Here is a 72,089-nt window from a genome sequence, read left to right on the forward strand (position 1 = left end):
TAGTTTGTCAAGCATCAGATACAATGACCCTTATTTTGTTCCTTGATCATGCAACACTCAATCCTGCCTCCAGATCTATGCACTTTCTCTTTCCACAGACTAGTATGTGGAATTTCTTGCTTTGTTTTATTTTCATCAATAGCACTTTTAGTATCTGAAGTTGTCTTGACTGTTTATGTACTATTCCTCTACACTAGAATGAGAACTCCCTAATCCTGGGCATCTTACCTGCCTTACTCACCTAGCAGTGAACAAGCACTCATAGACTCTAATTAATGTGGGCTCATTGAACAAATAATGAATGAGTTACTGTGAGTTAGTATACTTCTGGAAGCTACAGCCCAACTCTTTCCCTTATAAGCAATGTAACAAAGTTCTAGAATGAATCATCTGCAACCACTGCTTCCCTTTTTTTATTAATACTACCTACCCTATTTTCACTGTGTTGTGACTTTTCCCCTCACCATTCTTTTGAAACTTCACCACTGTGTGCTTTCATGACCACACCCAATTGCCTTCTAGAGGCCTCAGCCTTCTCACCCACCAGGCACCCGCCTTGTCTTTGACACTGTTGACCACTTCCGTTTTCCTGCAGAATCATGCTTCTCCCAAGGCGTCTGAAAGTCTTCTTCTGTTAGCCACATCTTGTCCAACCTCTTTGCTGGATCCTCTTCCTGCTCCTGAACTCCATCCATAGGTAGTCCCAGTTCTTCAAAATAAAGCTGTGTTCATATCTTAATTCTACACGTTCTCCTTTGAGGAACCCATCTCCTAGAACTGCAACACTTCTTTGCCTATAAGTCTAAGTAGACCCCTACATCTCCACTCTCCTTACAACAAATTCATGTCCCAAACCCACCCTCTTGCTATGATTTTCTTTTTTCTGCTAAAGAGCTGCTCTTCTCAAAGGATCAAAACACTACAATTCTAAGTACCTCTCAACTCTCACCACCTTATTCAGTCTGCACTATCTGTGGATTCTTCCTCTGAAATGGTTATCTTCATCCTTTTTTCTATTGCCTACACTCTGAATACCAGCAATTCAAATAAACAAAAGTTCACTACCTAATTTCCTAGTCCATGTGTCACCTTCTCCCAAGTTACCTCCATCCAGGACCCCTTGAACAAATGGCTCCCCGTTGCCTCCAAAGAAAAAGGGAAAGCTCAAATTCCTTAGTTACTAATTCAGTATAAACAGAACCACAAGCCAATTTTCTAGATTTTTCTTGATATGTCCGCTTTCTTACTTTTTATGATATTGAGTACAACTGTGGCCTCATCACAGGGATCATCTATACAGTTGACTCATGTTAAGCTTTATAAACAGACGCTTTGCTCCAGAGGGCATGATTGGGTCTTGACTTTTGTGCCCCTGCATGAGACCTAGCTCAGGAGTTGGTCAGTTAAAGTTGGTCCAGTCAGTTTCTTTTGAAGCAGAAGTCTTCTGTGCCTATGTGCAAAACAGAAGAACCAGACAATACATAGATGTAAAGGAATTAATTACAATCATTAATAAAGATTATTGAAATCTCTGCAAATTTAACAATATTAACAACTATGTGTACACCTATGTGCAAAACAGAAGAACCAGACAATACATAGATGTAAATGGTTTAATTACAATCATTAATAAAGATTATTGAAATCTCTGCAAATTTAACAATATTAACAACTAGTAGTGTACAATCAATTGAAATTTTTAAGTTATATTCTCTCACTGGCAAAAAATTTTTTCAAGTGTAGGCTATATTCAACTTTTCAACTCCATAAAGTCTATCTCATCCTTAAAGGGTGTTCTCTTGTTTACTATCCCATTTCTAATTATCAGCTGTTTATCTTTTTCTCGCACTATCAAGAGTCTTGAAAGAAGAGTCTATACTCTTGTTTGTCATTAAAACACTGATGCAGATTGATCTCACAGTTCTTCAGTTACGACACAGTGGGCACGCAGTAAATGTTGAATATGTGAGTAAATGAATACATGGGCTCATGTTCTCCCTCATTACTACAGCTTCAAATGCCCCCAGACAAGTTCATGACTCCAAAACCTCAAACTCCAGTTTGACTCTTCTTTGTTCCAGTCCTGTAGATTCCTAATTCCTACTGAGCAATCACTCCTAGATTCCTAACTAGGACTTTAAATTCAATATTTTTCCATTTAAATGCATTATCCTTTCCACTAACTGGGCTGAAGATATTTGTATTTCTTACACTCTTCAACAAAATGGTCATTGGAATTCCAGGTTGCTATGTCAGAAACTGGAAATCATCCTCGATTTCTTAATGAAAAGATTGAGTCTTTCTCCTAAAAGTATCTGTCAAATCTGTCTCCTACACTCTCTGCCTTAGTAAATCCTACCCATCTTTCAAGGTTTCACTCAGCTATCACCACCTCCAGGAAGTCTACCCTAAACAGCCCATTTTCCCTTCTTAACCTGCCCATCAGAACACTCAGCAGTCACAGGGTATTGAAATCATCAGCTTACAAGCTCTCTGAGGAGTTGATGTAAGATGAGTAAGATATAGTTACTTCTCATTCTAGCAGATTCAGACATATGATGCACCTTCTATAGATATTTCTTCAACTGTTGACTGAAATGGGCTCTCACCTGCCTCACCTTGACGGCTGTGATTCTGTTACCTCTCACCTGGATTACAGTAATGAGCTTTACTGCCACTATTCTCCCAAAGATGCTCAGTCAGCTCCAAATACCCACACTGTGGTCAGAATGAGCTTGTAAAATGCTAATGCAAACCATTCACAGAGAGGCCTAGAGAGCCAGAGGAACAGGAAGGAAGGCGTAACAGAAAGAGCAATTGTTTATCCAACTGGATCACTCACTCACTGTGGCAGGAAACAAGTGACCAAACTGGGTCACTGAGTCTTCTGTTTTTATGTTGACTCATTTACTAACCCAAAAATGACTGGAAAGTTAACTTCCCGTGAGTCAGGTTACTGCCAAAAAAGAAAAATCCACAGTGACGTTGGATCTGCTATTCTCCTTCTGAATGACTACTAGAACAAAATTCTTTTCAGAAGACAAGGAAAATCCTTAAAGATTTTGATATCTTTGGTTGTTGGCCATAGAGACGTGGAGTCCAAAGAAGAAAAATATAAGTTCATGGAGATTTGGGAGGATAGGAAATTCACTTCTGCTGCTTTTTCTCTTCCATGTTGAACCAATTAGAATAGCTAGGTTATTAATGCTGCCGTAACAAACAACCCCAAACCCCAATGGTTTAAAACAGCAAACATTTATTTCTTGGTCACATGACACTTTCATTATAGGTTGACTGTAGGATCTTCATATTTCTGATATCCTCACTTTGGAAACCCTCGAGACTGATATAGGAAACATACTATCCAATAAAGACATAATGCAGTTTGCTGTACAGCAGAAATGAACACAACACTGTAAATCAACTATTCTTCAATAAAATAAATTTTTAAAAAACATAAAGCAAGTTGTATGTACATTTAAAATTGTCTGATAGTCATATTTTAAATAGTAAAAAGAAACAAATGAAATTAAGAATGTTTTCATTCAACCCACTGTATTCAAAATAGTATCTTTTCAACAAGTAATAAATGTAAGAATTATTAGTGAGATATTTACAAGCTCTGGGGAGTACTAAGTCCTTGAAATCTGATATGTCTTTTACACTTACATCTCAGTTTGGCCTAGCCACTTTCGAGTGCTCCGGGGCTCCATGTGACTACACAGAGGCTACAGGGTGGATCTGGACACTGATAAGAGAAAAGAGAACCCCAAAGGGCTCACACCACATTGAAATGCTTAACCCAGAACCTGCCACATGACAACACCCAACCCTGAGGGGCTGAGAAGTGAGGTCCTTCCAGGTTTCTGGAAGAGAGAGAGTTGAGCTGATAGAGTGAGCAGGCTTCAGGACTGCCACATATGCCTTCCAGAAATAACGTCTTCCTGTCATAACTATAGCTACTGTAACCATTATGTTGGAAAGCTGGTCTCCTAGGAGGCAGTCATGATAAGCCCCACTCCCATAACCCATTTAAATCAGTTCTCTGGGACTACATCTTTTTCCACTCTTGATGGATGATCAGGCAGGTTCCATCATATTTTCAGTCTCCGGGGTAATGAAAAATCCTCCAGTTACTTCAAGTCACAAAACCATCTCAACTGAGTAATTAAAATGCAGTACATTACTCCGTACAGTACTCCAAAACTCATCTAGAGGTAAGGAGGCTGCCTTCACAGGTCAGTCCTGGGGGGCTTGAAAGCTCTGCAGGAGAAAGGGTGACGGTGGGTAAAGTCTTCTCCCTTTCCTTGCCCTGTAGCCCTATGCCTGCTTCCTCCAGCTCCTCCAGAAGTAAAAGGCGTTGGGGGAGGTAGGAGGCAAGGGAAGGAAAGGTTTTGCATTCTGGTTACCAATCTTATCTTGCATTACTCTCCTCTCAACTTGTACAAGTTCAAAGCTGCCTCTTCAGGGGGGTTTTGTGAAGACACTGCCTTCACAGACACCCCCAGCAACTTTAAGATGAACTTCTCATGAGGCCTGCCATGTTTGTTCCCATGGCTGGGTGCCTACATTTCTCCTTTTGTCCATGAGAATCCGATGGTCTATTCCATTTGTTGAGGTCATGTTCCTTCCGTTCAGGCAGTCTTCTCTGGCAGAATTTTTTAAAGCCCCACATGGCCTTCTGCCTGTGGCCCACACTGGGACACACTCATTCAAATAGCCATTGCCCTAGCGATCCAGGAGCAGAGCCCAATTCCAGTATAACCTTTGCTCCTTGCTCCTGCCGCCAGGACACACCAGTCACAGCCTCTGGCCTTAGGCTATATTTCCAGGTGTGATCTGCCATCAACTTCTGGGCTACACAGATTCCACCAGATTCAGGTCAAGGTGAGAGTCTTCTTAAAGCCCTTCATGGTCTACTTGGGGTGAAGGGAAGTACCCTCATGGAGTGAAAAGGAAAAATTCCACTGCACTGCAAGTGCTTTCCCCAAAGAAACAGTCTTCCTGATTTCCAAATGATATTTCTAAATTCTTCCTATTTAGATCTCCTAGACAGGAGAAGAACAAAGAGTCCTACATCTGGCTTTTGTCTACCTTTTGCAAGTCTAGCATTGTTCTGACATGGGAGTACAGTACCAGGACATTTTAAGGGCATCACACAAACAGAAAAAAAGGATCCCATTTTAACTGTCGCTAAACTACTGTGTATTGACCATTCATGCCCACCTCAGTCATTTCACTTCCATGATTTTATTTAATTGTCATGTGAATGGTACAATGTCAGTGTCAACCTCTCCACATTACAGATGTATATCCAAGGCTCAGAGAGGTTAGGATTTGGTAAAGGAAGTCTGGCATTTGATCTGCTTACTCAGTTCAGTTGCAGTTCAGTCGCTCAGTCATATCCAACTCTTTGCGACCCCATGAACTGCAGCATATCAGGCCTCCCTGTCCATCACCAACTCCTGGAGTCTACCCAAACCCATGTTCATTGAGTCGGTGATGCCATCCAACCGTCTCATCCTCTGTCGTCCCCTTCTCCTCCTGCCCTCAACCTTTCCTAGCATCGGGGTCTTTTCAAATGAGTCAGCTCTTTGCATCAGGTGGCCAAAGTATTGGAGTTTCACCTTCAAAATCAGTCCTACCAATGGACACCCAGGACTGATCTCCTTTAGGATGGACTGGTTTGATCTTGCAGTCCAAGAGACTCTCAGGATTCTTCTTCAACACCACAGTTCAAAAGCATCAATTCTTCGGCCCTCAACTTTCTTTATAGTCCAACTCTTACATCCATACACGACTACTGGAAAAACTATAGCCTTGACTAGATGGACCTTTGTTGACAAAGTAATGTCTCTGCTTTTTAATATGCTGTCTAGGTTGGTCATAACTTTCCTTCCAAGGAGTAAGTGTCTGTTAATTCCAAGGCTTCAATCACCATCTGCAGTGATTTTGGAGCCCAGAAAAAGAAAGTCAGCCACTGTTTCCACTGTTTCCCCATCTATTTGCCATGAAGTGATGGGACTGGATGCCATGATCTTAGTTTTCTGAATGTTGAGCCTTAAGTCAAATTTTTCACTCTCCTCCTTCACTTTCATCAAGAGACTCTTTAGTTCTTCTTCACTTTCTGCCATAAGAGTGGTGTCATCTGCATATCTGAGGTTATTGATATTTCTCCCAGCAATCTTGATTCCACCTTGTGCTTCTTCCAGCCCAGTGTTTCTCATGATGTACTCTGCATAGAAGTTAAATAAGCAGGGTGACAATATACAGCCTTGATGTACTCCTTTCCTATTTGGAACCAGTCTGTTGTTCCATGTCCAGTTCTAACTGTTGCTTCCTGACCTGCATACAGGTTTCTCAAGAGGCAGGTCAGGTGGTCTGATATTCCCTTCTCTTTCAGAATTTTCCACAGTTTATTGTGATCCACACGGTAAAGGCTTTGGCATAGTCACTAAAGCAGAAGTAGATGTTTTTCTGGAACTCTCTTGCTCTTTTGATGATCCAGCGGATGTTGGCAATTTGATCTCTTGTTCCTCTGCCTACTGACTATGGGTAAAATCCCTATTTATAGTAGGGGTAGAAAAAAATCACAATTATTTAAAATTATTCAACTTCAGTGGGTTTATCATTAGACGTGTGCTTTTGGGAGGAACTTCAGTCTTCCTTGTCTGATCATGAAGCCAAACACACTTCAATTTTAATGTGGGCTTACCAGCTAACTCAACATTTCTCTCTCATTCTGACCTTTCTTGGAAGTGTGTTCAGCTTCAAGATTTGTGCAAATCAGACAATCTATTTCCTCTGAACCACCATTCAAAGGGAACTTGATTATTAGAATTACAGGAAACATTTGACTGAACAAAACCCAACTAACTGACCAGAACTTCAAAATAACAGGAACTCTCTTTTATATTCCAGTCTAAAATAAAACAGCAAGTCACAAGACAGCAGGTCAACGTGAGAGACTGGGTGCGAAGCAGGGGCATAGGGTATTTAAGAGAAAGTTTCCTAGTAGTTGCAGTGTGCGGGCATTTCATTGCCTTGGCTCCTACTGCTCCTAGCAGAGCACAGGCTGTAAGTCCACAAGTTTTAATAGTTGTAGCACGCGAGCTCAGAAGTAGTAGCTCATGGGCCCTAAAGTGTGCGGACTTCAGTAGTTGGTCACAAGGGCTCAGAAGTTGTGGCTCATGGGCTTAGTTGCTCCACAGCATGTGGCAAGTTCCCAGACCAGGGGTTGAGCCTGTGTCCCTTGCATTTGAAGGTGGGTTCCTAACCACTGGATCACCAGAGGAGTCCAGTAGGTACACTTTTTTGTCTGGCTTTTTTCACACAATTTATTTTGACATTCACCCCATGTTGAATGTCATGACTTCCCTCGTAGCTGAGTCAGTAAAGAATCTGTCTGCAATGCAGGAGACCTGGGTTCAATTCCTGGGTCAGGAAGATCCCCTGGAGAAGGAAATGGCAACCCACTCCAGCATTCTTGCCTGGAGAATCCCATGGACAGAGGAGCCTGGCAGTCTACACAGTCTTTGGGGTCATAAGAGTCAGATATGACTTAGCGACTAAACCAACACCACCATGTTGAATATTCATTTCTTTTTATTGCTGAGTAATATTCCCTGGTATAAGTATACATAATTTGTCTCTCTATTAACCTTTTATTGTGTATTTGGGTTGTTTCCAGTTTTCGATTACTACAAGTAAAGCTGTTATGAACATTCATATATAAATTTTGTATAGTCATATGCTTTCATTTCTCTTGAAATATATCCAGGAGTGGACTGGCTGGTGTATGTTCAACTTTTTTTAGGAGCTCTCAAACTGTTGTCCAAAGTGGTTGTAATAATTTTACTTTCCCACCAGCAGCATACAAGAGTTTCAGTTCCTCTGCACTTAGCCCACACTTGGAGTGGTCAGTCTTTGTAATTCTAGACTTTCTGCTAGAAATGCCTTAGCATCTCATTGCAGTTTTCATTTGCATTTCCTTAATGATGCTGAGCATCTTTTCATGTGCTTATTTGCCAACCATATGTCTTCAGCACAATGTCCTCCCTTTAATTATGTTTTGAAAGTGAAAGTCACTCAGTCGTGTCCAACTCTTTCCGATCCCATGGACTATACAGTCCATGGAATTCTCTAGGCCAGAATGTTGGAGTCATAGCCTTTCCCTTCTCCAGGGGATCTTCCCAACCCAGAGATTGAACCCAGGTCTCCCACATTGCAGGCAGATTCTTTACCCACTGAGCCACAAGGGAAGCCCAAGAACACTGGAGTGAGTAGCCTATTCCTTCTTCAGTGGATCTTCCGGACCCAGGAATCAAACTGGGGCTTCCTGCACTGCAGGTGGATTCTTTACCAACTGAGTTGTATTTTAGTTTCTTATTATTGACAAAGCATGGCTTTTGAGCACATAACAATCTTTCCTGTGCATCCACTCAGTGATCTCAGTAGTTAAGTTTAAAAAGTTTAAATATGCACATAAGCATACAAATAAATATATATACTGCATATGTGTCCATATATAGACACATACACAGTAGTCAACTCAGGAAACGTTTTGCCACATGTAACATTAAGAATACAATCCTCAAAAGCCTCAAAACCAGTATCAGGAGGGCAGAACTATTTGCCTAGCTGTATCTAACCTTAGAGGTTTTCCTTAAGAAAAGCCTAGAAGGTAGCCGTGGCCTGACAGGACAGTTGACAGGGCAGGCGGGTGGGTGGAGTAAGCCAAGTGTTCCCTTAGCAACAAGATAAAGAGCAGAAAGGCAGTGAGAGCAAGATCTACCCACTAGAGAACAGAACACTTAAGCCCAGGGATTCAGAAGCCAGGCTGATCTGTGTTTGAATCTCCTTGGGTGACCACCTTGGGGCCCTTCCCCAATATGACTGAACACATTTCCTTCATTTGCAAACTGGGGACACAACCCAATAAATAACCCATTTCCAATCTTTCCTCCACTCTGTGCCACAGGGAACACTTCTAGACCATGCAACTTCTGTCTTCTTTCCAATCAAAGTAATGTCTTCCATTACTTGTAGATTGAGTATAAGGAAGCTAATTTTTTTTGAGTACTTACCGGATCAATTTGAAAAAGATGTTGCAAAATAACATTCCCTTAGAAAAAGGCAGACATGGAGTCACAGTATGGTTGGGTTAATTCAAAGTGTGGCCATTCTACCATAAACTGCTATTACCTATAGTGAAATGATGCAAGTTCAAATCAAAACCCGGACTCAAATATATCTCCAAATTTTAGAAAAGAAATGAATTGTACAAATTAAGTGGAAAACTCGTGTGGTATGTAGCCAAGTTCCTAACATTCATAGTCAGCACTAATTAAACTCCAGCTCTTATGAAGGGGAAATTTAAAGTAGGGGTTAAAAGCATGAACTCTGGGGTCAGCCCGGCCTGGCTAGAATTTCAACTTGGACAATTCCTAGCTGTGTGGCCTTGGACAAGTCTTATCTCCATTCCAGGCACAATTTTCTCATCTATAAAATGGGAATAATATGAGATAAACCTCCTAGATTTATTATGAACATTAGCTGAGTTCATATCTGCAGAGTCTTTAGAATGGTGGTAGCAGAGAGGAAATGTTTGCTGTTACAGCTGCAGTGATCTCTCTAAGCTCAAGACGGTGTATCTGAAGCCTCCTGTTGTGACTAGTAACTAATTAGTTCACATTATTTAACTAACAGTTATTTATAGTGCACCTGCTACACAAATGTTAGGAAGGATTGAAAGAGTTGTAAGACACAGACACTTCTCTGACCCCAAAGAAGACAAACCCTAAAACAGGAAGCAGAGTTGGTAACTTCAGCCAACACAGTAAGCAACTGTTCATAAATGCCTGATGCAAGCAGATAATGGAGAAGTTCAGAGGTGTAAGGTCGACCACAGCCATGGAGAGAGGAATATGAGAGAAGGGTGAGGCACTAGGGAATCCAGCTGGACCCTGAAGGATGAAGAAGAATGAGGGGGCCAAAGAGATAGGAAGCAGAGAGTGTTCTGGGCCTCGAGGGTCCCTTGGTGGTGCTGGTCTCTCAGGATCAGAGAGAGGGCAGGTGTCCGGAGTTGGGGGCAAATGAGCAATTACTTAGGAAAGGTACTGGGGGCCAGCTCTTGAAAAGTCTTTAAAGCTGAGTTTCAATGTCTACACTAGAAGCAGTGGGGATTCAAGCACTTTACTGGTAGCTTTAAACTTTAATGTTGATTAAAATTACCAGTCTTGTTATTGTTAAAAAGTAGATATGCAAAACTTTAGATCCCACTGCACACTTAGGAAATCAGAATTCCTGACACGGAGGCTCAGGGAAAGAATTCCACAGGCTGTTCTGATATAAACCAGAAGTTGAAATCCGTTGCTACAAAGCCTTAAAAACTTGGATTACCACGACAACTTTCCTGGCAGAGGGGTCAGGAGGAAGAAAACTAGGATTTGCTGAGCACCCACGAGTGCCAGGGGACTCACACATATTTTTCCATTGAGTCCTAACAACAGTCCAGTGAGGGGGTACTTTCTGATTCTCATTTCAGGGATAAAGAAGTCAATATTCAGATGTGTAAATCACAGAAGTGAAGTGAAAATCTCTCAATCGTGTCTGACTCTTTGCGAACCCATGAACTACACAGTCCATGGAGTTCTCCAGGCCAGAATACTGGGGTGGTTAGCTGTTCCCTTCTCCAGGGGATCTTCCCAACCCAGTGATGAAACCCAGGTTTCCCTGCATTGCAGGCAGATTCTTTACCAGCTGAACCACAAGGGAAGCCTGTAAGTCACAGTGGGGGTTTTCAAAGCCAAGTCTCAGGAGTCAGAATGACTGTATTTGTACTGTATCACCTGATTGCCCCAGAAACACCCATACGTCTTTCCCCTGTATCTTAGTGCAGTTCAAAGTCCAGTAGCAAAAGTGGCACCAGAAACACTCTCCCCCATCCCCATTTCTCTCCTCCAGTGAAATCTGAGTTTACCTTCCCTTTGCCCTGAAGCCGAGTCAAAATCACTGAGGGCCATCATTTCAAATGGAGTTTATTCTTATAACAAGCTTATTCCAACTTTCTTTTTCTTCCACTCTTTTCTCTGTGACATCTCCTAATCTATTCTATGCAGTTTTGTTTTGTAAAGTTTCTGGTGTGCAACGTTATAGTTTAACATCTATATACACTACAGAATAATCACCATGAATCTAGTTGCCATCCATTACCATCCAGCTGACTCTCTTCACCCATTTTATCTGACCCATAATCCACTTCCCCTGTGGTGACCACTAATCTGATCTCTGTATGTAAGAGATTTTGTTGTATTTTGCTTTTTTAACTTTAGATTCTGCATATGGGTAAAATCAGACTGCATTTGTCTTTCTCTGACTTATTTCAAGCAGTGTAATACCCTTAATGTCTATCCATGTTATTGCAAATGACAAGATTTCACTCCTTTCTAGGACAGAGTAGCATTTCATTGTATATATACATCATATCCTCTTTATCTATTCATCAATTGGTGGACACTGAGGTTGCTTTCAGATCTTGGTTTTTGTAAATAATACTGCAGTGTACATGGGGAAGAACCCTATGCAGTCATGGAACTTCTTATTTGGAGCAGGACACAATGGAACATGAAATCTTAAATAATTCTTTTTGTGGTTTTATTTTTACCCTGAGGGTAACATAGGTGGTAGCCGGGGATGGCAGGGGGTTTGTCCATAGGGGAGTTCACATGAAATCCACAGGAAATGATATGGATGCACTGTTTAGCTCTCTCACCAGCAACCATTGGGAAACTGGTTGTTCTTTTAATCTAAGCTTGTTCATTCTGGTTTTGAAAGACATCTCCCATTGGTAGGATTTTAGCCGCTGTATGTGTACCTATGGGTCTGCAAGAGACACCTAACATCTTTCCTTAGTCTTGGGATTTCCACCTGCATGTAAGATTCTCACCTCACAAACTAAAAGTCTCTCAGTTGTGTCAGACTCTTTGTGACCCCATGGACTGTAGCCTGCCAGGCTCCCCTGTCCATGGAATTCTCCAGGCAAGAATACTGGAGTGGGTAAGCTGTTCCCTTCTCCAGGGGACCTTCCCAACCTAGGGACTGAACCTAGGTCTCCTGCATTGCTGGCAGATTCTTCACCATCTGAGCCACCAGGGAAGTCCAAGAATACTGGAGTGGGTAGCCTAACCCTTCTCCAGGGGATCTTCCTGACCCAGCAATTGAACCAGGGTCTCCTGCATTGCAGGCAAATTCTTTACCAGCTGAGCCACTAGAGAAGCCCTCACCTTCCAAGTCCTCCTTCCAGTTTTTGTTTTCCAGAGGGTGTTGGATTTAGCAGACTTAATGCTTTATTTTTCTGACTTGGTGTCAGTTACATGATGTAAGAATCCATATTCCCCCTTTACATATATTCTTCTAATTATCTTATAAATTATTCTTTTCCAATTTTTTTCTCCCCACTCTAAACTGGAATCCTGGGTGAATGCTGAGCAGCCCTTTTCCCAGCTTCTTATGTTCTTCAAATGGAATGACAGGTAGTACATTCCTTCACCCTCATCACTGAGGGCAATATTCATCACTCTGGGGCCCTGCCCTGTGTGGTTTGCTTATTTCTGCACTGAAAGGCTGATTATTTACTAGTAGTAAAGAATATGCCTGCCAATGCAAGAGATGCAAGAGACTCAGGTTGGATCCCTGGGTCTCTATTCTAGGGGTTGGGAAGATTCCCTGGAGTAGGAAATGGCAACTCTCTCCAGTATTCTTGTCTGGAAAGTTCTATGGACAGAGGAGCCTGACAGGCTACAGTTTATGCGATTGCAAAGAGTCAGACACAACTGAACCATTAAGCATGCTCACACAGATGATTTCTGAGCCAAAGCAATTCAGACATAATATCTATGCATGCTCAGTCACTCAGTTGTGTCTGACTCTTTGCAACCCCATGGGCTATAGCCCACCAGGCTCCTCTGTCCATGGGATTTCCCAGTCAAGGATACTGGAGTGGATTGCCATTTCCTACTCTGGGATAATATCTCTAACTATACTCCACATATCTACTTTGGCAAGTGATAGCCTTCATTCCAATTGCCCCCATTAGGAAGCCATAATGATGTTTTGAATTCTTTGCAGACCACAATATTTAAATGTGTAATGCAAATTCCAGGGGATGACAATCACCTAGACTACAGAGTGAATAAGGCCCCCTGAAGTTGAGCAGTGCACATCCTGCTCAACAATCCTGAGCAACCTTTCAGTGAGAAACTTCTTTCCCCCTAACGTAAATAGTTTCCAGCATTCTTAATAGGTAATGGCTATGTATGGACCCTTTTGCTTGCCTAAACATTATAATCAAGTTCTCATAAGTTAAAAATTACTGGGACTTCACTAGTGGTCCTGTGGTTAAGAATCTGCCTTGCAATGCAGGGGACATTTGTTCGATCCCTGGTTGGGGAACTAAAATCCTACATGCTGAGCAGCAACTAAGGCCACAACTAGAGTCTGAGTGCTACAATGAAAGATCCTGTATGATGCAATGAAGATCCCACATGCCACAACTAAGACCCGATGCAGTCAAATAAATAAGAAAATTAAAAAGTGTATAATGCAAGTAATTTATTTTTTTAATCACTGATAAAGGTTTAGGGACTAGAAAGATGTCCCTATATCTTTCTAGTCCCTAAGCCTTATCTTTATTTTCCCTATCGTCTTGCTCCCTAGAATACACTGACTTTGTTTTTAAACAATTTTAAATTCATAGGGATGACTTGATAGATGACAGATGGTGTGGAAATCAGTAAGGGAAAGTAGGTGGTAGAAAAGAAGAGTCACGACAGGCAAAACGTCAGAATCATCACACCGAGATGACACTCAACATGGTAAAATTTATTTCAAAACTTAAAATTGACTACACATTAATAAATACTTCTAACATGAATGTAGAAAAACTACTGTGCATGTTCTAATACAGTTTACTAAAGAATCACAGAAAAGGTAGTCTTTTACCTCTTGGCCAATGAGAAAACAATCCTAGGGTAAGAATAGCCTCAAGGATACTGTGTGGAATTGGGGGAGGGAAAAAGGAGCTGATAAAATCAAGAAGAACTTTCTACTCTTCTTTCCTCACTAGGGCCTTAAAATTAAAAATCTAAAGTTGGAAAATACACCTTCACAAACATATTTAATTTCTTTCTCAATTTTGGTTTAGAATCATTAGTTGGCAGACAGAATAAAAAAAAATGGAAACAGGTACACAATCTGAATCTAGATCAGATCCCTCTGAATGATGGTGGGCCCATGAGGCCCCTTGTTGGCCAAGCAGGAGATGGGACAGCTTGTGCTTAAAGCACATGCTTTAAGGCACGACCACAATCTCAACAACTCGAGAACTGAAGGCACAGTGTGATGTGACAGCCGCCTCCATGTGCAAGCTAAGTCCTTCCAGAGCTATCTTTGTATAAACTCATCATCCCGTCAGCTGGCCTGTGATCTAGACCCTCCACCCTCTGGAGCTGGAGTGGGGGTGAGGGTGGGGAGGGGCTGGGGGAAGGGACATTTCAATCAGGCAGCTGTCCAGCCCCCTCACCCAAGCAGAGACCCCACAGAGAAAACCCCTCTGGCCACTTTTTTCTGTAAACACTCAAATGAAGCAGAATCTCAGAGTTTTGGAGTTCCTGCTCCTAATTAGAAATGCTCTCTGGAAAGAGGCAAAGATAGCTTCTTGTCTGAGCAACCCCCAGTAGAGTGCAACCGCCTGCTCTGGGGGGCCCCGGGGAGAGGAGAGGACACTCAGCTACCCCTGGCTTCCCTGGGTCTTTTTCTCAGAAGACAAAGCTTTCCAGACTGAAGTCACAAGGCTTCAAGCTAAAAACCACCACTGCAGTATGGGCTGTCAGGAAGTTTCCGAGGAGGGCAAAGAAGGAAGAGGGTTCTCCTTGGTGTTGATACATGAACTTGTGCCCAGAGCAGGAGAAGGCAGCAAAAGGGAACAAAAGAGGCTCGTGCCAGTGCTTAGTACAGACGGGCAATGGCTTTAAAGGGAACAGCTGTTTCAGGCTCTGAAGGCCAGGACCTGGTCATGGAGGGACTCCAGCTGCCCTGCCATGGGTATTAGATTGGCAGGCTTTTGAAGCTAGGGAGGACAGGACTGTCCTAGTTCAACTCCTTCATTTTCCAGAGGAGGAACCTAGGTAGCATCCCCAGGCTACACAGCTTGGCATGTCTGCCCAGGGGACACAGAGAGTGGCAGAGAGGCTTCAGCGAGTGATGTGGTCAATGCGGGCGAACATCACGCGGCATGTGGTTAGTTACATTCAGGACCCCCGAGGATGACAATATCCCACCCCTGGGCCTTCTGTTGCAGAAGTGGCCAGGCCCTGGACTGAGCTTATCCATGTGGTTCCCTCGGGAGGGAGTGTCTTCACTTCCCCGTCCGGGAGGCCACCTGGATGGCTTTGATCCACTCGATGCGCTCCTTGGGGGTGGCTGCTTGCAGGAAATAGTGAACTTCATCAGCCGTGATGATCTCAAAGAGATTCTCTTCTTCACTCTTCTTGCCTGGTGAGAGAGAAAGTGATGACAGTGCGCATGGGTACCAGAAGGGCCACCGAGCTCACCCTCCTTCTGCAAGCAATGAAATCCCCATTTTCCAAGCGCTCTAAGGAAATTAAATGTGATTTTCAAACTTACTATTATTGTATGCTTATACATTTATATATGTATGATTTATATATATATATATATATATATATATATATATATATATAGTACTTATATAGACAGGTATGTAGTATGATTGTGTTTGTGTGTTTAAGAAGTAAGTATAACACTCAAGGAGAAACATTTTCTTTTATAAGCAAACTAAATTTCTTACTTGTGCACTCAGAGTATAATGAGTAACCTGTAATAGTGTCCAGTGAGTACCTTTCCTCCACTCACAATATAAACCAAGAGCTGGACCTCAATATTAGTTTCCTTAAAAAAGAAATTAAAAGAAAAAAGATGTGCCATCAGTACCATCAATGTAGTCTAAACTAATTTTTATCAAGTCCTAAGTGAGCATCTCTACTGAAAGATCAGAAGACAGAAAACTGGCCAATACTATGACAAGACTCAAAACACATCCACCTCAGATCAAAAAGGCACACACTCCCACCCTGACAGTGAAGGATGACTCTAAGGGGAGAGGGAAGGGAGCAGATCCAGGAATAGTTAAAATCTAGGCATTTGCAGCTGCAGCATTTCCAGTCCACCTCTATAGCATCACTAGCCCAAAATGACAAAGAGAAACCAGGCTCGGGGGGTCTGAACTGCATCTCCTGCTGACACTACTCACTCATTCCTACACCTGAGAAGACAGTCATTTCATCACCAAATCATAGACTTGTGATCAGGACCCAAGAGTCAGCTGGTAGGACTCCATCATTCTCAGAGAAGGCGCCAAGACCCAGATTAGTTAGGCAACTCACTCAAAATTGTGCCCCTAACTAAGTAACCTAGACCTAACATAGCCCCAGAGCACTTCCTGTTCCCCACACTGCCTCCTGGCACAAATGTTCCTCTTGTTGTGGGACATTTCCTGGTCTGTAAAGGTGGACTTTGAGGAAGGTTGGGCTCCATCACAGGCCTCAGGAGGTAAAAAGTCTCCCCACCTAAGCCAGTTCTGAGGTGACTGGTTTTTCTCAGCATTGTGCTAGGGTTTATTCAAGGCATCCACAAAACCACTACAGCTCCCCAAGACCCAGAGAGCCAGGGCAGCAGTTGAGAGAGAACAGCTTTGGTTCTCTCTGAAGTTTTCAGACAGTGAACTCATTCATGCCTGAGTAAGGGAGTGAGTGAGGGACTGGTTGCAGTTGGCTCAGGGTGCACAGGTGTGGGAAGGGAGCCCGGGGAGACACACCTGTCTCCCCCCAAAATTCATTCTTACCGTCTAGGTTGCTCTCCACTGAGGTCACCACACAGCCTCTCAAGTGAATCGCTCCCAAGGGATCTTCCCCCTGAAGGAGAAAGGAGTCCTTCATTATGTTTCCAAAGTAAAATATAGGCGTATACTTGATCCTCTTGGTGCAAAAGCCACACAGGCTCACTGTGGTTTAGAGAAGAGTGGAAGGAGATTAAAGGGAACCCGTTCTGGATCCTCCACCCCTCTTCCCACTTCACACAGCGGGGAGGCGGGGAGGACGAGGAGACGCAAGTCAACCTGAGCTTCACATCTGAAGGAAAGTGGCAGCTGGGGCAGGTAGGGAGGCCGAACCATCACACCCCGTGGGAGAATGGCCAGGTGTTTCCAGAGTCCTTTGGCCCCAAGCAACAGACATAGTAGTAGAACCCGCATAGGAGGGAGTCAAGAGAGTCCTGCAGAAGCTGAGGAGTCAACCCAGATAGACATGACTCAACTTACTAAGGAAAAAGCCCTCTTCTGAATAGTCAACAGCCTACACGATTGGGCTCAAAAGATGCTCTCATCTAAATAGACCTCGAAGAGGAATCATCACTTTTTTGCACATTAAACCAAGAGCACAGTGTTGGGTTGGTTGAGTTCCTCTGAAAATATCAGCTTGGGATAAATAATAAAAAGTTATGTTGTGTTGATCAAATAAATGACCATATAATGATATTTTCTTCCATCCCCTGAGATTCTGCTGGCCTCAAACCCTAATGTCTCAGATCTTTGCAATAAGAAGGGATTGGAAAAGGTAGAGGAGGGTGAGGAAAAAGAAGACAGAGGGTGAAGACGGAGGGCGCAGAGCAGGAAGGGCCTGGGCAGCCCCGGGATTAGGAGCAGCGCAAGCTTTTCGTGGGAGGGTTTATGGAGCACCATTTCTCACCCCAGCAGGGTCGTAGTAGTGCAAATAGGCAGGGTCTTCTCTCAGGATGAACTTCCTCACTTTCCAGTTCTTCCGCCTATGGCCCTATATCCAGGATCAACATAGAAAGCAGAGGATGAGTTTTTAGCCTCACTCAGTACACATCCCACAGGATAAGTCTACACATCCTACAGGATAAGTCTTGTTGAATTGAAAGAAGAAAAAAATAAAGACATGCTATCTCCAGGAAAATCCAGGCCACAACCCAGGCCTTGTCAGAGATAGCACTAGAACCTATGAACAATTTAGATGTTATTATATTGTGGGTTAAATTATTTCTAAGATCATCTCACAGCTTTAGCATCATATAAGATAGGACCATGTATAACATACTATGTTAGGTAATGTGGGGCTATCAAGAGATCTAAGACATGGCCCTGCTCTTCAAAGAGTTTATAATCTATGTGGAAATATAAAATAGCAAATGTCCAAATCAAATAATCTCTATAGATAAGAGTCTTTCAACGGATTTTTCATTTTATTTTACATATGATAATGTAATTGTCCATGGTACCCTCTGCATACATCTCACCCTCTCCTCCCCTCTCCTCATGTCCATAAGTCTATTCTCTATGTCTGTTTCTCCATTGCTGCCCTGCAAATAAATTCTTCGGTACCATTTGTTTAGATTCTGTATATATGGATTCAAAGGATTTTTTCTTAATTTACTATTTATTATTTGGAAACTTCATTTGTTTTTTTAAAATTTTCATTGAAATATAGTTGATTTGCAATGTTGTGTTAGTTTCCGGTATACAGCAAAGTGATTCAGTTATACACACACATGTATATTATTCTTTTTTAGATACCTTTCCATTATAGGTTATTACAAGATATTGAGTATAGTTCCCTGTGCTGTTCAGGAGGTCCTAGTTTCAAAGGATTTAAATGAAGGATATATAATTGTGGATTTGGCACATCAAAGAGAGCCTCATAAAAATCTTCACTTATCCATGTGGGACACATAGACAGGTGAGAAAGAAGTGGGTGGGAAGACTGTTGACAGCAAAAAAGCAGCGGTGGGAATGTCTAAGGCATATTCAGAGCCTGACGAGTAAGACCGTCAGGCTAGAAGTCAGGGTTCATGAGGTATAGTAGAGGCAAGTTTGGAAAAATGGAAGGAGACAGTAAAAATAAGACACAGGGGTTGTCGTCACTGATAGCTTTTGAGTTGGAAGCAAAAAGATTACTGTAACATTTTAGGAAGATTAATACGGTGACAAAATATAGGATGGATCTGCTAGGGGTTAAAGATAAAGCCAGGGGAAATATAATAAGGTAGAAAGAAGACCATCAAGAAATGATTACAATAATTCCAACATAAAATTAGTAGAGACTAACAACAGGGAGCAGCAATGGAAATTGGAAGCAGTAGTTGTGACAGATACAATGAGGAAGAACAGGACTTGGCCCTTCGCTAGAGAACCAATGACTCTTCCAACGTCAAACACTGACATTGTCTAGACTGTGGGTTTTGAGGCAGGATTTGTGTCTGTTTCTCTTTGTTCCTCCCATGCCCAGCACTGTGCCTGGCATGTGGGAGCCACTTCGTATCTATTTGTAATTGCCTTGAATTACCCAGTTATTTCAATTAGCTGATAGTAGTTGTTTAAAATATTGTGCTAAACCTGATTCTATGATTTCCTACAGTAAATTCAAGTGACTTTTAACTCCAGAAGTTAAAAAAATTAGATTAGAAAATATATAGTTTCCATGTTGCCAACATGAAGAATATTATGTGTTATTTCTGAAGCACCGCATATTAAGAGGCACATGCAGAAAGCTTCCAAAGTTTTTCGCTGTGTTTGTATAGAAAGCAATGGAACATCTGCGATTTTAGCAAACGATGTCTCCTTCATAATGCCAGGTCAGAGCACTTTCAAGAATGGGTTTAAGTCATTTGGCAGAGCATTTGGTAAAGGAACTCAATCTCCAAAGAACACTATACTTGACTGAAGGATGGAGCCAAGAACACTGCAGAGTCATATGAGAGAAAACAGAATATTTCTATCTGCAATATTATATGGCTTTTGTAAAGCATCAATTCTAAAATTCTTTTTATTAGTCCCTGCTCTGTGCCTTAATTGATGTTACCCATAGGCTAAGAACACTAAGGTTACTGCCCCACACCATTTGTGCCAGATCTATAGGCACACAAATCATGTTCTATTACACAATCACTGGGGGAGTATCAAGTACTCAGGAGTCACTGGAAGAGGAAGGTACAGGAGGATGTGAAATCAGCCAACCCTGGCCAACTACACATTGTCTTGAGGTCCTCACTGGCACACGGTGTGAGGCACTGAAGAGTTGTCTTTCATTGCCTGAGTGTTCCCTGAGGCACTTTAAGGAATACAAGCACAGCTGGGGTTTCCAAGAATTGTTGCTGCTCTATCAACATCTTTTATGTGCGACACAATTTTATATAAGGGACTTGAGCATCCACAGATTTCGGTATCCATGGTGGGTACTAGAACCAGTCCTCTGCGGGTACTGAGGAACGGGTGTACTTACATTCAACTTAGTTCACTCTAAAAATGTTTGCTGTCTATTACAGACTAAGAAGGATGCTGAACTCAGCAGCAGATGTAAGAAAAGTACGTGTAACACATTGTCCTTTCTCATCAAAGAATCTACATGTGGTTGAGAAATGAGGTATTTTATTCATCATAGTCACAGAATGAATTATATAAAAAGGATTATGTTGAATATAATCCAGTATTATTCATCCTCAAACTGGCTATGTCCCCCAAACAGAATTAAAGTCTCTGGAACCAGTGAAGGGGGTAGAATGAGGGTAGGGACTGACCCCCAAGTGGATGCATCTCCTTCCCACCTATGAAGTATGGAGCACAGGTGCCCTTTTTTGAGATAAGGCTTCTACCAGGTAACCCGGGCTAACTCACAACAGAAGACACAGGGTTGATTAGTTTTTTTGGTACTTAAAAAGATTTTCAAAAATCTCTCAGATGATCCTGCTATGAGCTAGGATCATGAACCACTGAGATAAGGGATGAGAAACTTTAAAGGGGGACTATGGCTCAGACAGTAAAGTGTCTGTCTGCAATGCTGGAGATCCGGGTTTGATCCCTGGGTCAGGAAGATCCCCTGGAGAAGGAAATGGCAACCCACTCCAGTACTCTTGCCTGGAAAATTCCATGGACAGAGGAGCCTGGTAGGCTACAGTCCATGGGGTCGCAAAGAGTTGGACACAACTGAGCAACTTTACTTATCAATTCAAGTAGAAGAGGTTTTTCTTCCCTCTCCCTCCCCTAAAAATTAGAGGTGGGAAGAACAAAACTCCTGAATGAAAAAAAGTTGTTTTCTTCATGTTAAAAGGAGGTTTATGACTATTTAAACAGTGACATTTTGATAATAGGATAAACTAACTTTTAAGAAAATGGTTAACTCTGTAATTCTTTACATTGGCCACACACCAGAATCTCTTGGGGACCTGTAACATACAGAGACTCTGATTTAACTGGCCTGGGGTGCAATTTTAACAGATCCCTGGAGGATTCAAATGTACACCACCTGAGCTATTGAAGGCTGACCTGTACCTATCAACGGCCACGTAAAAAAGATGAAGAAAAATGGAAGAGTAAGCCTACATCTAGTCCCACTACTTTCAACACACACTCACACCACAACCCTCAGCTGACTTTTGACCATCCAGCATCTCCATTGCATCCTTTGCCCAGACCTCACTCCAGTCCAGCCTGGACTTCATCTATCCCTATTCAATCTTCATGTTCAGTTTTCTCAGGGTTCCACTCTAAATTAAGGCTTGTCAGATTAATTAATTCAAGAAAAGTCGTCATGGCTGATAATTACATAGAATTATAGAAGATATCATAAGGAAATAATGAAACTCCTTTCCAAGTAACTCCTGCCTTAACAGCCTATGATCAGAGCCATATACATACAAACATTCGCCAGAACCAGTGAGGAAGCAGGTGATGGGCAAACTCTGCCTATGGGCAACCTCTAGAACATACCCTGTGTAAGGCTGACCCTGCTCCTTTGTTCATTCTTTAATCTAGTCAGTGGGCAAACAAGTTATTATAGTCTGGAATTCTTTCTAAGCTATGGCTTTTTTATTTCTTAGGACCCTGTTCTCTCAAAACATAATGTGAAGGTAAGTTTTCCGCATTAATGCTCTGCTTCTAGTGAAACTCAAAAATCTCTATCTATACTTAGTCAACCCAAAGTTCTCCTCAACTTTGGTTCCTCCCTCTTCACCCAGAAGTTCAGGCTTCTATCATGAGATAAGTCGAATCTCTCAGTCCCATGAGATCTATAGACGATGCACAGAAATCGTGCAGCAGCCAGATTCTCTCTTTTATTAACATGTACGGAGCAGTGCCTTTGAGACAGCTCATGGCACAATCACAAGGGGCAAGACCTTGGCCTCATAAAGCAGCTTAGGCTTTTATGACAACACATACTAGCATCAGTTGTTTCACTCTGAATATTCCTGTTTTTCAATTGCTTCTTCTCTACCAGGTGCTGACCCTGGCTTCCTCACTCAGCTCCAGCCATCGGGTTCTCCTTCCTCTTGGTGTCCCAGGCCTTTGCACTTGGTAACTGACCAGAGTTCTTCAGCTCACCCCAGCCCTGTCTCCCAGACTGACAGTGGCCGGTATCTGTTGATACCTGATAATGACTGAGTCTGTGCCCTCTGACCGGATTTGACCTTCATCTGTTGCTGCTCCTGCAGAGCTGGCCTGGGTATGGGCTCACCGTGACCTCCCCACAGTCTGTAATGGTACTTTTCGGTCTCAATTGTTTATGATGTTCCTCTTCTGGGTGCGGCTTGTTTCAATTTCCTGCTTACTTTGTAGGGCGGAAGGATAGACCAATGGAAGAACTTTCATTGTGAAACATCTGTCTTTTGGATGGCATCTCTTTGCCAACTGATATCCTCCAACCAATGAAAAGGTCAGCATTTTCCTGAAACATTGATAGAAACTTCCCTATTTTTAGGTGCTTCTGCCCTGCCTGCCTCGGTCCTCCTGACGTAATGCCACTTTGATCATCTACTTAACTATTTGTCTGTCTTTCACCAGGTCAGTTTCATTCTTTAGTTGACTATTCACCAAACAAACAAATTACCATTTGATCCTATAGAATACAAAATACCATTTGATCTTACAGAATACAAAGGGCCCAGTCAGGGAGAAAGCCTAGGGTAGAATATAGTGACCACTCACCTGCTTCAGTAAACATCCCTGCTTGATAATGACGCCTCTGAATTCTTCTTTCAAAATCACATCATCATCACTGGAATTCTCTTCACAGAAGAACCCACTATCTGGCTGTTGGAGAACCAAAGAACCAGTTTATTTTTCCAGTCTTAGGCATAGTGCTAGTTATACCACCTTCATCTCCCCCTTCCCTCTAGCCACTCCTTCTCCCTGTGATTCACATCCCAACCTGAATGTTAAAGGCTATTCCTTGGTTAGCTTGTTTCCCCTCCCAACTTTTCTTGTTTCTAGATGCCTATTTCTTCATTTTTTGTTTTGTTTTGACTGCACCATGCAGCCTGTGGGATCTTAGTTTCCCGACAAGGAATCAAACCAGAACCCCCTGCAGTGGAAGCACAGAGTCTTGACCACTGGACCACCAGGGAAGTCCCACCTAGATGCTTATTTCTTGTCGCTAGATGCTCCCTTGTCTCCGTGCAAGTATGATCTTGTCAATATACTTTCATTTTCCTGGGTTCCCCAAGCTGTATTGGAAGTCCAGCTCAGCACATCTCTCCCTTCAAAGCCTTCCTTCTCTGGGGACCTCATGGCCACACCGCTGAAAGCGAGCTGGCTGGTTTATAAGACACTGTGCATACAACATAACCTCCACATGCCCCCTGCCACTTGGCTCCCCCACTTTAAGAGACCAAGAGCCCAGGTCCAGCCACATCCTCTGAGTTCAGGCAGGAACTGGGCCTTGCTCAGCTACACGAGACCAATGAATCACACAAGCCACTGTGCTCGGTATTTTTAGACCTACTTTTTTTTTTAGAGTCCTACATTTAAATAGCTATAAACAACCAGGTTGAAATTCTGAAAAGAAAAAAAAAATTCTGACAGAGGAACTTCCCCAAAGTGAAATGAAACTCTCTTTGGTACATTCACTTCATTTTTATAAGTAGCTTCCTTACTTTTGTGCTCTGACCCCAAATAGAAATAAAATTGCCAGAATCCCCCTAGAAATCCACTGTTGCCAGATGGCTCATGTGACCCAAGATTAAGTCCATATTGAACCGTACAGTGTTTCCCAGTCTGTGGGAAAGCATGCCACTGGAGGTATCCATGATGACAGGGGGAAGGAATAAGGATGAACATATTTTGTATTTAGCCATGTATTTCAATGTATATTTGGACTCCCAGGGGCCATAATTTTGCCAGTTATTTTTCCTTCCGCTACTGGATCTACTTTAACTAAGTGGGTGCCTGGCATGTGCTCAGTCCCTAAGTTCACATCCAACTCTTCGTGACCCCATGGACTGTAGCCCGCCAGGCTCCCCTGTCCTTGGGATTTCCCAGGCAAGAATACTGGAGTGGGTCGCCATTTCCTTCTCCAGGGGATCTTCTCGACCCAGGGATCGACCCCTCATCTCCTGCATTGGCAGGCAGATTCTTTACCACTGAGCCACCAAGGAAGGCCCACCTGGCATGTTCTAGGGCCTAATAAGCTTTTACAAAAGAAAGTCTTGCCTAAAATAAAAATAAATATAGCAAATTTTTAAACAAAAATAAAACTATTCAAGTAAACAGTATTTTCCTTTAGACTAATTCACTGGATATGACAGGCATTTTGGAGAGGGACAGCTGTGAAGTCAAGGACATGGAAAATAACTGTAGGGCTAGGTGCTTTTTTTCACATCAGCAGATATGAACTGAAATCAACCTAGAACCCATCCAGGTCAACCCCCATGCCCGGAGGAGTAGATGGGTAGCTCCCTCACTCACAAAGTAGTAGAAGGCATCAGCGTTGTCCAGGAAAGGGTTTTCAGCAGTTCCATCCACCGCGTTCTTGGAGAGGTCTCCAGCGGGCTGCAGGTACCCTTCGTTGAGCAAGGAGGAGGCGATCATGAGGCCTTCCTGGCGGTTCCGAACAGACTTATTGGAAACCAGCCAGTCAATGACACAGTTACCTGGACGGGACCATCAGAAAGATGGTTAACTCTCTTAAAGAACAAGGCACTGACAGTTGCCCCTAGAGAGCTGCAGAGCACCCGGGTGTCTTACTTATTTCATCATCCTTGTTACTCCAAAAAGGAAAAACGAAATTAGTGAGATAGATACCTGGAAACAAGAGGAACCATGTAAACGGTTTTAAAAAAATATCTACATGCTCCGTAACGAGCAACGCATGCGTAAAGAAATCGTTTTTTACTAACCCACTCATTTCTTCCATTGATGACCCAGAACTTCTGCTGAGAGCTAAGTTCAGTAATGGCTATTGGGGAGGCTCCCCCGGGGGAGTCTAAAAGGGAGCTCTGGGTAATGAGTAAGTGTTGTAACAAGTGCCTTGCCGCGGGGTCAGTGCAGTGGAGCTGCTGGGTCAAATCTGCAGGAAGGCGTGGAGGGGTGGCTGGGGCAATGGGTAGAGTTTCACAGAGGAAGTGACAGTGTTTGTCAAGCATCTGCTTGGGCAGGGGCCAGAGGAACCAGCAGGAGCTGAGGGAGCAGTGTGAACAGACTCAAACAGGCGTGCGGGATCCCTGCTGGGGGATGGTGGGAGAGGGGCTGGTGGACAGAGGACAAAGAAGACAAGAGAGAGAGGAAGACACGGGGTGGGTGGGGAGAGCTTTGATGGCACATCAAGAATTTGACAATGAGGAGCTGTTGCAAGTTTTTAAGCAGAAACATGTGCTAGTATGTGTATGTCCTAATTTAGAATTTGATGTCATCCTTACATCGAATGTCACACCTTTGCAGGATCTAGCAGGGACCTTGAGAAGTCATTCAGTCAGCCTTCTGAATCAAGGGAGGACTGTGAGAAGAATAAAATGAAATTGACCCACCAACTGGATTCTTAGCAGGCTACAATGAAGCTCTGTATTAAAAATATTTTGTACAACCAACAAGGACCTATTGTATAGTACAGGGAACTATACTTAGTATTTTGTAATAATGTATAAGGGAAAAGAATCTGAAAAAGAATATATATATGTGTGTGTGCATGTATAACTGAATCACTGTGCTATACACCTAAAACTAACACAATATTGTAAAGTAACCATACTTCAATAAAAGTAAAATAAAACAAATTCTTTCAAACATTTATATATATTATATATATAAATTTATGTTATTAAATATACTTATACATTATTACAAAATACTGAGTATGGTTCCCTGTGCTCTACAATATATACTGTACAAATATAGCCAACCAAAGAGCCAACTTAACAGGCTCCAGGTCATCAAACCAGTAAGGTATACCGTCTTGGAAACAAGAGTGAAAGTAGTTAGTTGATAAGTGCACCTTTCATGAATTTCATATACAAAAAGCTTTGCCCAGTTTTCTTTCTCTGGAAGGAAAAACTAATTAATAGTGCATTTCTGCTTTTAATCCTTGCAGTGACCCTGTAAAAGAGGTAGGGAGGTAATTACAGACCTCTTTTAAGAATGACTCAATGGACATGAATTTGAGTGAACTCTGGGAGATAGTGAAGGACAGGGGAGCCTGGCATGTTGCAGTCCATGGGGTCACAGAGAGTCGGACACAGCTTAGCGACTGAACAACAAAACATTATGAAGCCTCAGACATCCCTAATATTGTCACTTAAATCTAACATTCATTGTCTTGGTTTTTATTTATCATCTTGCTCAACTCTGTGTCGATTTCAACATTCTGCCATTTTCTGGAAAAAAGTGACCCTTTGACTGCTATAGCTGGAACTTCTAAGATTTTACCTTGAACCACAAAGTATGGGCCTACCTTTCTTTCTTTCCATGCTGGGGAAGTCCAATGATCAGGTCCACCAGTCTGTGTTCCATGACACCAAACCCCCCACCTCACTCCACTTCCCCCCCAATACACTCAAGGCTGAGCAAGACCTCCATATTACCCGCCCCAGAAGCCCCACATCAGATCCACAAGACCTTTTACCTGTGAAGCAGTGATTGAAAATCTTCTTGTCCTTCTCTAGGTTCAGTTCTTTTACTCCTTTTTCAGTGTCTTTCATGGACAAATACAAGGCACTGCACAGATGAAAACACGCGGGTGAGCAGGAGTGGTTCAGTATAGCCCGTCCTCTGGACTCGCCAGCTTGGAGGGGCTGGTCCTGAGCACAAGCTTCCCCTTCCTCAGGTGAAACCTGAGCCTAATCTCTCCACTGGACCATAAGTAGGTCATTAGAAGGCAGAGCTCATACTTGCATGAACTCTGTGGCCTGCACAGCATTCGGCAAAATGTACTGAGAAGGCATTTAATAGCTGTTAAATTCACTCAATTCTGTTGATTTAACTTTTAATATCTGAGATGGAGAGTTGTCCCCAGTTAGATGTCAAAGATTAAAGGTTCTCAGGCCTCAATATTCATGTCCTAGTTCTTTGTACCCTTTAAGAGACCATCTGGTGTAAACATTTGACTCCAAGAAAGTGAATGTGTTTTGGTGGGGTATAGGGGTGAGCGACTTCACTTCCACTTTTCACTTTCATGCCTTGGAGAAGGAAATGGCAACCCACTCCAATGTTCTTGCCTGGAGAATCCCAGGGACGGGGGAGCCTGGCGGGCTGCCATCTATGGGGTCACACAGAGTAGGACACGACTCAAGCAACTTAGCAACAGCAGCAGCAGCAGGGGGGAGTGACAAGGGGTTAAAGATTTTTTTTTTTTTTAATGTGGACCATTTTTAAAGTCTTTATTGAATTTGTTACAATATTGCTTCTTTTTTTAATGTTTCAGTTTTTTGGCTGCAAGGTATGTGGTATCTTAGCTCTACAACCAGGGATTGAACTCGCACCCCTGGCATTAGAAGAAGTCTTAACCACCAGACCATCAGGGAAGTCCCAAGAAAGTGAATGTTTTGACTAAACTTATCCTTTATCCTAAAATTTATAAGATATAAAACAAAATAGTGAGAAGTTCTCATTTTTGTCCTTGAATAATAAAGATAACCTTATCAGAAAAATTGCAAGCAACAATTTTGTATGTCTTGTGGCTCCATGTAGCACAAACATCATTTCCACTTAGCTCTGACAGTTGTGGCCAGAAATGCAATCACAGGGACCACCCACCCAGCAGCTACAGCTGGACTAGGCAACTCCTCTTGGGTCTTTACCAGAAAGCTTTCTTGGTGAGAGAAAGTGCTCATTCTCTCTAAGCTCAATGTGCAAACTTGATGAAACTCCTATGACCTGCCAAATCCTGCATTAGGTGTGCATGGGGCTTTTTCCATTCTCCTCCTAGGGACTCCCTGCATTTGTTAAACAGAATCCTGGATGGATACTGTAAGTAGTCAATATGAAATTCTTCCTGGCAGAGCTCCTGTTACAGGGTACATGCCACATAAAAGCAAAAACCAGTAAAAAATAAAGACACTCCTAAAGAAAGGGACTTAGGTGATATCAATCTTTAGGCAACAACTATCACCTGTCAACTATCACCAGTCAACATCAGACGTCACTAAGCTAGGTCGGGACACAAATGATTTCTGCCTAGGAGAGAGATTCACGCCTGCTGAATATGTGAACTTGAACTTGAAAAACCTTGCTTGCTTGGACACATAGCTCCTATCTTCCTACCTATGTATAGATCCCAAAGCTTTCTTTTAAGAGTAATTTACTATAGCTATTTTATAAATGCAATGATGTATTATCTCTTTCTCTCTTCCCTCCTTTTTCTCTATCTCTCCTTCTCCCTGTCCCTCCCTCTGCAAAGATTACACAGACATGAGGGAATTCCCATGCTTCCTCTCCTCAGCTTTTAGGCTTTGGAGACACCATGATCACTCCTTCAGAGTCAGGTAAACATCTTAGTACATCAAATGCAAGTACTAAGGACTGGTAAGGGTGTGTACAGCCTTCAAAGGTGCCCAAAGCAGACCTTGGAGTAGGGTCTGCTCTGAGATTGCCTCAAGGAGTGGGATGGAAGGAAGGAAGGGTGAAGGAAAGTAAACATAGAAAGTCACCCTAAGTCAATCGTTTCCGGCAGTCGAATGGACCTCCTGGTGGATTTTCTCGCAAACTTCTGGCCTCCTTCAATGCATTTAGTGGCCTTCTTGATGTCCCGAACCCAGCCATCTCTCTCCTCCAGGAAGGCTGCCTGGAAGAAGTGGTCCTGCTGTTTGGTCGTAGTGATCTTAAACACAAACTGAAATCAAAACACATCCCATTAGGAATGACTCCTTTCAAGGGTGTGAGGGCGTTTATGAAGCACAGGAGTTGAGCCATCCCTGTTCTGGAAATGCTTAGCCAAGAAAGACCCAAATACCCAGGGTGCAGGATGAGTGGTGGGGAGAGGGACTGGCCCACGGAGCTGCATTCACATTAGCAGGCTATGCAAAGGTCAGCGCCTGAGAAGGTGTTCATCATGGTTAACGACGTCAACTCACCATCCTTTTTCCAAAGTCCTGACAAGGGCTAGTCAGAGTGCTTCCTTTCAAGGGAATCATTCCTTTGGGGCTGTTGTCACTCTTCTTCTTATAGAATTCAATTCCATCTTCTAACAATACAACCCACATGGCTTTCCAAGAGTTGAACATGCTCCCCTGTGATGCCAACAGAAAGATCCGGGTAAGGATGTTTTCTAAAGCTCTTCTGTAGGTGCCACAGGGCTTGGTAAACAGCCTAACTTTGGCCAGTGTGGATGCAGGCGACCCACATTTGTGTGACCAGGGGAGAAGGGGAATGCCATTCTTCTGGAACTTCTTTAAAATTTTTAATATAAAATGTATACACATCTATCATTAGCCCATAAGCCTCTCCTGGACCATTACCAAGGGAATAAGGTATGGATCTCAACTCTCCTTCTTGTGCATTTCAGACTGACTTTCTGCAGCGTATTTTCTGCTCCTAACCCTGCCCATTGTTTTCAGTTCAACTCAAGCATGGCAAAAGAATCTACCGCAAGTGCCAACTCAGACTGCATAGAAGCTGGTGCTTGAAGCTGGACTTGAAGCTGGACTCACTGGAAAAGCGCCACCATCAGTAGCACGCACCATTAATGGCAGCATGGAAGCTCCACTTACTTCCATCCTTTGGTCTAACCAGATTTTATCTGGGTATGAATGTCAAGAAGAGACTCAGAGCACAGCCTTGTGTATAGGCATGGCAAGGAGGGATGAAAATCACTTTCAGAATGGTCTCTGATGCCAGCATGATGCTATCATGTCAATTCTTACTTTAAAAGTTTTCAGTTTGGGTTGATGCCAACTGCACCTTGAGTAACAGATAACCATTCTGACTAGGAAGTCTGTCTTTCTTGATTGTATTTTAGGAGGACTTTGGAAAAAGAAGAGAATAGTGTTCTTCGCCTCTCATCTTTGAACTCCTGATTGTCACCCTGTCATGACTACCACAAAAATGGAATTATCAACCAGTTCCAGAAGATCCTGCTGCTTATCTTAAAATACCAAGAGCCTCTATGTAAAGGTCCAGTTGCCCCAAAGGAAGACTATTTATGCAAAGAAGATAAATACTCATGGAGCTATCATTTTGCTGGTCCGAGTGTTTCCTTTGTTTTAGTTACTGAAAAAAAAAGTTTCTAATTAAAACGCACAATCTCTTTTCTGTACAGGCAGAATAACTATTCATGCTAACACTGGATTATTTCCCTTTTTTTAAAAAATGGGCAAGGTCAGACACTATGCCAACACATGAAATAATTTCAATCAAATGTCTTTCTGTTTTACATCTACTGGAGAGAAGCTCAGAATATAAAACACTCCTGCAAATCATTAAGAAAAAATACAAACTATCTATTTTTTAATGGGCAAAAACTGGAAGAGGCATTTCATTAGAGATGGTATCCAAAAAGACTCTGAAAATATGTTCAATATCACAATCCATCAGGGAAACTCATTAAAACCACAATGAAATACCTCTGCACACACACTAGAGCAGCTAAAATTCTGAAAGATTGAGAAAAGCAAGACTTCACAAAGATGGTAACTGGAACTCCCATACATGGCTGGCAGAAGAGCAATATGGTACATTCAATTAGGAAAACTGTGGAGAATGTTCTAATTCTTAGAATATATATATATGTTGATACACTTAGGCACAAGGGAGCAAGATGTCTGAAACTTATTGCCAAATATCTCAGCAAAAAAAAAACATGTGTATATATTTATATAGGATTATGGAGTGATAAGGCAAATGTAGCCACGCATTAACAATTAATAAATCTAGGGAGAATATATAGCTAATTGCACTATTTTTTCCAGTTCTCTGTGAGTTTGAAATTTTTCAAAATAATTGGGGAAAAGTAATAAATAAATTAACAATATGACACTACTACATATTAAAATTTGGGATGTGCTTTTAGGGAAATATATAGACAAGTTTTAAAAAATCAACTAATAAAAAAAAAAAAACACCTCCAACTAATAAAATAAAATTTAAAAAAAAATAAATAAAAAAAAATAAAATAAAAAATAAAAAAATCAACTAGTAAAAGATCTGCTCACAGAGCTAAGAGTAGAAGTTGGACCAGATGACTGCTGAAATGCCTTTCAAGGCTCAAATTTTAGATTCTACTTCACACCTATCAAAGATTTATAAATGCCAGTCACTCAGAGTTTTTTACCTTGGAATTGGCATAAAATGAGAAGTCAGCCAATACTGCATTCCTTCTGTAGACTGTTTAAATAGAACTACAATGCAGCCAACTGTTCAAATGAGTTTGTGCTCTCCTAATTCAAATGTAGCCTCAGGGTCTGTCTGCTCACTCGGAGGAGGGTGTCATTTGGGATTCAGGGCCATTGTGCTCATTGAGGAGGCTGATATTGGTAAAAACAAGAGAAATCCAGAGAACTTATAAAGTGGGGACTTCTTCCAGGCTTGGTAGTGGTTAGTTAGGTTAGGATGATGGAATTCTGGGTCATCACTCTCTGCATCTGCCAGCTTCTCCCTGGAGTAACCTGACAGCCCCTCCCCTCCACGATCCCTGTTTTTATCCTTCTCTATCCTTAACTCTCTTGGTTCTCACACAACAGCAAACCTGGAAGTGTGATCACAGAGTGTCCATGCTAGAAAGACATTTAGTATCATCTACCAACAACCTCATCACACAAGTAAGAAAGGTGAAACTCGTTTAAGTAACTGAGCCTAGTACACTCGACCAGTCAACGTGAGACCAAAATTAGAGGTCTCCTGATACCCAACTTTATCTTCTTTCCACTTTCTCTTAGATGCCATCTTCATTCTGGTTCTCACATAAATTTCAGTCATGTTGGAATCTAAATCAATTTTTAGGTCACTTACCCAGCTATATACATAACCTCATATATATGTGTGTGTGTGTATAAAATCATGTGTGTGTGTTTATGTACTTAGTTACTCAGTCATATCTGACTCTTTGTGACTCCATCAATCATAAAACATATCTAAATCATAAATCACATCATAGCATGATCATATATAAAAGATATGCTTTACGACACTGTACATATATAAGGTTTATCCATATAAATAAATATATATGTGGCACATGCCTGTTTTCTTCCATTATAGGCCAAAATCTATACAATTATGTGTCAGAATCGGCAGGTTTTAGGTGCTGAATCAAATTTAAAGTTTCCCAGTGAGTCACTGTACATCATCATGGAAATGGCTAGTTTCATGCATAAAAGTCTGACACTACATGACACCGAAAAAAGAAAACTTAAAGGTCAAGATATTTGACCATATAAAAAAATTGAATTTTTGTACAGTAAGAAAACAAATGAACAGACAGCAACAATAACAATAAAATCCCTGAACAACTGAAAAATTAAAAGGTGTAGATATTTATAACAAATTATCATATAATTAAATATTAATATCCTTAATATATTTTCAACCCTTTAGAATCAATAAGAAATATACAAACCCTATCAATTTTTTTAGATGGACAAACAATATAAGCAGTCAAATTTTTTTTTAAGCAGTCAATTTTTAAGAGAAAAACATCTGGTTTCAATAAATGTAAAAATGCACTGCTTCAACAGCATTCAAACAAATGTAAATTAAATAAAATATAATCTTGTTCTTTAATATGTTTTCTTAAAACATTTATAAAATATATGAAGATTTGGGGAAATTGGCATATGGAGGACAAAAAGAAGCTCTATGAGTCAGCACTTTGATGTGGGATGTCAAAATGACTGAAGTCAATTGTGGGCTATATAAATAGAAGCATAGGAAAGTAAGAAAGTTTCTAACTTTAAATGGAGGCTAACCAATAGTGACCATGGAGATAGGTGGCCCAAACTCAAATCCCAGCTCTGCCTCATTCTAGGAATGTGAACTTGAGGAATGTTTAAACCTCATTTGCTACATCTGGCAAATAGGAATAATACTACTACATATTTCTTAGGATGACTGAGAGATTAACTGAAATAATCTATGTAAATTGCTAAGGGCAATATCCAGAACATAGTAAGCATCCAATAAAACCTACCTAGTCTCTGTAAGTCTGTGTTTATAGATATACCCCAGGGCTTTCCTGATGGCTCAGTAGGTAAAGAATTCGCCTTCAGTGCAGGAGACACTAGAGGCACTAGTTTGAACCCTGGGTCGGGAAGATCTCCTGGAGAAGGAAATAGCAACTCACTCTAGTATTCTTGCGTAGGAAATCCCATGGACGGAGAAGCCTGGAGAGCTACAGTCCATGGGGTCACAAAAGAGTTGGACACGACTGATTGACTAACCGTATAGATATACCTGGAGGATGAAACTGAGCTCCGGAAACCTCGAAGTGGCAGATCAAGTGAAGCCTGTTCTATACTCCAATGAATTTTATTTTTTAATAGACAAAATGGCATCTCTCTTGGGGAATTATTGGAACTCACAAGTTTGGGCTCAGAAGGGAACAGACAGAGTAGATGAGGGCTGTCTTCAGAGGTGTGAAACACTGAATTGTTTTGAAGTCCCAGCAGGTGAAAGTTTCAGGAAAAAAAAAAAACAGTTTGCTGCATAACTTACCAGGAGAAAGTCAAATTAGTGAGTTCCCTGGCACAAGAGGTCTTCTAGCATGTTTGTGAACAGATTAGTAAAAGAAGTGAAGCACACAGATGAGAAGTTCAATTAAATATTTATCAAAATACTTCACATTCCTTTCAACCCTCAGATTCTACACATCTGTTCCAAAAACCTGTTGTCCCTATTATGCCTTTAGTCTTCTAATTCCTTATCCTCATCTGAACCCTTGGGCTTCATCTGCAAGAAAAACAATTAAAAAAAAAAAAAACCCACAAAACCCTCAAAAACATGTCTAACATGAATGTCTAAAAATGACTCCATTAGAAATGTTTTAAGTTACTATAATACAAACCCCTGACATTTTGGTTTCTCTACAGTTTAGTTCAGTTCAATCACTCAGTCATGTCCTATTTTTTGTGACCCCATGGACTGCAGCACACCAGCTTTCCCTGTCCATCACCAACTCCTGGAGCCTACTCAAACTCATGTCCATTGAGTTGGTGATGCCATCCAACCATCTCATCCTCTGTCGTCCCCTTCTCATGCCTTCAATCTTTCCCAGAATCAGGGTCTTTTCAAATGAGTCAGCTCTTTGCATCAGGTGGCCAAAGTATTGGAGTTTCAGTTTCAGTCATCAGTCCTTCCAATGAATACTCAGGATTGATTTCCTTTAGGATGGACTGGTTGGATCTCCTTGCTGTCCAAGAGACTCCCAAGAGTCTTTTCCAACACCACAGTTCAAAAGCATCAATTCTTTGGCGCTCAGCTTTCTTTATAGTCCAGCTCTCACATCCATACAGGACTATTGGAAAAATCATAGCTCTGACTAGACTGACCTTTGTTGGCAAAGTAATGTCTCTGCTTTTGAACATGCTGTCTAGGTCGGTCATAACTTTTCTTCAAAGGAGCAAGTGTCTTTTAATTTCACGGCTGCAGGCACCATCTGCAGTAATTTTGGAGTCCAAAAAAATAAAGTCCCTCATTGTTTCCATTGTTTCCCCATCTATTTGCCATGAAGTGATGGGACCAGATGCCATGATCTCAGTTTTCTGAATGTTGAATTTTAAGCCAGCTTTTTCACTCTCCTCTTTCTCTTTCATCAAAAGGCTCTTTAGTTTTTCTTTGCTTTCTGCCCCAATTTCTAGTCTCAACTATTTTCCTCTGGATGTTGGTGGATGTTGGCAATCTGATCTCTGGTTTCTCTGTCTTTTCTAAATCCATCTTGAACTTCTGGAAGTTCACAGTTCACGTACTGTTGAAACCTAACTTGGAGAATTTTGAGCATTACTTTGCTAGCGTGTGAGATGAGTACAATCGTGCAGTAGATTGAGCATTCTTTGGCATTGCCTTTCTTAAGGATTGGAATGCAAACTAACCTTTTCCGGTCCTGTGTTCACTGCTGAGTTTTCCAAATTTGCTGGCAAATTGAGTGCAGCACTTTCACAGCATTATCTTTTAGGATTTGAAATAGCTCAACCGGAAATCCATCACCTCCACTAGCTTTGTTCATAGTGATTCTTCCTAGGCCCCACTTGACTTCACATTCCAGGATGTCTGGCTCTAGGTGAGTTATCACATCATCGTAATTATCTGGGTCATGAAGATTTTTTTCATAAAGTTCTTCTGTGTATTCTTGCCACCTCTCTTAATATCTTCTGCTTTTGTTAGGTTCATACCATTTCTGTCCCTTATTGAGGCTATCTTTGCATGAAATATTCCCTTGGTATCTCTAATTTTCTTGAAGAGATCTCTAGTCTTTCCCATTCTGTTGTTTTCCTCTATTTCTTTGCATTGATCACTGAGGAAGACTTTCTCATCTCTCCTTGCTATTCTTTGGAACTCTGCATTCAAATGGGTTTATCTTTCCCTTCCTTTTGCCTCTTTCCCTTCCCTTTGCCTTTCCCTTCTCTTCTATTCATAGCCATTTGTAAGGCCTTCTCAAACAACCATTTTGTCTTTTGCATTTCTTTTTCTTGGGCGTGGTCTTGATCCCTATCTCCTATACAATGTCAGGAACTTCTGTCCATAGTTCTTCAGGCACTCTGTCTATCAGATCTAGTCCCTTGAATCTATTTGTTACTTTCACTATACAGTCGTAAGGGATTTGATTTATGTCATACCTGAATGGTCTAGAGGTTTTCCCTACTTCCTTCACTTTAAGTCAATTTGGCAACAAGGAGTTCATGATCTGAGCCACAGTCAGCTCCCAGTCTTGTTTTTGCTGACTGTATAGAGCTCCATCTTAGGCTGCAAAGAATATAATCAATCTGATTTTGGTATTGACCATCTGGGGATGTCCGTGTGTAGAGTCTTTTCTTGTGTTGTTGGAAGAGGATGTTTGCGCGTTCTCTTGGCAAAACTCTATTAGCCTTTGCCCTGCTAATTGGTTTCTCTACAAATGATGATAAAGCAGCCCCCATATTTCAGACATTTGCCTTTGTACTGCAGTAAAAAAGTGAACAAAATGCTATCTTTACTCTCAAATGCTCACAGTCTAACCGGGGAGAGAGTGACCATGACCTGCAACTCCAGGTCAGTGTGATAATGCACAAACTGAGACAGGTCTTCCTACACATGGACAATTTCACAGAAAGAAGTCATGACTCATTACTGAAGGTGGAGAAGCTTGATTTTGTGTGGAACCCCCTCCCAGACACCTCCCTTCACTTCTCCTTTTCCTCAAACTTCTCTTTTCCCATGTTGACATACAGCTAGAATTCAAAGGAAAACTATTTGATGGTCAAAACTACATATTGAACTAAAGCAGAACTGTGAATCAGTATCATCTATTCTCCCATGCTCATGGGAAACATTATTTTAAGTTTCGTGTTACAGTCAATGAAGTCCTTATTTCTGCTACATCATAGATGGCATCATTTAGTCATCCAGTCTGATCCATGACATCACGGGTATAACATCCCAGATCAGTGGTCATTTTGTTCCTGTTTGAATACTTTGAAGGCAAGGAAACTAATTTGTTCAGCAGTATATTTTTTATATAAATAAACTTTTCCAGGTTGGATAATTTCTCAATGAAAACATATTAGGCTAGCAATAGAGAGATGACACAAATGTTTAACAGCATGGTTTCTGGGGTCTTAGGGGTTTAGGTTCAAATTTCAACTTTGTCTCTTCCAGGTTACATAGCCTTAGGCAAGTTACTTCATTTTTTCCAAACCTTAGTCTCATCGCTTGTAAAATGAGAATAATATAGTACTAATTTCCCATTGCTACAAAGATTAAATGAGATAATACACTTAAAGGACTGATAACCTACACCTAGCTTGTAGTAGATGCTCAAAAAATGGTTACCATATAGGCAGATAAGATAACACAGTTTTGTAGGCAATACTGTGAAGTCATTCTAGTCTAAGGTTCTCCTGGGTACCACCCATCACAACAACGGTGCTTTGGAAAAGAAAATCATGGGCTGCAGTCTGAGCCCATGAGGGCCACATAAAACATGGTTAGGCACAGCTTTCTGTGACACTGGGATCACACTGCTGGGTTCCAGTCCAGCTCTGCCACTTAATAACTGCGTGACTTTAGGCAAGGCCCTTTACCTCTCTGTACCTCACCTTCTGGTGGCTCAGTGGTAATGAATCTGCCTGCTAATGCAGAAAATGTGGGTTCAATTCCTGGATCAGGAAGATCCCCTGGAGAAGGAAATAGCAACTCACTCCAGTATTCTTGCTTGGGAAATCTCATGAACAGAGGAGCCTAGTGGGTTACAGTCCATGAAAGTCAGATCTTACTTTCCTCTTCCATAAAGTATACGTAGTAGTTGTACCCATTAAATGTACATAAAGTGCATTAAGTGATTAGATCTATCCCTGCTACAAGGTAAGGGCCACATATGCTGGCTACTCTGACAATGATAATTCAATGGGTGCAGATCATAGGGGCTTATTTCATGGCATCTGGAAGACAAGGTTTGGAAGAATTGCTGCGCAGAGACCACTGAATCCTGCTGTCTGTGTTGCCCCAGGCTTTCCTCCTTCTGCTTCCGTCTTTTGCAGCCACTTTCTTTCCTAAAAAAGTCCCTTGTCCTCTCTCTAACCACTCCTATTCCTATGCTTTCCCCAGCCTCACAGGCCACCTAAATTCCTAATACACTCTTTGGACCAGTCCTGCCACTCAACATGATGCCTGGATTGGTTGTCATAGAAACAACAGTTCATTCTATAAATTGTGTAGAAATGAGGTTAGTTTGGGAGGTGACTTGGTGGAGTCTAAGTTATTGGTTGCATATAACCTGCTCCTCTCTCTTCTTTTAAGCTATGATTACAAACATATCCAAATTAGTGGTATGCTCTCAAGGACCTCCAAAATATGTTTATGCTTATTGTCTGAAGTAACCCCCTAATCAGAGACAGAGAGATTGAGGTCACTGCACACACTCTTGCCCACAGTCCAATTTGTCCAGGCCCCACTCTGGCTCTGGAAAGTTCATCTCACCTCCCTTTAGCTGACTGGGGAAACCTGCCTTTCAGAAGGCTTCCTGGGATGAACGAGATGGTGGTAGGCTTTGCAGTTAGGCAAGCCTGGATTTGAATCCCAGACTGTCCTCTTATCAGTTGCTGGAATGGGCAAGTCACTTATTCTCTCTGAGAAACTAATTTATAGAGTTAAAAATACAAGTATACAATATAAGAGCAATTTAATTACAAGATGCTTAAATTGTTTTTAAAACAAACAGAAAACCTTTGCAGAAAATGTTTCCAGTCACCTGCTCTTGTCAGGATACTAGCCTAAGCAAGCAGGAAAGAAATAGCAACATTAATTATTACTGGTTCTCAAAGAGATTATTAGAGCCTACTGCAAAGTATCTACATACACCTCTGTGTATATATGTGCATCTCTTCCAAATGATGTTTCAAAATATGGCTGATGAGACAGAATACCAGCTGAGGGCTCATTTATTCTCCGGCACTTATTTGCAACTCTCACAACCACAGACACATTACAAATCCTAATTTAGGCTGAATTTACTCTGAAGATCCCAGTGTACTGGAGACAGGCTCAGTGCCAGGAGACAGGGAGTGAGTTTCTGATCCCAACACTGTCACAGCCATGGGACTTTGAGCAGTCACCAGCTTCTGGGTCTCAGCTTACTCTTGTGGAAATAAGGGGATGAAGTCAGATGGTCTAAGGTCCCTTCTAGATTTAAATCAAAACAGAATCAGGCAGCAATGTGAGCAGTTTGACCCCCTCTTAGTAGAACACTTCAGGCTAAAATTCAGGTTAAACAGAGTCCCACTATGCACTCCATCAATTAAAAAACTGGGCCTCTAAAGAAATGTACTGAATTCGGTTCACTTCTAACACCCTGAGCTCACTTGGGTCAGTGTGAGTTACTTGCTCATAAAGGTGTTGTCCACAGGATACCAACAAACCTATGTGAGAACTTACCCTCCTGGGAAGATTCACAGTGACGCGGCACACACCCACCATCAGAAGACAAACCAGCAGTGCTAATGAAGTTCAGTTTCCTGATGCCTAACCATTGAAACTAAGCTTTTTTGAGTAAACTCCTGTCTCTATTTTCTAACCTTTAAAATGGTGTATCTACCTACCATCTTAACAGCATGTTATACAAATTCACTAAGAACTGCGAATAAAGAGATTTCGGTCCAATAAAAAAAGATAAATAAGCTACCATTACTGTATCACTATATCAGCTCATCTTTAATCATTCGCTTCTTCTTCCTTTCCAAAAAAATGAAAAGGGGGGGCGGAGAATTTAACTAACAAATGAGTAGTTTCTCCTAGTAATAACCTCTATAGCAGAAGAGTTTGAGTCTTCTGGCATAACACACAGGCATGACTCTTGAAAAGGATGCTCTAAATCATGAAGGATTTCCAGACCCTGCATTCTGGAATTCTCAGTCCCACATAATCAAGCTATGCTGACAGCTGGGGAGGAACCTTCCACCTTTAAGAACCAGAAGGCAGTGGAATGCATACTGCTTCTCCCCACAGCCTTCCACAACCTGCAGGACTCTCCTATTTCAGCGGTAGAAAATTCAAAGCTGGACCCCAATCCTCCCCCACCCTATGCCCAGGGTCACCGTCGCAGGTGACGCTTTGCTTACCCTTTTCACAAGATAGCCCTCCCTGATGCGCTTTGGTTCCATGTCGGGTGGACAGACAGCCGGGTGCCCTCACAGATGAGTCGTCTCAGAAGCTCACCCTCCTCTGAGAGCTGTGGCAGTTGTGGGCTGCTTTTCTAGAGCAAGGTCCTTTTCACAATTTCCCCTCTGCGGGCAATCTCGTGATCACATCCTCTTCTCCTCACTGGGGAGGAAGATCGGAATAAGGAACTGCAGCTTGAAACAACCCATTCTTTGCTAATGTTGGAGACTTACCATAAGTACAGTTGGGTTGAATATTTACCTGAGGGTCAATTTTTGTTACCAAAAAGGAAAACATTCTCCTAAAGGGAGAAAGATGGCAAAAGGAAGGCGAGAGTGAAAAAGAAAGCCCTTCTCATGGAAATTGTCCTGGCTTAGGAATTATTCCTGAGAGCCTCAAAATGCTTAATAAAAATGCCAAGAAATTTGAAACTGTCTGGTGAACATAAAGGCAACTACTATTAAGTAAACGTCTGTCCCAGGTTTTCTGCGAGGTGTGTTTCAACCGATCTCATTTAATGTAGCTGTTACAAGAAACCCGTAGGGACAGTATACAGTTCCTTCCGTAAAACTCTCAAGATGTAAGGGCACTTATGCTCAGAGAAGAAAAGAGTTGTCTTGAGGACACACAGCAGGTAAGGGACAGAAGAGTAGGGAGGGTCCTTACCAGGGCGCTGGGGTCTCCTATCCGGCGTGAGATGCATATGTCACACAGAACGTTAATCCCACAGTAAAAAGGAGCCAGTATTCAAACATGTCTGAGAAACCATACAAGTTAAAGACCCACACACACAGACACACCCGCAAGTACTACAGCCAAGAATCCTACTGTCACGGTGATTAAAATGTGTTTTTCAAATTCATTTGACCACAGGATTCTTTTTTGAGCAATTTCTATCAACATTCTTGTTATAAGTTGAATTGAAAAAAAACCCTCAAAAACATATTTAACATGAATATCTAAAAATGACCCTCAACCACAAAAAAAAGTCCTAACCCCCAGTACTTTAGAATACGACCTTATTTGGCAATAGTGTTATTGAAGATGTAATTAGTTAGGATGAGGTCATACTGGAGTAGGTTGGCCCTTAATCCAATATGACTGGCTTCCTTGCATAAGAAGAGTAAGGGGACTTCCCAGGTTACCCAATGATTAAGACTTCACCCTCCAATGCAGTGGGTGCAGGTTTGATCTCTGGTCAGGAAGCTAAGATCCCACACGCCTGTGGCCAAAAAACCAAAACATAAAACAGAATATTGTTACAAATTCAATAAAGACTCTTAAAATGGCCACATCAAAAAAAAAAAATCTTAAAAAGAAAAAAAGGAAGAGGAGTGAGACACACAGAAAGAAGGCAGTTGTGTGAGAGCAAAGGCAGAATTGGAGTGATATCTCTACATGCCAAAGAATGTCAAGGACTGTCAGCAAATACCAGAAGCTGGAAGAGGCAGGCAAGTTTCTCTTCTACAGCAGTCATAGAGAACAGGGCCTTGCCAGTTGATTTCAGACTTCTAACCTCCAGGATTGTGAAACAATGAATGTCTGATGTTTTATGTCTGCTGCAGCAAAGTAGGGATCAAAAGTGGGCAACGCACAGTTTGGGAAAAAGAAACTAGAGACAGAATTAAAGTTTTAAAGATGGGACCAGGGAACTCAAGACCTCTTGAGTCAAGAGCCCCGTTCCTCAGAGCTACTTCACTTTTACTGAGTGTCTTGGCAAGCAGAAAGTATCTGTTGTGCTATGATGAAATCATTAGCCTCCTGTGTCCCCGGTCACATCTCCCATTTTATTGATTACTTTAAACCACCTTTGTTATTTTCTTGTACATAGACCCTCATATGCCTTGGGAAAAAATCTTGGGGTATGCACAAGCAGTGTTCTGAACTTATGCTGACCTGGCATTCCAAGGTCCTCACTATGTTTTTCCTTAGCGTAGCAGGGCATGACAAACCCAACTGATCAACCCAATGTACTTTTATTTGGGTTAGGTTGTATTGCTATATTTTGCTTTTATTCTTTTCCCATGGTGATTTTCTCATGGCTTAGCCAGAATAACAGGTGGCTTGACTATTAACCCCTGAATATACCCTTTTTTGTTTTTGTAGCAGAAAATACGTTGCTCTCACAATTTCTTTCTTCATTAGTTCTCGGAGGCATTTTTGCATGTATCTGAGGACTAAACTGAAGATTATAGCTAAAATAACAAACAGCAAAACATAGCTAGTGTTTCAATGAGACCACCTCTGATGCCTTTGATCCACTCAAGAGGACTCAATGAGTTAAGGCTTTCTGCTATTCCTTGAAGTTTATCTATACCTGTTAATAGTCTAAGAGAACCATGCTGCATGCCAATGATTTTTGCTTGTAGCTTTTTAATATCTAGAGGAAGGTTGTCAGCTGTATGGCCCTGCAAGTGCCGTCTTAACTTTTTCCCAGGAGTGTTTAGATTGGTTATATTCCTGGGGGGTTACACAGAAAGTAGTAATGTCCCAATCACACTTTAAATGTATTTATAATTTAAGACATTGTACTTCATCTTCCAAGAGTAGCATTGCAGTTTTTAAATCCACCAACCTGTGGTTAATCTCCTCATCTATATGAGTTTGGGCTCCCCATTACACTCGAGATTTTTGTATATGTCTGGAGATAGTCTTTTTTACCTTGATGAAGCTGTTCAGAACTCATGTGTATTCAGTTTCTGGAGGGATGAGGCAGAGAGAAAAGAAAAAATGTTAATAATTTTACCCACAGGTGTAAATCACTAAATTGTTTTAAACCATCAGTGACTTGAGGAAAAAAGCTTTTTTATATCTGAAAACAAAGATTAGAAGCCAGTAATGTGTCAAACTGGAGAGGGCAATGGCACCCCACTCCAGTCCTCTTGCCTGGGGAGTCCCATGGATGGAGGAGCCTGATAGGCTGCAGTCCATAGGTCACTGGGAATCGGACACGACTGAGTGACTTCGCTTTCACTTCTCACTTTCACACACTGGAGAAGGAAATGGCAACCCACTCCAGTGTTCTTGCCTGGAGAATCCCAGGGACAGCGGAGCCTGGTGGGCTGCCGTCTATGGGGTCACACAGAGTTGGACACAACTGAAGTGACTTAGCAACGGCAGCAGCAGCAGCAGCAATGTGTCAGAGAAAAAGTCATGAAAATTGTATTCATACTTAGCAGTCTGTTTAATCTCATGTAACCAGTTCCTTTGTTCTGTGGTCCTTGCCTGACCACAAAGGACATCAGTGAAAGTGATGGTCTCCAAGAAGCTCATGAAATTTTTGCCAGTGTCTGTATGACCTATCCAGTAAATTGGGTGCCCTGATCACTGGAGATTGCAGAAAATGTATTTTAACCGCTTTTGTTTTTTTTCCCATTGTGAGATTATTAACCCCACAGCCAGGAAAGGCTTTATCCTATCAAATAAAAGTAAGGTTTGTCAGGGAGCCAGGAAAAGCCAAGCGGCCATCTTGGATTTCCTATAGCCCCAACTATTTGGTTTATAGCCATTGCTTATCCATTTTAAATTTCCCAATGAGGGGTTAATTTTGTAGAAGCACAATGAGCTTTGTCTATGTGTGTCATAGTCTCCATAGATCATTGTGAAATAACATTCATTCATCTTATCAAAGTAACAAAAGATTTTAAAAGCAAATATGAATCACTTAAAGACAAAAAAATTTACATAGTCTGTTATCAAAAGCCATATTCCAAGAAGACTTTGTTTTTTTAAAACAGGAAAAGAAAATCAAATTCCAGATTGGTACCAGTTTAAATTCATTGTGAAACAATAGTTATTCATTTAGTCAAAGTAACAATAAAAGATTTCAAAGGCAATTTAATGTCTTAAGAAACTTGTATCGTGCACAAAACTCTCTTCTACTTGCCACAAACCTTTTTTACACTTCTGTATTCATCACTCTATTTGCTCATTCAGAAAACAGCCACCTGCAAGTTCAGATGTACTTCCTTTTTCCTTAACAAAATCTAATTCCATTCCTTATACCTTTTTATTAAAAACACAGCTTACCTTCCTTTAGCAACCATGAACTGTACCTTATATCATCATTCTGTAGATTGGTAAATATAAACCACTCAAAGCTATGTCATTTGCAAAAGTATCTTCACAAAGTCAATAAATAAACATTAATACCAGGTATCAATTCAATAGTGAATATTTCCCCATTTACACAAGTCTGAAATTCATTTTAGTTTAATTTTTTTGAATTTAGAATTGATTCATAAGCACTTACTTCTCTTTAGGCCAATTAAATAGAGCTCATTGGCCAATCAACCTTCAGCAATTTTGTCCAAGGACAAAGACACACTGAGATACATAAATTTTGATATCCATATAGACAGAGATCTCATAGTTTTCTGCTTGATATTTAAATTTTTTTTCTTTTTTCTGCTTGATATTTCAAACGTCTCTTTGCCCCTTCTCTTTTTCTTGGTTTGAGTTTTACCAATTTGTTCATGGCTGGAGTCCCAGATAGAGTGGGCTGTGCATCCCAAGGACATGATAAGACTTAACTTTAGTTTTTTTCCTAGGCCTGTTTTTGTTTTTTAGGCAGAAGTGGAACTCCAAAAAAGTATTTTAACAAGCCAACATTTTTTTTTTAATCACACATGCAAGAAGAACCAGTTTTGCAGTTTCAAAAAGAATTCATTTTAACCAGTTTTCTCTGGAGTCTAAAGAATATCATGACCGTTCAGTATCAAAAATGTCATCTCTCTTTTTGTAGTCATAGTTTCATAGTTAAAAATTATACCAGAGGATGTTCAAATTGGCTCTGATGACAGGAGTGGACAGACTGATAAGAAGTTGTTCCAGCAGAGGTTGTCTCTCTGGGCAGATGAGGTCTTCTCTTAAAGTAAAGAAAGCCTGTCCTTTAACCTCTGTTTTTTCCCAGGCTCTTATGCAGTATCACCTCACTTGTTCTATAGCATGATCTTCCATAAGCACTTGACCTTGAGTTTTCCCCCAATTTCCACTGCCTATCAATTGACCTAAAGAGATGGGGATTAGCAAGGAAACACAAACTTTAAATGCTACAATGGACCGGTTAGACCTAATTGATATCTACAGGACATTTCACCCCAAAACAATGAATTTCACTTTTTTCTCAAGTGTACACAGAACATTCTCCAGGATAGATCACATCCTGGGCCATAAATCCAGCCTTGGTAAATTCAAAAAAATTGAAATTTCAAGCATCTTTTCTGATCACACTGCGGTAAGATTAGATGTCAACTATAGGGGAAAAAAACTATTAAAAATACAAACATATGGAGGCTAAACAAAACACTTCTGAATAATCAACAAACCACAGAAGAAATAAAAAAAAGAAATCAAAATATGCATAGAAACAAATGCAAATGAAAACACGACAACCCAAAACCTATGGGATTTGTAAAAGCAGTGCTAAGGGGAAGGTTCCTAGCAATACAAGCTTACCTCAAGAAACAAGAGAAAAATCAAATAAATAACCTAATTCTACACCTAAAGCAACTAGAAAAAGAAGAAGTGAAGAAGCCCAGGGTTAGTAGAAGGAAAGAAATCTTAAAAATTAGGGCAGAAATAAATGAAAAAGAAACAAAGGAGACTATAGCAAAAATCAACAAAACTAAAAGCTGGTTCATTGAGATGATAAATAAAATAGATAAACCATTAGCCAGACTCATCAAGGAAAAAAGGGAGAAGAATCAAGTCAACAAAATTAGAAATGAAAATGGAGAAATCACAACAGACAACACAGAAATACAAAGAATCATAAGAGACCATTATCAGCAACTATATGACAATAAAATGGACAACTTGGAAGAAATGGATAAATTCTTAGAAATGTATAACCTTCCAAAACTGAGCCAGGAAGAAATAGAAAATCTTAACAGACCCATCACAAGCACAGAAATTGAAACTGTAATAAAAAATCTTTCAACAAACAAAAGCCCAGGACCAGATGGCTTCACAGCTGAATTGTACCAAAAATTTAGAGAAGAGCTAACGCCTATCCCACTCAAACTCTTCCAGAAAATTGCAGAGGAAGGTAAACTGCCAAACTCACTCTATGAGGCCACCATCACCCTAATACCAAAATCAGAAAAAGATGCCACAAAAAAAGAAAACTACAAAAAAAAAAAAAAAAAAAAGAAAACTACAGACCAATATCACTGATGAACATAGATGCAAAAATCCTCAACAAAATTCTAGCAAACAGAATTCAACAACATATTAAAAATATCATACATCATGATCAAGTGTGCTTTATCTGAGGGATGCAAGGATTCTTCAATATTTGCAAATCAATCAATGTGATATACCACATTAACAAATTGAAAGATAAAAAACCATATGATTATCTCAATAGATACAGAGAAAGCCACTGACAAAATTCAATATCCATTTATGATAAAAATCCTCCATAAAGCAGGCATAGAAGGAACATACCTCAACATAATAAAAACCACATATCCTCAAAGCAAATACTATCCTCAATGGTGAAAAACTGAAAGCATTTCCCCTAAAGTCAGGAACAAGACAAGGGTTCCCACTCTCACCACTACTATTCAGCATAGTTTTGGAAGTTTTAGCCACAGCAATCAGAGCAGAAAAAGAAATAAAAGGAACCCAGATTAGAAAAGAAGAAGTAAAACTCTCACTGTTTGCAGATGACATGATCCTCTACATAAAAAACCCTAAAGACACCACCAGAAAATTACTAGAGCTAATCAATAAATATATTAAAGTTGCAGGATATAAAATTAACACACAGAAATCCCTTGCATTCCTATACACTAACAATGAGAAAAAAGAAAAAGATTAAGGAAATAATTCCATTCACCATTGCAACTAAAAGAATAAAATACTTAGGAATAAAGCTACCTAAAGAAACAAAAGACCTATATATAGAAAACTATAAAACACTGATGAAAGAAATCAAAGATGACACAAATAGATGGAGAAATAAACCATGTTCATGGATCAGAAGAATCAATATAGTGAAAATGAATATACTACCCAAGCCACCAACAGTCTTTTTCACAGAACTAGAACAAATAATTTCACGATTTGTTTGGAAAATCAAAAAACCTTGAATAGCCAAAGCAATCTTGAGAAAGAAGAATGAAACTGGAGAAATCAATCTGCCTGACTTCAGACTTTACTACAAAGCTACAGTCATCAAAACAGTATGATACTGGCACAAAGACAGAAATGTAGAAAAATGGAACAAAATAGCCCAGAGATAAATCCATGCACCTATGGGCACCTTATCTTTGACAAACGAGGCAAGAATATACAATGGAGAAAAGACAACCTCTTTAACAAGTGGTGCTGGGAAAACTGGTCAACCACTTGTAAAAGAATAAAACTAGAACACTTTCTAACACCATACACAAAGATAAACCCAAAATGGATTAAAGATCTAAATGTAAGACCAGAAACTATAAAACTTCTAGAGTAAAACACAGGTAAAACATTCTCTGACATAAATCACAGCAGGATCCCCAATGACCCACCTCCCAGAGTAATGGAAATAAAAGCAAAAATAAACAAATGAGACCTAATTACACTTAAAAGCTTTTGCACAACGAAAGAAACTATAAGCAAGGTGAAAAGATAGCCTTCAGAATGGGAGAAAATAATAGCAAATGAAGCAACTGACAAAGAATTAATCTCAAAAATATATAAGCAGATCATGCAGCTCAATACCAGAAAAATAAACGACTCAATCAAAAAATGGGCCAAGGAACTAAACAGACATTTATCCAAAGAAGATGTACAGATGGCTGACAAACACATGAAAAGATACTCAATATCACTCGTTACCAGAGAAATGCAAATCAAAATCACAATGAGGTACCATCTCACGCCACTCAGAATGGCTGCTATCCAAAAGTCTACAAACAATAAAAAAAAAACAAAACAATAAATGCTGGAGAGGGCGTGGAGAAAAGGGAACACTTTTACACTGTTGGTGGGAATGCAAACTAGTACAGACACTGTGGAGAACAGTGTGGAGATTCCTTTAAAAACTGGAAATAGAACTGCCATCCATCCCAGCAATCCCACTGCTGGGCATACACCCCAAGAAAACCAGAATTGAAAGAGACACGTGTACCCCAATGTTCATCACAGCACTCTTTACAATAGCTAGGACATGGAAGCGACCTAGATGTCCATCGGCAGATGAATGGATAAGAAAGTTGTGGTACATATACACAACGGAATTCAGATCAGTTCAGTCACTCAGTCGTGTCCGACTCTTTGTGACCCCATGAACCACAGCACGCCAGGCCTCCCTATCCATCACCAACTGCCGGAGTCCACCCAAATCCATGTCCATCAAGTCAGTGATGCCATCCGACCATCTCATTCTCTGTCGTCCCCTTCTCCTCCTGCCCTCAATCTTTCCCAGCATCAGGATCTGTTATTCAGCTACTAAAAAGAATGCATTTGAATCAGTTCTAAAGAGGTGGATGAAACTGGAGCCTATTATAGAGTGAAGTAAGTCAGAAAGAAAAACACCAATAAAGTATATTACCGCTTATACATGGAATTTAGAAAGATGGTAACAATGACCCTATATACAAGACAGCAAAAGAGACACAGAAATAAAGAACAGACTTTTGGACTCTGTGGGAGAAGGCGAGGGTGGGATGATATGAGAGAATAGCACTGAAACATGTATATTACCATATGTGAAACAGATCACCAGTACACGTTCAACGCATGAGACGGGGCGCTCAGGGTCAGTGCACTGGGATGACACTGAAGGATGGGATCCGGAAGGAGGTGGGAGGTGGGTTCAGGATGGGGGACATGTGTACATCCATGGCTGATTCATGTCAATGTATGGCAAAAGCCAGTACAATATTTTAGAGTAATTAACCTCCAGTTAAAATAAATTAATTTTAAAAAATCAAAAAAATAAAAATAAAGAGATGGGAATCTGAGTGGCTTGGTCATGAGCCACCATAATCAAATAGTGCAGCTAGTCCCTGCACTATTTCCAAGGTCAAAGGAGAATTTACTCCATCATTTTAAACAGCTTGCTTAAGTTCCTTTAGTATTTTGAAGGGAATCTGTTTGTGTACAGCCTCATACACCCCATTAGGATTATTAGGATCTTTCCCAGGAGCTATGTATTGTCACTAGAAATGCCATAGTCATAGCGTCCAAGTCACCCTCATGTCGAGCCCACCAAATACCTTTCTGGAGGGGTGACAGAAAGAGGGGTCCGCGGCAAGGAAAGAAAAGCTTGAGTCACTCCAGCGGTTAAGACAGGAGGGGGATCCTCCCCAAACAAATGTGCAGAAGGAAGCCTCCTGCGTTTTTTGTTCTATCCCCTCGGGCATTGCACTTTCAGGTTCTCCCTTTGATGGGGTTTCACCTTCATCCTCCCTTCCTTCTGAGCTTTCTGGGATCTGAAGAGGTTCTAAAATACATTTTGTCAGTGTCCAAATTGACCAGATAGATACAGGCAAGGGCACTCCCTTGTAAAGAAGTCTCTAATTCGTTATCTACCTTCTCCCACGTTCCTAAATCTGAACTACCGAGAGAAGGGAACCGTGAGCAATATTTCTCAATGGTGTCTAAAAGCTCCAATAGCCGGCGCTCCCTTTTTTTGTTCCCCCTGCTTTCATTGCCTTAAGAGGCATATATACGCCCAGTATTATTCCGAGCTTTCTGAATTTCCCATATTTAACCCCGGTTTCAATGCCTGAGACAGCGTTATTTACCACAAAGGGGGATTTTCAGAGGCCTCACCCCACTCTTCCTCAGGGTCGTGCGCCGATATTTCAACTTCAGTTTCGCTCTCCACGATCCTTCACTTTCAAGCCCCATGTTGGGCGCCACGAGCTGCGGACTGCACAGCAGGTAGGGATCGAATGTGGTCAACGCACAGTTTGGGAAAAAGAAACTAGAGACAGAATTAAAGTTTTAAAGATGGGACCAGAGGACTCAAGACCTCTTGGGTCAAGAGCCCTGTTCCTCGGAACCACATCACTTTTATTTAGTGTCTTGGCAAGCAGAAAGTATCTGTTGTGTTACGATGAAGTCAGCCTCCTGTGTCCCCAGTCACATCTCCCATTTTATTGATTACTTTAAACTAATCTTTGTTATTTTCTTGTACAAGGGCTATCACCTAGCTGGAGGTCATAGACCCGCACATGCCTTGGGAAAACATCTTAGGGTGTGCACAGCAGTGTTCTGAACTTGCACTGACCCGGTGTTCCAGGGTCTACACTATGTTTTTCCTTAGCTTAGCAGGGCGTGATTCAACTGATCAACCCAATGTAGTTTTATTTGGGTTATGCTGTATTGCTCTATTTTGCTTTTACTCTTTTCCCATGATGATTTTCTCATGGCTTAGCCAGAGCAACAGGCAGCTGACTGTTAACCCCTGCATATGTCTCCTTGTTTCTGGTGTTTTGTTTCAGCAGCCCTAGGAAACTAATACACTCTGTAAAACTAGTATTCTATAAAACAAACTTTGAGAATGTTAATCTGGCCATGTGAAAATGACCACATTGGATTAATCATCTATGCCTCAGTTTTCTCATCTGTAAGATGGGAATAATAACATTTATTCAATGGGATCATTCTTATGTAAGCATTCCTTTTTATCTAAGTATTCTTAACTAAGAATACTTGTAAGTGATTAGAAAAGTGTCTGGAACATAATAGGTGCCCATAAATGTCAGCAATGCCTCATTTTCAAGGAGTCCCCATTTCTTTATGGCTAGTCCTTTTCAATGATAAGTTCAGCTGAGATTATAGAAGTAACACAGGGCTAGATTTTTGACTAGTTCACTTTCCCTATTATATCAGTTAGCATTCTTTGGCTGCAGCCACACAGAAACCAACTCTGGCTTATACAGGCAAATAGGAACTTACTAGAAGAGCGTGGGCTGGCTCATGGACTTGAAGAAATAAAGACTCCAGTCTTTGAAAGGACAGAAAACAGAACAGCTGTGAGATTCTAGGAAGCAAGAGGTAATGGGACAGTCTCTTTGAACCACTAAACTGAAAGAACTTGTGGTTTTCATGCTCTGCAAGAGTTTCCAGGTCCCCTTGCCCTTGGTTGGCGTGGCTTGACTTGGTGTTGACCCTTCAGTCATCTGAGCAGCCCCATCAGGACAGTGCCTTGGGAGAGGGACTCATCCCCAGGGTAAAATCAATATTAATCTGCTATTAATAGTAGACAAGTGAAGGGCCCCTAGGCAGGCAAGTCTGACTAATGTCCACAAAAGGCATGCGAGGAGCCAGGAAAGTCAAGCGCAGGAAGAAGATCTGTTCTTGGGGTTTCCTAAGGGCTTCCTGATTCCCTCTTCTCCTCACCAGCAGTCATTGTTCTTCTAATTTTTCACTTTTCATTTTACCCTAATCTGTTCCCTAAAATTATAGGTGATTTGCCATCAGTTTCTCACTGCACCAAAATTAGTAAAAAAAAAAAAAAAAAGTAGAAATGTTTTTTGGGGGGATAGGAGAGGAAGAATTGGTATTTGATGACACCTGAGCGGAACAGAAACAAATAAAAAGATGACTTGCCACATCTGCATTGAAACAAGCATTTTGCTGCTTAGGTGTTTATACAGGCAACACATCATAGATTTACCAAGTCTAATTTCATGGCTAAATGTATATATTTTTGATTAATTAACCCACTGATTTCTAATTTATAATATTTTCTCTCTTTGTCCTAATATCACCAGAGGTCTTAACAAATGCTTTCTCCAAAATCTCTCTCTTGAATGTCTACAGTGTAAAAACATCCCCTGTGCTCAAAGTAATTCCTTTAAATGACTATGTATTGAATGCTTACCATGTGTGCCAGGGCCTGGACTAGGTAAAAACGTCTTGCCACTAAGAAGCATCCCAAGCTTGTTCATCAGCTGAACAATACATCACCAGGGGTGTATTAGATACCACCATCCTGGCTTCTCCTCCTGCCAGGGGTCCTTGCGCTTGCTTAGCTACCCCTAGTGGTCAATAGGGTGAACTGGCTGGATCAATGACATCCTAGGACTTCTCTTACCAGAATATAGCAAATCTACTCTGGTAGTTCTTGCCTAGAGAATCCCATGGACAGAGGAACCTGGCGGGCTACAGTCCATGGGGTCACAAAGAATCGGACACGACTGAAGTGACTTAGCATGCACATGCCCGCTACTCTGTAGAGGCCATTCCCAGATCACACAATTAGAAACTTTTCTGTTAATATCTTTTTTATGTGTATATGTCTAGACTTACTAAGTCTCTTTCTGTATTCTTTTTGGACTTCCCCTGCCGCAAAGCGGTAAAAAAAAAAAAAAAATCTGCCTGAAATGCAGGAGATGTGGGTTCAATCCCTGGGTTGGGACGTTCCCCTGAAGGAGGGTATAGCAACCCACTCCAGTATTCTTGTCTGGAGAATCCCAAGGACAGAGGGAGCCTGGCAGGCTACAGTCCATAGGGTCACACAGAGTCGGACATGAGCGAACCATATTCCTTTTAATTCTCCCACACTGGATCAGTACCTTGGAAACAATTCTTCTAGTATATTTTAATGGTGTAAGGAAATTTTAAGACTTTGGAATTTAAAAAAAAAAATTATTGTGTGTCTCCAGTGGAAAGTTAGGCATCATTTATGGCATGACTTTGCAGGTTCTCTAATTCTATGAAGTTTGTGCTTTTCCTTGTATTTGAATTATTTCACAACTCTATAAATTGTGGATAACTGATACCAATGCAAACAATTTTTGTCTATGAACATGCAAATGAATTGTGATGGAGTTGCAACCCTGCTCCACTCCCCAGGGAAAAAGTCAACTTTCTGTCCATTTGTAAATTGACTTTCCCACTCCTTTCCTCCGTATGAATTTGTCTCTGACTTCCTCTTTGAACCAGTTGTGATATCTGGCTGGTTCCCACTTTAATACATGAGCTAAATAAAGTTTTCACTTTATTACATGTGAGTCATGATTTCACCTTGATGATTTAATTTTTTAAATTTAAACTTCTAAAAACTTATTCTTCAGCATGGATAACTCAAAAAAGCCTTACCTAAATGGAGGTGTCAAAATCAGGGAAGAGTCTGAGGTTCACCTATGTGCGATTTTACAAGTTTGTTTCCATGGTTTCGTGGAAGCTGACATCAGATACCAGACTTTCAGACCTTAGGACGGGACAAAGGATGTTGTTAATCACAGCACAGCAGGCAGGATAAGCTTCATGTCTGTGTTGTTGCTCTCACCCCTGTGAGGACTGTGTGGGGTGAGGCAAGGAATGTGAGGCAAGATGGAGGGGCTCAAATGGATGCTGCACGTGCAGGAGGTTTACATCACAGCTGAGAAATCTCAAGCTTAGGGAACTCGAATATTTGATCACAGGCTGCAAGCAAACCTGCCCAAACATTGCCTCAGAGGGAGACATTATCTTTATTATTGTTATTGTTGTTTTTCAGTTGCTACGTCAGGTCTGACTCTTTGCAACTCCATGAACTGCAGCACGCCAGGCTTCCCTGTCCTTCACTATCAACTGGAGTTTGCTCAAATTCAAGTCCACTGAGTCCGTGATGCCATCCAATGATCTCATCCTCTGTCGCCCCCTTCTCCCCCTGCCTTCAATCTTTCCCAGCTTCAGGGTCTTTTCCATGAGTCGGCTCTTTACACCAGGTGGTCAGAGTATTGGTGCTTCACCTTCAAAATCAGTCCTTCTAATGAATATTCAGGGTCTATTTCCTTTAGGATTGATTGGTTTGATCTCCTTGGTGTCCAAGGGACCCTCAAGAGTCTTCTCCAGCACCACAGTTCGAAAGCATCAATTCTTCAGTGCTCAGTCCTCTTTATGGGCCAACTCTCACATCTATATATGACTACTAGAAAAACAAGAATTTTGACTAGACAGACCTTTGTTGGAAAAGTGATGTCTCTGCTTTTTAAATACACTGTCTACGTTTGTCATAGCCTTTCTTCCAAGGAGCAGCATCTTTTAATTTCATTTCTGTAGTCACCATCCACAGTGATTTTAGAGCCCAAGAAAATAAAACCTGTCACTGTTTCCATTTTCCCCCCATCTACTTGCTATGAAGTGATGGAACCAGATGCCACGATCTTTGTTTTTTGAATGTTGAGTTTTAAGCCATCTTTCTCACTCTCTTCTTTCACCTTCATCAGGAGGTTCTTTAGTTCCTCTTTGCTCTCTGCCATTAGAATGGTATCATCTGCTTATCTGGGGTTGCTGATATTTCCCCCACCAGTCTTAATTCCAGCTTGTGCTTCATCCAACCTGGCATTCACATGAGGTACTCTGTATATAAGCTAAATAAGCGAAATGACAATATACAGCCTTGATGTAATCCTTTCCCAATTTTGAACCAGTCCGTTGTTCCAAGACCGGTTCTAACTGTTGTTTCTTGACCTGCAGACAGTCTTCTTAGGAGGCAGGCAAAGTGGTCTGGTGTTCCCATCTCTTTAAGAATTTTCCACAGTTTTTGCGATCCACACTGTCAAAGGCTTTAGCGTTGTCAATGAAGCAGAAGTAGATGTTTTTCTGGAATTCCTTCACTTTTTCTATGATCCAGCAGATGTTGGCAGTTTGATCTCTGGTTCCTCTGTGTTTTCTAAATCCAGCTTGTATATCTGGAAGTTCTTGGTTCACATACTGTTGAAGCCTAGCTTGAAGGATAAGAGCATTACCTTGCTAGCATGTGAAATGATATTGGACAGTAAGCAAATCTGCCCTTGCTCTGGAGAGACACCCTCTCTCTACCTTCCAAAGTTGTTTTTCATTATACAAACATCCATGAAAAGACAGTGCCTCTGCTTGCAACTTGTAGAAAACCACAAGAGATCCATGGAGAAGTACCTCCCAACAAAAGGAAAGCTTTAAATTATTAATTTATTTAAACCCATTAGAGAATATCTAGTCTCTGCTGAGTGGGCCTCCAGTGCAAAGTATGTAACCAAGCACCCATCAGTTCAGTTCAGCCGCTCAGTCATGTCTGACTCTCTGTGACGCCATGGACTGCAACATGCCAGGCCTCCCTGTCCATCACCAACTCCTGGAGCTTGCTCAAACTCATCTCCATCAAGTTGGTGATGCCATCGAACCATCCTATCCTCTGTCATCCGCTTCTCCTCCTGCCTTAATCTTTCCCAGAATCAGGGTCTTTTTCAATGAGTTGGTTCCAATGAACCAGGTACACATATTAAACAGCAATTCCTCCCAACGGAGTTGGTGATGGACAGGGAAGCCTGGTGTGCTGCAGTCCATGGGGTCGCAAGGAGTCAGACATGACTGGGCAATTGAACTGAATTGAACTGAATCTCCCAACAGACACAGAGACACAAAATTCATGTGGAAATGATCAAAGAAATATAGAAGTTTATCTATGCATATACTCATTTGCTTCAGTGAAAGCATTTCCACACATTTATCTCCTAGCTTTTTTAGCTGAGGGCCAAGAGGCAACAACACCCTGGTAGCAACAGCCACAATACTATGGACTTTATGTTTATGTCCCTCCAAAATTCCTATGTCAAAATTCTAACCCCCAATGTGATGGTATTAGAAGATGGAGCCTTTGGAAGGTAGTTAGGTCATGAGAGTGGAGCCCACATGAATGGGATTAGTACCCTAATAGAAAGACATAAGAGAGCTTGCTTTCTCTCTCTCCGCTTTTCTGCTACATGTGGATACCACAAGAAGACAGCAGTCTGCAGTGGAGAAGAAAGCCCTTACCAGAACCCAACTATACTGGCACCTTGATCTTGGATGTCTAGTTTCCAGAACTGTAAGAAATAAATTTCTGTTGTTTATCAGACAGAAATGTCTGTTTATGGTATTTGTCACAGCAGCCTTCCCAGGGGCTTACCTGGTGGCTCAGATGGTAAAGAATCAGCCTGTAATGCAGGAGACCCAGGCTTGAACCCTGGTTTCAGGAAGATCCCCTGGAGAAGGGAATGGTTACCCACTCCAGTATTCTTGCCTGGAGAATTCCATGGACAGAGGAGCTTGGCAGGCTACAGTCTATGGGGTTGCAAAGAGTTGGACATGACTAAGTGACTGACACACACACACTGTGGTAGTTTGTCGAAGCAGCCTAAACTGACTAAGACACACACACCTACTGCCCAGATCTTGATGTACTATCTCCAATAAAATAAATTACGGCTCCATGGAGAAATAGATGATTCTAGGACTAGGACACGAAATATACAAGATGAGCCTGGAGCATCTTGTAGTGTCAGAAAGTAAGGAAGTGCTAAAAATTGTTAAAATAAGTAAAACCGCAATGATGGGTTATGTCAAAGAGACACAGGAGCCAACTGAATGAAACCCCAATGGCCAGAGCTGGAACAATTTGAACTACAAAGTACATAAAGCAGTACTGGACTACAGTCCAAAGAATAAGATAGATAAACAAATGATTGAATTAAATAATTAAATAAATGAGAGAACAGGCAAATCTATTCCAAGAATTCCAACTAATTTGGGTAAATACTCCACCCTCAAGAACATGGAGCAGAAATCCCACTCCTTAGTCATGGGTTGTTTGTAGTAACTTTCTTTCAAAGAGTATAGTATAGGAAGGAAAAAAAGAGTATGCTTATGGTGGAGAAAACTGACAAACCTTAGCCTGGTGATCAAGGTCAATACCAACAGTGAGAGCTCAGGCTGAAAGTATGTACTCTTGATGCCTAATCATGAGAAAAATGTTAGACAAGTCTCAACTGAAGAACAATCGACCAAATACTTGACTGGGACTCAAAGTCATCAAAAACAAAGAAGTTCCGAGAAACCACCACAGCTAAGAGGAGCCTAAGGGGATGCGATGACTGTAACATGGGATGGGATCCAGGATAAAGGACATTAAGGGAAATCTAAGTAAATCTAAAGAAGGTATCAACTTTAGTTAATAATAATGTATTGATATCAGTGAACTAATAATGACAAATAGGTCATACTACTGTAAAAATCTGTACACAGATCAAGAAGCAACAGTTAGAACTGGACATGGAACAACAGACTGGTTCCACATTAGGAAAGAATTACGTCAAGGCTGCATGTTGTCACCCTGCTTATTTAACTTCTATGCAGAGTACATCATACGAAATGCCAGGCTGGATGAAGCACAAACCAGAATCAAGATTGCCGGGAGAAATATCAATAACCTCAGATACACATATGACACCACCCTTATGGCAGAAAGTGAAGAGGAATTGAGGAACCTCTTGATGAAAGTGAAAGAGGAAAGTGAAAAAGCTGTCTTAAAACTCAACATTGAAAAAAACTAAGATCATGGCATCTGGTCTTCATGGCAAATAGATGGGGAAACAATGGAAACAGTGACAAACTTTATTTTCTTGGGCTCCAAAATCACTGTAGATGGTGACTGCAGCCATGAAATTAAAAGATGCTTGCTCCTTGGAAAAAAGCTATGACCAGCCTAGATAGCATATTAAAAAGCAGAGACATTACTTTGCCAACAAATGTCCATCTAGTCAGAGCTATGGTTTTTCCAGTAGTCATGCATGTATGTAAGAATTGAACTACAAAGAAAGCTGAGCACTGAAAAGTTGATGCTTTTGAACTGGGATGTTGGAGAAAACTCTTGAGAGTCCCTTGGACTGCAATGAGAGAGATCCAACCGGTCAGTCCTAAAGGAAATCAGTCCTGAATATTCATTGGAAGAACTGATGCTGAAGCTGAAACTCCAATACTTTGGCCACCTGATGGGAAGAACTGACTCGTTGGAAAAGACCCTGATGCTGGTAAAGACTGAAGGCAGGAGGAGAAGGGAACAACAGAAGATGAGGTGGTTAGACGGCATCACCAACTTGATGGACATGAGTTTGAGCAAGCTCCAGGAGTTGGTGATGGACAGGGAAGCCTGGCGTGCTGCAGTCCATGGGGTCACAAAGAGTCGAACATGACTGAGCAACTGAACTGGACTGAACGTAAAAATAGAGGAAACTGAATAGAGGGCATATAGTACCTCTCCTTATTATATAGATTTTTTTAATCTAAAACTATTCTAAAATATAGTCAATATTTAGTTTAAAAAAGAGCATTTCCAATTCATCTTCATCTTCTTAACTTCTGTCCTGTGCAGATGGAGATTCTGATGTAATTATTTCCATATTGCTATGTTCACATTCTATTTGTTCAGAGAGGCTTTAAATTAAATCAGGACTCTTTTGCAATGGAAAATTTGTTTCATCAGTTCTTCCTCTCCCTCTAAACATTTTGAAGGTAGAGAGCACTGCTTTTTAAAAGAGTGCACCTTTGTTCAGTTCAAGATTTTAATGCAGTCGTAAGTCTCCAGATGTCTAAAGATGTGTTTAGTTGCTAAGTCGTGTCTGACTCTTTGTGACCCCCACGGACTACAGCATGCCAGGCTCCTCAGTCCTCCACTGTCTCCTGGAGTTTGCTCAAATTCATGTCCACTGAGTCAGAGAAATTTCAGATTTTTAAAGATGCTATTTTTTAAAAAGGCCTTACATCATCACCACCAACAAGCAAAAACTAAGAGGATGGATAACCAGAAGAATCCCACTAACAAGGACAAATTGAAAGGACTAACTTTCGGAAGTATGATCTGCTGAAGGTTGATGCCAATCAAATGCTAGTCTTGTTAGAACATTTGGAGAAGTGCAGCAAACCAAGCACCATGGAACAGTCTGCTCGGCACTTACTGTCAGCCCCCTCTTGGAGAAGTGAGTGGACCTGAAGGAGGAGAAGTGCAGTTCTACTCCAGACCGTGGGGACTGTTGGATGAAAGGGTGGGGCTAGCGGGAGCTTCAGGCTCACAGAACACCTGCGCAGTTTGCCATGGCCACAATCTGAGGCTGAGATCCAAGCTGTGTCTGACAAGACCCCCGGCGTTACTGCTCTGGGGAAGAGGTGCTTTTTTTCTTGTATGCAACAGTACCCTCCTCCAGTTAAACACTGTGGTCGTGAGGTTGTTCTGCCCAGAGTAAGTGCCTTTGGCAGTGAAAAGACATTCACAGGCTAGCTGCAGCCCAGGGGAGTTTCCCAAACTGCCAAGCTGCAACTCAAGCAGAACCTTGGAGAAGCTCCTCACTTCCTTATCCTGGCCACCATCCCAAACAATTAGGTTTCTGGTTTTTTTTTTTTAAAAGAATAAAACAATAGTTAGTCTAAAATTTTCTCTACTTCCTTGAGTAGAGAAGTTCTATCCTCACTTAAAAGATATGAGCCAGGATAGAATTCATTTCAACTCTGACACTGAAATATATAGATCCTTCTCCTAAAGGAAAACAAGGAAGCCCAAAAATCAGCACATATAAAAAGATTTGACAGTGCCAACTGTACCATGTTCCCGAGGGAGCTGGACCCAGTAAGGTACAATCACAAAGCACCTATTCTTTTCCTTGGTGTTCCTCCCTCTGACAAACAGTTCCTTCTCAGAGTGTTGGATAAGATCTTGGACAGTTTCCACATATTTCCCAAGAACTCTTAGTTTTAAAAACAAATAATCCAAATCAGTCGAACAATCATATTAACTATAGTCCAGGATAATAGTAAACACTCCAGACATTTTTGTTTAATTTACAGCATTTCTTTCTTTTTTTTTTAAATTAGTTGGAGTGATCCCCCCTCCCACCTCCCTCTCCACCCGATTCCTCTGGGTCTTCCCAGTGCACCAGGCCCGAACACTTGTCTCATCCATTCCACCTGGGTCCTCAGTTTGAAATCTGGAGTGAAGAGTGAAGTTTCTTATCAGCTTCTTTACACTGTCCTAGCTCCCTCTCCTGACCTGCCTCTTGAGAAACCTATATGCAGGTCAGGAAGCAATGGTTAGAACTGGACATGGAACAACAGACTGGTACCAAATAGGAAATGGAGTACGTCAAGGCTGTATATTGTCACCCTGCTTATTTAACTTACATGCAGAGTACATCATGAGAAATGCTGGGCTGCAGGAAGCACAAGCTGGAATCAAGATTGCTGGAAGAAATATCAATAACCTCAGATATGCAGATGACACTACCCTTATGGCAGAAAGTGAAGAATAACTAAAGAACCACTTGATGAAAGTGAAAGAAGAGAGTGAAAAATTTGACTTAAAGCTCAACATTCAAAAAACTAAGATCATGGCATCTGGTCCCATCACTTCATGGCAAATAGATGGGGAAACAGTGGAAACAGTGACTGACTTTATTTTTTTGGGCTCCCAAATCACTGAAGATGGTGACTGCAGCCATGAAATTAAAAGACACTTACTCCTTGGAAGGAAAGATATGAGCAACCTAGATAGCATATGAAAAAGCAGAGACAATACTTTGTCAACAAAGGTCCATCTAGTCAAGGCTATGGTTTTTCCACTAGTCATATATAGATGTGAAAGTTGGACTATAAAGAAATCTGAGCATTGAAGAATTGATGCTTTTGAACTGTGGTGTTGGAGAAGACTCTTGAGATTCCCTTGGACTGCAAGGAGATCCAACTGGTCCATCCTAAAGGAGATGAATCCTGGGTGTTCATTGGAAGGACTGATGTTGAAGGTGAAGCTCCAATACTTTGGCCACCAGATGTGAAGAGCTGACTCATTTGAGAAGACCCTGATGCTGGGAAAGATTGAGGGCAGGAGGAGAAGGGGAGGACAGAGGATGAGATGGTTGGATGTCATCACCAACTTGATGGACACGGATTTGGGTGAACTCTGGGATTTGGTGATGGAGAGGGAGGCCTGGTGTGCTGCAGTTCATGTAGTCGCAAAGAGTCAGACACAACTGAGAGACTGAACTGAACTGAACTGAAACTACATTCAGTCCCCTACATATGAATGAGTTCTATTCTGAGAATATGTTTTAAGTCCAGTTTGTTCATAAGTCCAACAAAATTAGCCTAGGTACCCAAATAACACAATTGGCTATATAGTACTGTACTGTAATAGGTTTATTGCCAGGAGCCATTATGGGAGGTCCCGCCCGTGACGAGGTCATGAAGAAAATACCAGACAGGCAAGGCCATCCGGGATCCCATCTGTGACAAGGTCATGAGGAAAAAACCTGACAGGCAAGGCCGTCTAGGATAAGGGACCCTCCAGGTTGGCCTTGGCCTCTACCCCACCCCATATCCTCCCCCCTTTTCTGCTGTTGTTCTTATTTGCCCTGCTGCGGATTCTTGTGTTGCCTGCCAAGAGCTCTCCTGCTCCTCTTTCACTGAATAAAGACCAACTTAAAACCCTAATTAATAAATCTCCTAGACGCTGGTACCCTATGAAGGGGCCAGGGATGAAGAAAATGCTTCAATTCAAACCCTTTTGCTGACATTCTGGCTTGTTTGATAAATGTGTGCTCTCATTGCAAAAAATGCTCATGATTGTTCTAAACATCCTAAGCACAGTATGCTAACAAAAGAAACTATTAAGCATAGGTCCCTCCACGGGGTGAGAAAAGCTCCACAAATACTATAGCCACAAATGTGCCTAATAGAAAATAGTTTAGATAGAGATTAGCTGGTGACTTCTTGCAAGTAATTAACTTTTAGGCTAAGAGCCTGTTTTGTGCCATATCCGCTGTTTTTGCAATCCTTTGCATTTCTGTTCTGTAAAAATGTAATCCTATCTAGTTCCCGTGGAGATGACACCTAATGGAAAGAAAATAGATTAACCACAAAAAAGACAGGGTCGGCTACTGAAGTTGCTTAAAGTTGCACCAGGTGCAAGCCATAAATTGTCAACAGGCCTGAAAGCCAAAAGATATTATACATAGAGATTAACCATAAAAAAGGCCCTAATAGGCACAGAGCCCTTTGGGGGTGAGGAAGCCCTATTAGAGAATACAAAAAATACTGTTTTAAAAGTGGTTATTAGATCAACGTTTGATTGATGTTAATGTGCTGAGGTTGTGCAGTGGAAACTACTGTTAATATAGTTGGAGATCTAGAAAAAGAAGAGTTTAGCCCTAGTGTAAAAACAATAAGATAATTGTTAATTTTAACCAGGAGTGCTAAACAGGGGCTGCCTCACCAGAGCCACAGAGTCTTTGTGTGTTAAACTTTTTAGATAAATTTAGCTGAGAATTTCTGCAAAAAGACTGACTTTTATGTTAACAGGATTGTATTTCTATTATGTTGCGACTTGCTGTACCATGAGACTGCCAATTTTCTGTTTTCTGCTAACCTCAAGGCCAGAAGATAATGTACAAAAAAATCTATGGGAAAAGACGCTCATAAACAAAAATATACAGAGCACACCTGGTTTCGTGAAGGACAAGCTGATGTAATGTTAAACTAAGTCTGTATGCTTATCTGCCCCTTAGAAATGTACCAACTTAGGGTATAAAGGCTACGGTGAAAAATAAAGCAACTGCCAGACTCTGCTGCATATCCTGGTCTGGTCTCTCTCTCTCTCTCTCTCTCTCCCCCCCCCCCCCCCTTGCAGACCTGGCCCCATCAAGGCCGGTCCTAAGTGTCTTCTCTCGCCAACGCCGTTCATCCTGAGGGTTCCCCTGGATCCTGCTGAGTCTGGACCCCGGCAGTTTATAAAACTTTTCACACATAAAAAACAAACACAGAAAAATTAAGAAAACATTTTTAATCTTATGGTATAGTACCTTGAAAAGTACAGTAGTATAGTACAACAACTGGCATACAGGGGCATGTTCCCATCTATGGAAGTTAGCAACTTGAAGGTTCATATGTAGGGGACGTACCCTGCATCTCTTCACTTGGTCCAAGGAGAGGGGAGCAGGTCCTCCCTTTCCAAATGGGAGATGGAGAGAAGGAATGGGGATAGAGCACACTGATGATGCCCGAAGGGAATCTCCCCAGCATTTCCAATCTCAGGACTCAGGTAGGAGCCAGGTGGTTGCTGATGGGAGTAGAGCCTGTTTGCCTCTTTTGCAAGTGGTCTGAGAATGGTCTAGCACAGGGGCAGCAGATTACAGCCTGCAAGCCACAGCCTCTCATCACATGTTTTTAGTAGAGCCCATCTGCTGAGCATGGTTTTTGCATTTTTAAATGGTTTTAAAAAAGAAGAGTTTATGACACGTGAAAAGTATATGAAATTCATATTTCAGTGTCATAAATAAAGTTTTATTGGAACACAGCCACTTATTCGTCTGTTTTGTATATGGACACTTTTACATTAAAATTGTAGTTTGGGTAGCTGTGACAGAGCTCATGTGACCCAAAATGTCTAAAATATTTACTCTGTTGCCTCTGGCAGAAAAAGTGAGTCAATCCCCTGGTCTACAGCTTCAATCAAAATGTAAAGGTTTTTAACATCAGTTACCTCCTTCCTTTCTGGCTAAACACAAAGATCTGGTTTAACATGTGGTTACAAGTTCATCAGCTCAAAAGAACAGCAGATGGAAGCTGCAGAAAAGTGAATTGATGAAACAGAAAATGAGTTACAAAAATTGTCTACAACACATAACAAATCTGTCATATATGTTCAAATATTCAATATCAACATGATACCTTCATATGTTTAAGGATTTGGAAAGGATATACTCATACTTTTTCTGAAAAAGAAAAAAACAAATCACTTGATGAAGTATATGACTCAAGTAAAAAATTAATCAAAATAACCCAAAGTATTTACAGGAAAGGACATCAGTGAGAAGCGTATCTTTTGAAGCCCAGAGTATGAGCTGTGACCAAAAGATATGTGTGAAAGTCTGTTTATGGAAAGGTTGCACCCTCACTCTCTCCCAGCCAGCACAACCCAAACACTGGCCCACTTCTGCTCCAGTAGTAAAGTTTTATTTTGCAGAGCAATAGTTCTCAAATATTTTGGTCTCAGAATCCCTTTATATCTTAAGAATTACTAAGCCTCAAAAGAGCTTTGGCTTAAAGAATTTTTCAATCAACAGATACACACTACTGTATATAAAATAATTGAACAATAAAGACCTAATGTACAGCACAAGGAACTATGTTCAACATCTTGCAATAAGGTATAATGGAAAACAAACTGAAAAAGAATATATATATATATAACTGAATCACTTTGCTGTACACCTAGAACATTGTAAATCAGCTATACTTCAATTTCAGAAATATGACAAAAAATAAATAAAATTATGCTTAAAAACATTTGCTAATTCCCTTAAAAATAATGATAATAACCGCATTACATGTTAACACAAATAACATATTATGATGAAGTGAAATAAAAATAATTTGACAATAAAATGAATAAAATAAAATAGTGATGAGTGGCATTATTTTCTATTTTTTCAAAGTTCTTTAATGATCTACTTAATAAAACAAGACTGGATTCTCAGGACTACTACTGTGTTTGTACTGTTGTGATATGCTGCTGTGGTTGAAGTAAATGAAGAAAACATGACATCACATGGATTTGGAGTTGGAAAGGGAGTATTTACTTTTTTATTGAAATGTGGTTGAGTCACAATGTTAATTTCAGCAAAGTGATTCAGTTATACATATACATAGATATATGTGATTCAGGTATATATATAATACATATATTTGGTTATATATATATACATATATACATTCTTTTTTGTATTCTTCTGAAAGGAAATATATTTCAATAGCCCTTCTAGATAATTATAGATATTCTTCATACAAACTACACCAAAACTTGAGAAGTCTCTTAGAGGTTACTTCCAATGTAGAATTTAAGCCATATCAATGAACTTTTTGGTACTCTGTTCTATTAAAATTATTTAGATACCTTCCACTTTGAATGGAATTTTTTAGTCCCTAAACAATTTTGCAGCAAGACTCACTTATCATTTTTAAAAAACTAGGAAGACCCAGAGGAATTGGGTGGAGAGGGAGGTGGGAGGGGGGATTGGGATGGGGAATACATGTAAATCCATGGCTGATTCATGTCAATGTATGACAAAAACCACTACAATATTGTAAAGTAATTAGCCTCCAACTAATAAAAATAAATGAAGAAAAAAAATATTGGTTCAACAACTTATGCAGAACTTCCAATTGTTGACAATTTATTCTACCATAATTTTTCAAATCACATTTAAAAAATATCATCAATCTCACTAAAATAGCCTTAAAGTATTGGAAAGCTATCAAGATCATGGTAGCAGGTACGAGTTTTCCAAATTTCTAATTTTCACTTAGAAGTTTGAATTATATCACTGCAACCAATACCATTTTCTCTAAATTGACAAGTTCACTTTATTCATTTTCAAGAGGATATCTGCCAAATACTCAAGTCTGAATAACCAGCTGGTCATTCATCCTTTTAAGTAAAAATTGTGTTTCTGCACAAAATAAGCTAGTTCAGCTCACAGCTCCAGGAATCACACAAGCACCTTTCCTTGAGACATTATGATATTTTGCTATGAGATAGAAGTACTTTATGCATACTTCATATTTTGTCTAACAGAATAGTAAAGACATATGTACTCAAGGGTAAAGAGCTAATAACATTAATAAATTTTACTGCTTCATGAAGGACCTTCCTAAGTAAAACTTGTTTTTCCTTTTTTGATCTGTGGCTATTTCACAGTGAAAAATATACAACTACAACTTGGTGTCCTTTTCATTATAGGGGACTGAAATGCAAAAGTAGGAAGTCAAGAAACACCTGGAGTAACAGGCAAATTTAGCCTTGGAGTACAGAATGAAGCAGGGCAAAGGCTAATAGAGTTTTGCCAAGAGAATGCACTGGTCATAGCAAACACCCTCTTCCAAAAACATAAGAGAAGACTTTACTCATGAACATCGCCAGATTGCCAACACCGAAATCAGATTGATTATATTCTTTGCAGCCAAAGATGGAGAAGCTCTATGCAGTCAGCAAAAACAAGACCGGGAGATGACTGTGGCTCAGATCATGAACTCCTTATTGCCAAATTCAGACTTAAATTGAAGAAAGTAGGGAAAATCACTATACCATTCAGGTATGACCTAAATCAAATCCCTTATGATTATACAGTGGAAGTGAGAAATAGATTTAAGGGACTAGATCTGATGAACTATGGATGGAGGTTCGTGACATTGTACAGGAGATAGGGATCAAGACCATCCCCCCAAAAAAAGTGCAAAAAAAGCAAAAATGGCTGTCTGAGGAGTCCTTACAAATAGTTGTGAAAAGAAGAGAAGCAAAAAGCAAAGAAGAAAAAGCAAGATATACCCATTTGATGCAGAGTTCCAAAGAATAGCAAGGAGAGATAAGAAAGCCTTCCTCAGTGATCAATGCAAAGAAATAATGGAAAACAACAGAATGGGAAAGACTAGAGATCTCTTCAAGAAAATTAGAGATACCAAGGGCATAATTCATGCAAAGATGGGCTCAATAAAGACAGAAATGGTATAGACCTAACAGAAGCAGAAGATATTAAGAAAAGGTGGCAAGAATACATGGAAGAACTGTACAAAAAAGATCTTCACGACCCAGATAATCACGATGCTGTGATCACTCACCTAGAGCCAGACATCCTGGAATGCGAAGTGAAGTGGGCCTTGGGAAGTATCGCTACGAACAAAGCCAGTGGAGGTGATGAAATTCCAGCTGAGCTATTTCAAATCCTAAAAGGTGATGCTGTAAAAGTGCTACACTCAATATGTCAGCAAATTTGGAAAACTCAGCATTGGCCACAGGACCGGAAATGGTCAGTTTTCATTCCAATCCCAAAGAAAGGAAATGCCAAAGAATGCTCAAACTACAGCACAATTGATTCATCTCACATTCTATAAAGTAATGCTCAAAATTCTCCAAACCAGTCTTCAGCAATACATGAACAGTGAACTCCCAGATGTTCAAGCTGGTTTTAGAAAAGGCAGAGGAACCAGAGATCAAATTGCCAACATCTGTTGGATCATCAAAAAAGCAAAAGAGTTCCAGAAAAACATCTATTTCTGCATTATTGACTATGCCAAAGTCTTTGACTGTATGGAAAATAAACTGTGGAAAATTCTGTAAGAGATGGGAATACCAGACTTCCTGACCTGCCTCTTGAGAAACCTGTATGCAGGTCAGGAAGCAACAGTTAGAAATGGATATGGAACAACAGACTGGTACCAAATAGGAAAAGGAGTACGTCAAGGCTGTATATTGTCACCCTGCTTATTTAACTTACATGCAGAGTACATCATGAGAAATGCTGGGTTGCAGGAAGCACAAGCTAGAATCAAGATTGCCGGGAGAAATATCAATAACCTCAGATATGCAGATGACACCACCCTTATGGCAGAAAGTGAAGAAGAACTAAAGAGCCTCTTGATGAAAATGAAAGAGGAGAGTGAAAAAGTTGGATTAAAGCTCAACATTTAGAAAACTAAGATCATGGCATCCAATCCCACCACTTCATGGCAAATAGATGGGGAAACAGTGGAAACAGTGGCTGACATTATTTTTGGGGGCTCCCAAATCACTGCAGATAGTGATCGCAGCCATGAAATTAAAAACGCTTACTCCTTGGAAGGAAAGTTATGACCAACCTAAATAGCATATCAAAAAGCAGAGACATTACTTTGCCAACAAAAGCCCATCTAGTCAAGGCTATGGTTTTTCCACTAGTCATGTATAGATGTGAAAGTTGGACCATAAAGAAAGCTGAGCACTGTAGAATTGATGCTTTTGAACTGTGGTGTTGGAAAAGACTCTTGAGAGTCCTTTGGACTGCAAGGAGATCCAACCAGTTCATCCTAAAGATCAGTCCTGGGTGTTCATTGGAAGGACTGATGTTGAAGCTGAAACTCCAATACTTTGACCACCTGATGGGAAGAGTTGACTCACTGGAAAAATCCCTGATGCAGAGAGGGACTGGGGGCAGGAGGAGAAGGGGACAACAGAGGATGAGATGGCTGAATGGCATCACCGACTTAATGGACATGAGTTTGAGTAAACTCCGGGAGTTGGCGATAGACAGTGAGTCTTGGCGGTGTTGTGATTCATGGGGTCACAAAGAGTTGGACACGACTGAGAGACTGAACTGAACTGAACTGGACTGCATCACACCAGGCCACCCTATCCATCACCGACTTCCAGAGCTTACCCAAACTCATCTCCATCGAGTCAGTGATGCCATCCAACAATTTCATCCTGTCATCTCTTTCTTCTCCCACCCTCAATCTTTCCCAGCATCAGGGTCTTTTCAAATGAGTCTGCTCTTCACATCAGGTGGCCAAAGTATTGGAGTTTCAACTTCAATATCAGTCCTTCCAATGAACACCCAGGACTGATCTCCTTTAGGATGGACTGGTTGGATCTCCTTGCAGTCCAAGGGACTCTCGAGAGTCTTCTCCAACACCACAGTTCAAAAGCATCAATTCTTCAATGCTCAGCTTTCTTTATGGTCCAACTCTCACATCCATACATGACTACTGGAAAAACCATAACCTTGACTAGACGAACATTTGTTGGCAAAGTAATGTCTCTGCTTTTTAATATACTGTCTAAGTTGGTCACAGCTTTTCTTCCAAGGAGAAAGTGTCTTTTAATTTCATGACTGCAGTCACCATCTGCAATGATTTTGGAGTCCAAGAAAATAAAGTCTACCACTGTTTCTACTGTTTCCCCATCTACTTGCCATGAAGCGATGGGACCAGATGCCATGATCTTAGTTTTCTGAATGTTGAACGTTAACCCAAATTTTTCACTCTCCTCTTTCACTTTCATCAAGAGGCTCTTTAGTTCTTCTTCACTTTCTGCCATAAGGATGGGGTCATCTGCATATCTGAGGTTATTGATATTTCTCCCGGCAATCTTGATTCTAGCTTGTGCTTCCTGCAACCCAGCATTTCTCATGATGTACTCTGCATGTAAGTTAAATAAGCAGGGTGACAATATACAGCCTTGACGTACTCCTTTTCCTATTTGGTACCAGTCTGTTGTTCCATGTTCAGTTCTAACTGTTGCTTCCTGATCTGCATACAGATTTCTCAAGAGGCAGGTCATATATTTGTACGTATTTCACCTGTTAGTAGACATTTGAGTTATTTCCAATTTGTTATTTTACAAGCAATGATCTTATGAATGCTAGATATTTGTCTTCTGGGTATCTATTTGCACTTGTTTATATTGGGAATATATCAAGGACTGAAGCTACTAGAGCATATTTTCCACAATAACACCAAATTGTTTAGCAACAGCCAAATTAGCAAAATTGACAAATTCATTCTCTCATGAGTAGAATTTTGGTTTTTCCATATTTTTGCCAAGAATCCATAGTATCAGACATTTAAACTTTTGCCAATCTGGTGGCTGTAAAACAGTATCTTGTGGTTTTATTTGTATTCTATCAATATATTTGAGTGTACTTTTATATGCTCATTAGCTATTTTAGCATAAAGATAAGCTACTTAAAAAATAAAACAGAGGATTCAACAAAATACATTTATTCCTCTCTCATATGGCGAACTGAATCTAAACAACCCAGTGCCACAATACAGCTCTGAAGTGTCAGGATCTGGACCCTTCTGATCTGGTTGTTCTATCTCCTTGACATATGATTTCCATCCCACATCCTAACATGTCTGCTCTGGCTTCCACCACAAGGTGAATGTTCTTGAAGGCTGCTGAAAATACAGACTCTGAAATCTCCTTTCACACAGATGGTATATTCAAGCACCACCACCCCCACTCATGTCAATTTTTGTTTCCAAAGACAAGAGTGGGTAGGAGGCAGGATGTGGTCCAGAGCAAAGAGAAAGGGATATTGGGAGGTACAAGGGTCCTACAGACTCAAGGATCCCATTAGAGACCAACAAGCACATTAATGCCATATCCCACTATGATGCACCAGCAAATTTAGGATGGAGGAAGGGAGTTTTCTAAATAAGCTCAGTCAGAAAACTAGGCCGGGCTTAAAGGAGCAGGCAGGGCAGTGGCCTGAATACAAAGCCCTGTGACTAGCAAGGTCTTCCCAGCCCTTCTGAGCTCAGGCAACCCTTCTGAGAGCTCCCCCTTTTGAGAGGATTCTTCAAAATGGGAAATGCTGGGGAACTGTAGATGAGAAAAAACATGGACTTTGGAGACAAATTCACATTCAAAGTCTAGCTCTCTCTCTCAACATGAGTAAATGCCTTGACCTCTCTTGACATCTCTGAGCCTCCATTTTCTCATCTGTAAGATGCAGATAGCTACAGTACTCACCTCTAGGACTGTTGTAAAGATGACAGGAGGTACTAAGTGATACCTACAAAGAAGATTATGTGAAAGAGTGGTGAAGATCATGGCACCAGACCAAGCTGCCTGGGTTTTAATCCCAGCTCCACTATCCTAGCCATGTGATCTTAGACCACTTACTTGGCTTCTCTGTGACTCTGCTTCTTTGTTTGTAACACTAAGGTAATAATAGTCCCCACTTCAATATATGCAAACTATTATATATAGAGTGGATAAACAACAAGGCCCTATTGTATAGCACAGCAAACCATATTCAATATCCTGTGATAAATCACAGTGGAAAAGAATATGAAAAAGAATGTATTTGTATGTATAAATGGATCACTTTACTGCACAGCAGAAATGAACACAATGTTGTAAATCAACTATTTTCCAATAAAATAAATTTTAAATAAATAAATGATAGTTCATACCTCATACACTTGCTATGGGAATTAAATGAACTACTGTATGCACAGCTCTTAGGTTAGTATCTGTTATGTATAATCATAAGTGTTTAGTAAATTTTTTTTAAGTTAAAGCATAAATAACAGCCTGGAAAAATATTTGAAATAAGCATGAAATATACTGGTGCTCAGTTCAGTTCAGTTCAGTTCAGTCGCTCAGTCGTGTCCGACTCTTTGCGACCCCATGAATCGCAGCACGCCAGGCCTCCCTCTCCATCACCAACTCCCGGAGTTTACTCAAACTCATGCCCATTGAGTCGGTGATGCCATCCAACCATCTCATCCTCTGTCGTCCCCTTCTCCTCCTGCCCCCAATCCCTCCCAGCATCAGGGTCTTTTCCAATGAGTCAACTCTTCACATGAGGTGGCCAAAGTATTGGAGTTTTGGCTTCAGCATCAGTCCTTCCAATGAACACCCAGGACTGATCTACTTTAGGATGAACTGGTTGGATCTCCTTGCAGTCCAAGGGACTCTAAAGAGTCTTCTCCAACACCACAAATCAAAAACATCAATTCTCTGATGCTCAGCTTTCTTTATGGTCCAACTCTCACATCCATACATGACTACATGACTAGTGGAAAAACCATAGCCTTGACTAGATGGACCTTTGTTGGCAAAGTAATGTCTCCGCTTTTTAAAGAATTCTGCCTGCCAATACAGCAGAGTCAAGAGATGCAGGTTTAATCCCTGGGTCAAAAAGATCCCCTGGAGAAGGAAATGACAACTCACTCCAGTATGCTTGTCTGAAAAATTACGTGGACAGAGGAGCCTAGTGGACTACAAAGAGTGATGTCGCAAAGAGTCAGATGAGACTAAGAGTCGCAAAGAGTCAGATGAGACTAAGCACACACACAGAAGCACAAAAGTTATTCTTCATAATATAAGAAGGTCACCTACAAGTCAGGTAGGAAAAAAGTTCAAGAGAAAAAAATGGGCAAAAGATATTAAGAAAGCATTTCACAAAATAAATATAAATGGCCAACAAGAATGAAAAACTAATCACTTCAGTAGTAATTTTAAAAATGCAATTTAAGAAACAACAAAGTTTTGCTATATTGCACAGGGAAATATATTCAATATCTTACAAAACTATACCTGAAAAAAATCAGAAAAATACAAAGAATATAGATACATACACATGTACGTGTAACCAAATCACTGTGCTGAACACCTCAAGGTAACACAATATTGTAACTCAACTATGCTAAGTGCTAAGTAGCTTCAGTCGTGTCCGACACTTTGCAATGCCATGGACTGTAGCCCGCTAGGCTCTGCTGTCCATGGGATTTTCTAGGCAAGAATACTGGAGTGGATTGCCATTTCCTCCTCCAGGAGATCTTCCCCACCCAGGGATCGAAAGTGTGTCTCCTGTATTAACAGGTCGGTTCTTTACCACTAGTACCATCTGGGAAGCCC

General features: G+C 40.9%; 1 protein-coding gene across 2 annotated transcripts; it reads right to left on the reverse strand.

Moving 5' to 3' along the window:
- Positions 1–13,860: 13,860 nt before the first annotated feature.
- Positions 13,861–40,950, reverse strand: PLEK (pleckstrin). 2 transcript variants are annotated; one of them, XM_065929031.1, is made up of 10 exons: positions 40,799–40,950; positions 40,093–40,294; positions 29,428–29,583; positions 29,005–29,186; positions 26,982–27,073; positions 24,833–25,017; positions 23,075–23,179; positions 17,823–17,906; positions 16,922–16,991; positions 13,861–15,552 (listed from the first exon to the last, which is right to left on the reverse strand). In XM_065929031.1, exons 2-10 carry the CDS (start codon positions 40,132–40,134, stop codon positions 15,416–15,418), a joined length of 1,053 nt encoding a protein of 350 aa, XP_065785103.1. In that variant the 5' UTR covers positions 40,135–40,294; positions 40,799–40,950; the 3' UTR covers positions 13,861–15,415. The 2 variants fall into 2 exon arrangements, with proteins under 2 accessions (XP_065785103.1, XP_065785104.1); XM_065929032.1 differs by lacking the exon at positions 40,799–40,950 and adding an exon at positions 40,394–40,415.
- Between the last annotated feature and the right edge of the window lie 31,139 nt (positions 40,951–72,089).

Source organism: Muntiacus reevesi, chromosome 3 (assembly GCF_963930625.1).
Source record: "Muntiacus reevesi chromosome 3, mMunRee1.1, whole genome shotgun sequence".
NCBI lineage: Eukaryota > Metazoa > Chordata > Mammalia > Artiodactyla > Cervidae > Muntiacus > Muntiacus reevesi.

Coding starts and splice junctions, on each gene's coding strand:
- PLEK (XM_065929031.1), bottom strand. CDS start 40,134: ATGGAACCAAAGCGCATCAGGGAGGGCTATCTTGTGAAAAGG. Junction 17,907..23,074: donor AGGGATGTTTACTGAAGCAG/GTGAGTGGTCAC, acceptor TCCTGGATATAG/GGCCATAGGCGGAAGAACTG. Junction 16,992..17,822: donor ACTACTACGACCCTGCTGGG/GTGAGAAATGGT, acceptor TTTCTCCTTCAG/GGGGAAGATCCCTTGGGAGC.